At 44.0% G+C, this 72,089-nt stretch overlaps 1 protein-coding gene across 2 annotated transcripts; it reads right to left on the bottom strand.

The window, feature by feature from the left end:
• Positions 1 to 20,558: 20,558 nt before the first annotated feature.
• PYM1 (PYM homolog 1, exon junction complex associated factor) lies at positions 20,559 to 54,859 on the bottom strand. 2 transcript variants are annotated; one of them, XM_040341056.1, is made up of 3 exons: positions 54,782 to 54,859; positions 32,956 to 33,049; positions 20,559 to 21,294 (listed from the first exon to the last, which is right to left on the bottom strand). In XM_040341056.1, the coding sequence occupies exons 1-3, from the start codon at positions 54,795 to 54,797 to the stop codon at positions 20,841 to 20,843; spliced, it is 564 nt and encodes a 187-aa protein (XP_040196990.1). In that variant the 5' UTR covers positions 54,798 to 54,859; the 3' UTR covers positions 20,559 to 20,840. The 2 variants fall into 2 exon arrangements, with proteins under 2 accessions (XP_040196990.1, XP_040196989.1); XM_040341055.1 differs by lacking the exon at positions 54,782 to 54,859 and adding an exon at positions 51,995 to 52,095.
• Positions 54,860 to 72,089: the final 17,230 nt, after the last annotated feature.

The raw sequence follows: 72,089 nt of genomic DNA, 5'->3' as shown, positions 1-72,089 counted from the left end.
GCTATAGTTGTAAGTGTTTTGGAATCATGTTGTGGGTTGATGTAGCAAGGTAGGCGAGATTAGCAAGCATGGTGGGTCAGTAGAAGCTGTTTATCAGGCACTGCTCTGGTTTTGAATGGTAAGTGTGAGTATTAAGGTATATAAGTAAATCCATGCTCCATGTATCTCCATTCACAGCTATGAGATAAAAGGAATGATTGAGAGAGCAAGACATGCATATGAGAGATAGAGGTAGAAATGAACTTTCTACACTAATTAGGGGTGCATGTCTAAAAATGTTTGCGTAGTTATTCATCCTGTGCATTTGTTCTGTGTGAATGAGGCAAAATCGAATGTTCTTCTATTCCCTCTACAGGTCAAATGTTATCAATTCCTAAAAAATAGAGTGCTTTGGAAAAGTACTGCATTATGGTCACTAGAGTTGGGAAAACAGTTTGAGATAAGCAAAAGTTTGGCCGGAACATTGCCTGTTGGCGAACACCCGAATTTGCGGGGAATGTTCACCCGCCAAGTGCCCCACATTGCACTGCGTGCTGCACAGCGTGTAATATGCCCTGATTGGGCAAAGCTAAATAGGGAATTAAAAAGTGAAGCAGATGTGTGATTAGCCATCATACTGTACACTGACCACTTCTCCCTTTTTTGTGTCTTTTCAGTTTGCTCAGCTGTATTTCTGATGATTAGAAAAGCCTTTTAAATAGAAATATGTTATCATAGTGAGGTAATCAGAACTTAGCATGTAGACAATGTCTCTTATGATTGAAGGAAATAAATATGCTTTACAGGGGCTCCTGAAAACTCATTGTTTTCTTTGAAGGCAAAACACTATGATGCAGTTCACATTTACCAGTATTATAATGGTTGTAAACATTTACATATACCCTTTGAAGTGATTAGCATCCGGTGATACACACAGATTAAATAAATCCTCCTATATAAGTTGTACCTGTGATTTGCCTTTTTTATCTCTACAGCTGTTCAAAGTCCAGAATTTATACAGCCTGTTTGAGCTTTCAGGGGAAAAAAGGGGTGGGGACAATTTGCAATGCTCAGTGAGGAGAGCTAAGAGCTGATTGGAGAGAAGGGACACAGCACACAGGAAAGAGAGCTGAGTCAATCACAGACTGCATGTTGGAGCTCCATCCCCTGTTGCCTTTTTATCTCTTGGTGTCAGGGAAAACTTGCCAGAAGCGATTCCTGCAGATAGCAGAGTAATGAGGCAGCAGAGGGAAACTACTTTGTGCTCTTGATTGGGGCAAGTATACACTATAGAAAGATATACTTTGTTCATATTTCATGTCGGAGGTTTACAACCACTTTAAACTAGACCTTTTAAAAATGCAGAAGCTGCCATTGTTGGCTCATCTTTGAAAGGTCTAGTTATACTGATCCTCTGCCTTCAATACTCGGAGTCACTGCCCCAGAACAAGTATGCTGACCATGAAAGTTAGAAATCCTTATCTACATTCTGATTCTGATTCAGAGACTAAACTGGAGGATCATCATGACAGCCAGGTAACTAGAACTGCAATGGTAGCCCCCAAATATATCTCATAACAGGTTTACACATATTTTTCTTTAACGCTCATTTCCAGGAATATAAAAAAAATCACCCTCGAGTTACCCAAAAGGACCGGCCGAATTTTGATCCATCAATGGCTGTTCGCCCTCGAGAGAAGTTGATCTAATGATCAGATTTCATTAAAAAAAAACAAGGAGGTGTGTTTGTGGGGGTCTACGGGCAGTGGGCTTACCCAGATCCCCCCCATGTGAATGAGTATGGGGTACATTGTAACCCTACTCATTTAACATAAACGTGTAAAAAATCCTTTATCAAAAAAATCAAAAGGTCCCAAAAAAGTCCCCCGTGTAAATCCATTGTCAATCACGATGCCCGTCGCCACCACTAACCCAAAAAATTCAAATAAAACCTCTGGTCCCGACAAAAGCTCCTGCCGTCTGGCAGCAATTTCATTTAGATTTACATTCTGATATGTAGCGCAAGGGCCTGCCTGATTGCATACAAATTGTAGTCTCTGCTAACGACATTCTTTTGAACCAAGCAAAACGCTGATTATTTAAACAGTTGTTTAAAGAAACATTTCTGTAGTAATTGACAGCGCAGTAGAGTGTGAAGTGGAGATGCTGACTGTAATTAAAGCGGTGGTTCACCCTTAGAGGGCACTTTTTAGCCTTAGATTCCTGCTCGTTTTGTCTAGGGGAATCGGCTATTTGTTTTAAAATATGAGCAGTACTTACCCGTTTACGAGATGCATCCTCTCCGTCGCTTCCGGGTATGGGCGTTCCTTCTTGATTGACAGTCTTCCGAGAGGCTTCCGACGGTCGCATCCATCGCGTCACGATTTTCCGAAAGAAGCCGAACGTCGGTGCGCAGGCGCAGTATAGAGCCGCACCGACGTTCGGCTTCTTTCGGCTACGAGTGACGCGATGGATGCGACCGTCGGAAGCCTCTCGGAAGACTGTCAATCAAGAAGGAACGCCCGCTCCCGAAGACCCATACCCGGAAGCGACGGAAGAAGATGCATCTCGAAAACGGGTAAGTACGGATCATATTTTAATACAAATAGCCGATTCCCCTAGACCGAACGAGCAGGAATCTAAGGGGAAAAATTTAATAAATGGGTGAACTCCCGCTTTAATACTTACACATTCAAATAATAAATTACCCCACAGTTAAACTACAAAGAACAACCAAATATATGTGGCCTTGGTCCCAAATAATCACATTCTATGTGCTGTGGGCATGATATGGTGCTTCTGGTTTGTGGCTCCGTGTGGTTCATAGCATCAACACAGGCTCAAGTATTGTTTAACCCACTCCCATGTGCCCTCATATATAGACAGTGCCCTAACTATCCTATAGTTAAAGCAATCTTCTTAGGAGGATATATGGGGACTGGTATGATTCTTCTTATAGGCATGCTTCAGTTGCCACAGTCAAAGTTCTCAAGATTTCCCTAACATCTGTACCATACACTGTCATGGTGGATTTTCCCAATTAACCTCCTGCTGTCTGAACTTTGATCATACTGTACCTCCCTTGTCTTCTCCTCCCGCATCCCTGTAGCCCCAACACCCCAAACCAATATTCAGGTGTATAAAATACTCCCTAGGTGCCTGTAAACAAATGCTAATAAGCAATCAAAGTGGATTTTTGCATCTGGAGTTTTATTTCACATCAATCGGACTGTTTTTACGTATTTATCAGCACAGAGACTTCCTTTTTTGGCACATTTTTAAAAAAATTGCTTGGTTTGCACATAAGACTGTTGTACACTGAACGTTTTTTTTGCACATATTTATTATATATTTTTTGCACATTGTTTTGCTTGAATTTTGCACCATTTGCATTTGTGTATTTGCACGAGAAAGGATTGAAGTATTATTTCACTTTATTAGCATTTGTTTACAGGCACCTAGGGAGTATTTTATACACCCGAATATTGGTTATATATTTATATTAGATTTATTTGAGTGAGTGCCACTTCACCCCCTCTTTCAAATGCTGAATTGTCAAACCCCAGTTCTACCAACCTGCTACAGTGTTGCATGCTGCTGCTGTTGGACCAAGACAGGGTACCTGGTAGGACCCATGACACATCAGAAGAGACTGCAGCTAGAGTGAGGAAGCATAGGCAAGTACACATGAATAGAGGCTCATCAGGCTGACAGAGGAAAGGCACCCGAGTAGACTATGATACTTAACTGAAGCTAAGAAGAAATCCACCTGATACTTCTCACAGTTTGTGCTTTGCATTGTGCCACCTTCTCAGAGAGTACACAGAATGCTTGAAATGTAATAGTGACCAAGCCTTAGTACCCCATTACAGACAAAGTCACAGCTTAGTAAGGTTCATGAAAAAAAGGGGCGAAACGTGTAAACAAAAGATACAGAGCAGAGGGGGGCCACATTATTCACAGCTGGAGAGAAGTGAGTTGGGTTTGATAATTGGATGGCTGGGACTGGGACGACACGTGGGGGGGGGGGATATGGTGAGAGAGATGGGAGGGTTTTTTTCCTCCTTTTTCTTTCCTTTTTTTTGTTTGTTTGGGGGGATGTTGGGTGGGGGTGGGGGGCATGAAACATGACTGAGGACCTTCCCAGTTCCGAGGACACAGTGTGGGTTTTTCTGTCGTCCAGCTGTGTGTTGAGAAAGGAATAAGGGATATGGTTTGAAGTAAGGTTCCAGAGGGAAGGAGGTTATTAAGTATACCAATATATAGAGTATAGTATACTATGGAATAATATTTAGCAGATAGAGATGGATATCAGATTATGTATGATATGTATGGAATGTATTTTGTTTTCTTGTTTCAAAATTAAATAAAGATTAAAATAGAAAAAAAGATAATGTTATAGGAAAAAATGGGGTTGGGACCTTATATGAGGCATGTGGTTTACACCACCACATGCCTCCATCCCTAAAGGGGTTTAAAAAAAGGGGGAAGGTTGGGACTTTAAATGAGATGCGATTAGCAAAATGCGATTAAATATACATATGGAAAATACAAAAATTCTTACCATAATAGCCAGGCTCAAAAATACCAAACCAAAGAAGCACAAAACCAAATTATTCTGTCTAACTGTATAATTAAAACAGAGGTTTAGTTGCAGTCATTTGCAAATGTCTGGGAAGCTGCAGGCCACGTCACGGCACTCTATGTAACTGCAGTCCTAACTATGAATTTAAAGGCCTCCAAAGGAGGAACCCAGGTGTGCTAATTAATAGACAGAGAGCAGAAGGCAACCTGGAACCGCCCCTATCTATGGTTGGTCTGGCAAATGAGAGCACTGAAAAGACAAAAAACAGGGGTGAAACCAAAACATGCCTACCAAACTAAAATACCACCAAACTGGATGCGGACCACATCAAACTGGGTCAGCTAGTCAAAAAATGACAATGCATGAATTAACTTGTTGGTGGCAGATCTGTGGAGGCAATTATGTAACACTCCTGAAAAAAAGATAATTGGATGGAAACAGCACTGCAGCATACTTTAAAAATACCATCAGGCCCTATCCCTGACTGCAAAGTTTGCCTTGCTTGTGCATTGTAAACACTCGCCGTTAAATTATCTATAATCAATTTTCTTAGTCCTATCATCACTTCACTTTTAGATTTTTGAGGGAACATTCTTATGAAAATTCTCAGTACATTTGATGACTTGACGAATGTTGTTCTAAAGTACTTCAAATTTTAATTTGTTTTAACATTTTATTTTGGAATGATTGTAATTTCTGAACAAAAAACACATACACTATGTGGTTTGAGTGACAAAAAAAATTCTATCCTGCTCCTTGGATTGTTCTCACCACTTTAGTCAAAAACAAATTTTGGAGGGCGTGGCCAAGCTATGGAGGAGTGTGGACTCGTATCTCCCCAGCTCCGCTCCTATCGCAGCCTTACTCAGCTTACCAGGGACGGGAATGGCTCATATTAGCATCCGTGGCCTGCCGATGCTACAGAGCCCAAAGACATCATCCCCACCCTGGTCGGCATCTTTAGGTAAATCCTGGACATACCTGACACTGTCCCCATTGAAATTGATAGGGCCCACAGGGCTCTTAGGCCTCCTTCTCAGAACCCCAAAGACATTTTCTGCAAGCTACATAAATATACACTAATAGACCGCATCATGCTAAAAATGCAGAATAAGCCACACTTTGATTTTGATGGGGGAAAAGCTGTTCTTCTTCATGATCTATCCAGACATACCCTTATGCAGCACAGGGCTTTATACCCTCGGTTGGCCGCCATACAAAAGGTGGGCCTCTCCTACTGCTTGGGCTTCCCATTTGGTTTCCAGGTCATAATAAAGATGGCTTACCACACTTCACCTCTACCCTGGAGCTAGGAGATGTCAACTTCCCTGACTGGGGAGTTTTTTTGGAGCTTCCTGCTCTCTCCCTCAGCCTTAGTTGCCTGCCAGAGGCAAGGGGCACTCAAGACACCATAAGTGCCAGACTTCTGGTGCCTCTCAGGGTCCTTACTCCCAGAGACTGATGTGACCATATCCGTCTATTTGTTTGCACTCCATCTATCTGGATGTCCAGTTTGGTCCTCACTTCCTTGGACTTGCTGGGGTCGAAAGCCACCATCCTTGGGAGACCGGACTGTTCATCAATGCTGATTAAGCCTCTTATTAGTGAATGATTATCTGTATTTATTGAATTATAATGGCTACTTACAATCAGAACTGTCTATACATAGCAAATTTATTGCCATAGCCTGATTAACCATCGCTTTCAACCTAACACCTGCAGAATTACTAACTAATGCTTGACAACGAGTCTCCCCCATCAGAATGTAATCACAATGAACAACTAAAACCCTAACCAATTCCAGTTATCCCCTAGACGTATTCTCCTCTCCCTCTCCCCCATTTCCCATCACGCACAGGGTTCAGCCATCAGAGAAAAAAACGCCCATTGGCTTTATTCAAGTAGGTGTCAACAACCATATGATATTTTTCTTAATTAAAACACCATTCTTAACAACCTATAAACCAAATTAATAAACCTTATTGGATGGGGCGTATTTGTCCTGTGGCTGAACTATACACGTCCGGACTGGCTCTGTGTTTGTGTCTTGTGACATGTGAGTCCCGTTTGTCAATTATCGTTCATGTACTATATTGTTCTTTTTAAAGATCCTTTTTTTGTATTACTGAATCTAAAACTGCACTTTAATACACCACGGTACTAGAATATAAAAAAAAAAAATTGTATCGCACCACGCTGGATAATTATCATTTGTTGCTAAAGGTAACCCCTTTTCCAAGTAACCTTCCCTTAGGTCACTTCCCTTCCCCAGTCCTTTCCTTAGTTCTAATACTATAGGAGACAGCCTATTCTACAAAGTACAGATGTGCTGGTTTAGCTTAAAGGCTAATTTTCCTGTACTGCTGTCTACCTTATCTCACCTTTTTGTCTAAGGAGACTGCCTATCTGCCGATACACACGATCCATAAATCGGAAGTAAAATTTTGTCTGACAAACAATCTGCCCATTTTCGGAACGTTAGTATGGTGCTTTCGACAGCCGATCCTGGTTTTTCCTCTGACAAAGCTGGCTGTGCAGACTATAAAATATTTGTTGTACATGAACTCTACATACAATTTTCATACGGAAAAAATTGTAAGAGCAAGACTACGCATGCTCAGAAACAAAAGAATACATACAAACCTATTCAACACATTACGCCACTTCTGGAGTTGTATTCTATCGTAACGAGAATTTTCGTATGGTGAGTAACCTCTTCACTTTTAGCATGAGACTAGCATGCAACAACAAAAAATTGGACGAACGGTCGTCCGAAAAATCTGATTGTGTGTATGAGGCTTAAAAATGTCCCTGTGCCCCATTAACTCTCTCCCACATTTTCCTGTTTGTGAGAGATAAACTTCTTGTTCAAGCATAAAAGCGACTGGTGCCAATCTTTCTATCTTGTACATCTCCCACTATGTCTAGTAACCTGCACCCTGAGGAAAACTTCAGCCCTCCCTGTCTCTGGGGGTCACCATCAGGCCCCCGGAAATGTGGGGTAGGCGTTACACTTGTCAAAGCTTAATTGAACAAACTGAAGTTTGAAGTCGATTGGTAAATATGCACAGCTGCACCTGATTCTGTGTGCTCCAATTTTACTAAAACCTCCCTAGTGTGTGGCTGAACTTTTTGCAAAGTTGCTGAATTCCTGGAATTCGGATTTAAAAAAAGTTTTGGGGGAAAAATTAAAACAAATTATATTTGTGTATGACCAGCATTACAGCGTACCTTAGAGGTACAGAAAACCAAAGTGCCCATTATTTCGGTGTGCATGTGCTGAAATTGCAATTTGCTGTCACCTTTTGCGATATGGAGCAGCATTGCCAGTAGTGTACAGTGGAGCCTTGGATTACATAATCCGTTCCAGGAGAATGCTTGTAATCCAAAGCATTTGCATATTAAAGTGAGTTTCCCCATAGAAATCAATGGAAACTAAAATAATTTGTTCCACAATGACTTCTATGGCATACAATACTGCATGTGGCCGGAGGTGGGGCACCGGAGAGACTCGGAAATACTCGGAGACCGTTCGGCTGCGTTCGGGAAGGGAGTATTTTGGAACGGCTCCGGCGCCCCCGCACCTCTGGCCAAATGCGGTACTGCACACTGCAGAGGCTTGAATCCTGCTAGTTTTGCGAGACAACATTCGCAAACCGAGTCAGGATTTGAAAAAAAATGCTCGTATTGCGAAATGCTCGTTAACCGCGTTGCTCGCAATCCAAAGTGCCACTGTATATGCAGAAGGGTATCTTCTAGTATTGTAGTCAGTCCTCAATCAATCTGCGAACACGCTGCCCTTGCACACCCAAAAGTGTCCAGTGGTGAACACAATTCAGTTTAAGAAAATACTGCACCTCAATACCCACTACACCAGCTCTGGGTTCCATATACACTGCTATACCAGGTCCCCAACACACATTCATACATATTAGCAATGCTGTATCCTGGCCTATTGGCATGGTTATATTTTCTTAGTCCTCTCAATAAAATTATCTGAAATTTGTGCTTAAAGTAGAACTATAATCAACACTATATTTTCTTTCATTTTGGATGGAGGGAGGGTTATAGCCCCTGTCAGTTTATTTTGTACCATCCCTGTCCAATTGGGGAGATTTGCCTTCACTTCCTGCCCCATAGCCAAACAGGAAGTGAGAGAAAAACTAGGCAAATTAAGGGAATCCAGAGCCCCCCCAGAACTAGTGTGTGTGTGTACCCCCCCCCCCCCGAAAATTTCTGGGCGGGTCCTAAAAAAAACAGGGTGTGGCCTTGACAGGAAGGGTGGGTCATTTTTCTATTAGGAGGTGCAGAAGTTTAGTCAGGCCTAGGGCAGCACAAAACCTAAATATACTACTGCATATTAGGGCTTATTTAGAGTGCTATACCAGCGCTAATAATTCTCTTTGCGTAACAATATGTTTCCCTCTCTGCAACCAGTGACTTGCCAAATTCTCATGTCAAGAAATGGCTCATACTTCCTCCATTGCTCATAATGACAAAACCATCCAATGTGGCTGGGCCTCGATGATAATGTCTGATGGTGACTGCCATTAACTAGTGTCCTGGGAAGGTGTTTTGGGATGTTCCTTGCCTCCAATTAAATCAGTTTCCAGAGAGGTGTTAAGCACTACAGTATTGAGTGTTATCTTAAGCTGGCCATACATTATACAATTTTCTTATTCAATTTCCATTAGATTTATCTTCAAATATGTAGTGCAAGAGCCTAACCAATTGCATACAAATTGAAAGTGTTTAGGTTTGACCTCATATTATATGGTTTTGGTAAATCTAAAGGAAAATTGTACAAGAGAATTATATAATGTATGGCAAACCTTAGTCATAAAAAAAAGCGAGCAGCAGGTTGCCCCTCTTATTTGCCAAGTGTTTTTCAGAGACTTACCTTAAAGTGGATGTAAACCCCCAAAAAACTTTTTTTTTGATGTCACAATGTAGAGTATAAGATTACCTATCATCTGTGCCCAGTCTTGCCACACAGAGTTAATCCAGCGCTGAGCAATCCTCTTTTAATGTTCAGTGAAAATTAACAGAATTCCAGATAAAAACCTGCCAAATTATAAAGTCCGTTTCTCTGTTCTTGCTTTGTGTTACAGGTTATTTACATATCTAGCTTGGGTTTTTATCTGTAATTCTGTTCATTTTCACTAAACATTAAAAGAGGATTGATCAGCGCTGGATTAACTCTGTGTGGCAAGACTGGGCACAGATGATAGGAAATCTTATACTCTACATTGTGACATCAAAAATATATATATATATATTTTTGGGGTTTACATCCACTTTAAGAAACATGCTTCAAATCCAGTATTTAGAAACATGCCCTTCAACCACACACCATTTTGGATGTTTAAGAATTGTTAATGAAGCAAATGATAAAGAGATATTTTGCCAAACGATTACAATTGTAATACTCATGACAGATTAGTTGTCTTCCTCTAAGAGTAACCACATCCGTATGGCAGAAGGGTGATGAAACCACAATATGTAAACACACTTGAATAAAATAGCCAACATCAGAAACCTGAAATTCAAAAGCTGTGCAAATGATTCAGGAGTCTGGAAACACAGAGACACATCAGCCAATTCACAGCAGTGTGATATTGCATAATAGTGGCCTATGCTGCTTAGTCACCAAGTTCACTGGTATTGTACTGCTAGATATTGCCTGCTGTCCCTCAATATCCAATGAATAATACTTCCTTCCTCAGCATTTATGCCATGAAATACCTGCTGTTATAAGCATAAGCAACGCTGTATCCTGGCCTAGGCCAACAAGGCCTAGGGCAGCACTTTGCAGGGGGGCAGCACCGAAAGAGTCCCCATCGGCTTGCTCTACACCGTAAGTGTAACGCAAGCTGCTTTTAATTTTGACTGTCCAATCATCCTGGACCACAAACCTTCCTCACTGTGCTATATGTTTCTGCTGCACCATTGACATGGTTATATCTTCTTCGTCCTCTCCCAAAAAATTATCAGAAATTTGCGCTTAAAGTAGAACTAAAGGCAACACTTTTTTTTTAATTTTGGATAAAGTAAGGGAGGGTTATAGCCCCTGTCAGTTTATTTTTTTGTCCATCCCTGTACCATTGCAGAGATTTCCCCTCACTTCCTGCCCCATAGCCAAACAGGAAGTGAGAGGAAATCTATGCAAATTAAGGAAATCCAATGCCCCCCCCAGGCCCTACTCGAAATTTTCAGGGCGGGTCTTAAACATAAAGGGGTGTGGCCTTGACATGAAGGGGTGGGTCATATTTATATTAGGGGGTGCACAAATTTAGTCAGGCCTAAAGCAGCACAAAACCTAAATACACCACTGAACATAAGTGTCTTCAAATTTTCAGTGTGAGTGAGTGAGTGCAAGCAAGCAGGGTCATAGTACATACACTGTGCAATCAATATACTTTATAGCTGCACTCTTACATTCATGTTAAGCAGCAGGGATGCATAGAATGCAGACAACTGGGCAATGTGGTTCTCTGACAAATATAGAGGAGTGATACATGCATACATACCGAGATCTAACCTGGATTAGGCTTTACAACTAAAAGTTATAAGCTGATTTTATTATGTGCATTCCCCATCTAAACCTATTGTGGAAGGGTTGGAACCTGTCTGTTTTTACTGCTCCCTGTTGTCCCCTTGCTTCCTGTCCTTGTGACAACATTGCATGGGGACACAAATCAAAGGAAAATCTCCAAAAGTGACACTGTATAGCAGGGAAACTCCAACAGCTTTTTATTGCAGTCTACGGCCCGGATTCACAAAGACTTACGCCGACGTATCTAATAATACGCCGCGTAAGTCCACGGATGCGCCGTCGTATCTATGCGCTGTATAAGATACGCCTGAAGTTTGGCATCCTACGACCGACATAAGTCTCCTACACCGTTGTATCTTGGGTGCATATTTACGCTGGCTGCTAGGGGCAATTCCATTGATTTACGCGTTGAATATGTAAAAAGGCAAGATACGCTGATTCACGTACGTACTTACGCCCGTCGCAGGAATCTACGCCGTTTACGTAAGGTGTATGTCCGGCGTAAGTTTACCCATCATAAAGCAGGGGTAAGTCATGTTAAGGTATGGACGTCGGAAACGTCCAACCAGCCGTCGTATTTTACGTCGTTTGCGTAAGTCGTACGTGAATGGGGCTGGGCGTAGGTTACGTTCACGTCTAAAGCATTGAGCCGTCGTATCTTAGGGAGTATATGTGACGTGATTCTAAGCATGCGCCGTTCGTTTGGCCATGCATTTAAATAGGGTCACGGTTAATTTTAATACAACACGCCCACTGCCTTGCTACTTTGAATTAGGCGGGCTTACGCCGGCCATTTTACGTTATGCCGGCGCAAGAAAGGGAGCAAGTGCTTTGTGAATACAGTACGAGCCTCTCTGCGCTACGCCACTCTAAAAATACACCGACCTCTCTTAATCTGGCCCAACATTTCCATGGGAAAGTGGGGGAACATCTAAACAAAACATTAGCCAGCAATAAAAACATGACAGATGTTTGAACCCTACCCCACTGTATCTAAAACATAGATCCAGGGTTATAGGCATTTACCTTAAAAGGGGTTGTAAAGGAAGGTTTTTTATCTTAATGCATTGTATGCATAAAAAAACCTGTGTGCAGAAGCCCCCCTCAGCCCTCCTAATACTTACCTGAGCCCCATCTCTATCCAGCGATGTTGACTCGGCTGCCCGAGACTCCCCCTCCTCATTGGCTGAGACAGCAATGGGGAGAGAGAGGGGGTGGGGCCTAGCCCAGGTTCTGTGTCTTACACACGGAGCTGCCGCTCGGCTCGAGTGCCCCCATTGTGAGCTGCTTGCTGTGGGGGGCACCCATCAGGAGAGAGTGGCCAGTAGAGCCGAAGAGGGACTCGAGAAGAGGAAGATCAGGCCTGCTCTGTGCAAAACCACTGTATAGAGCAGGTAAGTGTAACATGTTTGTTATTTTTTTAAGAAAAAAAACAAAAACAAGAATCACTTTAAGGCGATTAGACACTGGCAAAGATTTTGGACACACCCCATTGGGCATACCTCTATAACCCTATACCAGTCTGTTTAGCAAGCAATGCAAAGTAACAAAAGAACATAAGGGGAGGTGGTTTGTGCCCTGTACTGCACTTCAAGAAATGGAATTTACAGGCAAGTCATAATTATTTTTATCTTCATCACACAGTACACAGGTTACATTTACATAGGCCCTGGGATGTTACCAAGCAATCAGAGTGCAACAACAAGGCAAACAGAACTGTGCCACCGGGCCCAACCAAACAGACAGGGATCAAAGACCCAACTCAGAGTGTTACTAAAAGAACATTGCAACCCAAAGCTGCATCTGCATAGGAACATCCATCTGTTAGAACTTAAAAAGGGTATGAACTAAAAACCAGGGAAGAGGCCTTACCAAGCTGAGCAGCAGATGGTCAAGTTCTAACTGCAAGAAAGCCAGAATGTGAGGCACCAAGTTGTCTCTGAGGTGGAAATCCCTGTGTTCCTACAAATCAAAAAAGGATTTCCAAGTACTGTAGTAGCTTTAATTTTTTTTTAAAGTAGCTTTTCTGCCTTTGAGTAATATATAATTAACAGTCAGTCATACCTTTGTTCTTCAAGACCCGTGTTAATGGCTTCAACAACCATGCCATTGCAGCCAGTGACTGAGAAGCAGAATGCAAAAGGGGAGGAGGGGGGCTTTGAGATAGCAGGTCTGGCCTGTTTGGAAGAGGACAGTGATTGTCTAGAACAGTGTTTCTCAACCTGGGGGTCGGGACCCCCTCGGGGGTCAAATAATGATTTGCCAGGGGTCACCAAATCATGGGCTGTTACCGAAGCCCGCACCACTCTCTCTTCCAGCCTTTTTGCGGCTGCCCACTCACCGTTTTTGCAGCCACCCATTCAGATCACGGCATGGCTGGGGGGCAGAGACTAGAGGTCAACTGACTGGTGAGGAATGTGAAGTGGGAGGGGCTGGAGGAGACCCTATCTCCTGATTTCGACATAGGTGTCACTGCTACGAGACACCACAAAGTCAGAGACACAGTGAAGCTGGAGACACAGTGAGTAACACTACCTGTGATTATAGTTGCCATTAAAAGTCCCCACTACAGTACTCAGATCAGCAGATGACCTTGATCAGGAGCACCCAAGTTGGCCAATCAGAACTCCCTGCCAGCACTGCCACTCATCCCAAACCCCCCACCAGCACTGCCGCTCATCCCATACCCCCCACCTACCGACCAAGGAGTAAGAGAAGGAAATAAAATAGAGAATACATAAATGCGAGAGAAAAAGAGGGGGAGGAACAAATAAAAAGGGAGAGAAAGAGCAAAAAAGACGGCTAGAGAGGGATGGGGGTAAAAAAAACAAGAAATTAGGATAGAGAGTGATAAAAGGGAAAGAAAGGAGAACAAAGTGAGTGGTACAGCCTAAAATATACCATAAGGGGTTTTACTGTAATACTGTACGAGTGGAAGGGACTCGGGAAGCGCTAAATCTTCGTGGGTTAGGGGGTGCAAATTACTTGTCTTGCCTTGGGTGCTGACAACCCACGCTACAAAAATAATTTTACTGTTGGGGTCCCCACAACTTGGGAAATTTTATCAAGGGGTCACGGCACTAGAAAGGTTGAGAACCACTGGTCTAGAAGAAGGTACCCATATGGGCATGGCGAGACAAAGGAGAATCAAGTGCGATGATACCAAGATTTTTGCGCACAGCAGTCAACATATCTATTGTGAGAAGCCATAGCATTAGGTGTATGGGAACCTTGTGGCACCTCTGGGTGGTCTTAAAAAATGTCCACGTCTACCTCTAGCAAGAGGTCGTTCAACTTCCAATGTAAGTAGACACGGTGGAGAAGAAGCCTAGTGCTTTTGGGCTCTGGACAGGGATGGCTGTATGAAAGCCAATTTTCTAAGAAATTCTAACATAATTACAGAAAATTCTGTTTTGGTCAGGTAGGCCACAGGTTGTGCGTTTTAGAAAAAGACACCTGTCCACAGAAGCAATCAGATTCCAATCTCTCCACCATGGCCAAGACCAAAGAGCTGTCCAAGGATGTCAGGGACGAGATTGTAGACCTACACAAGGTTGGAATGGGCCACAAGACCATCGCCAAGCAGAATGGTGAGAAGGGCACAATAGTTTGTGCGATTATAAACAACATATACAATGATGCGCTACGATCAACCTCTTAATAAGCACAGTGAGTATAAATAAACAGCGCAATATAATGTACAATTAAATCCTTTTCTATTGTGCAAAAACGCATAAAAACACCAATGAATAAATATATATGTGCCATTGAGCCAGCAGCTAAATTGTTTGGTGGACTTATTGGCACATATATTTATTCATTGGTGTTTTATAAGTTTTTGCACAATAGAAAAGAGTTTAATTGTACATTATATTGCACCGTTTATTTATACTCTCTATGCTTAACCACTTAACCCCCTGACCATATTGCTGGTCAAAGACCAGAGTACTTTTTGCGATTCGGCACTGCGTCACTTTAACTGACAATTGCGCGGTCGTGCAACATGGCTCCCAAACAAAATTGGCGTCCTTTTTTCCCCACAAATAGAACTTTCTTTTGGTGGTATTTGATCACTTCTGCGTTTTTTAGTTTTTGCGCTATAAACAAAAATAGAGCGACAATTTTGAAAAAAAATAATATTTTTTACTTTTTGCTATAATAAATATCCCCCAAAAATATATAAAAAAAACTTTTTTTTCCCTCAGTTTAGTCCGATACGTATTCTACATATTTTTCGTAAAAAAAAAATCCCAATAAGCGTTTGATTGGTTTTCACAAAAGTTATTGCGTTTACAAAATAGGGGGTATTTTTATGGCATTTTTATTATTATTTTTTTTTTGCTAGTAATGGCGGCGATCAGCGATTTTTTTCGGTACTGCAACATTATGGCGGACACTTCGGACACATTTTTGGGACCATTGGCATTTTTATAGCGATCAGTGCTATACAAATGCATTGGATTACTATAAAAATGCCACTGGCAGTGAAGGGGTTAACACTAGGGGGCGGGGAAGGGGTTAAGTATGTCCCTGGGTGTGTTCTTACTGTGGGGGGGTGGCCTCACAAGGGGAAATCGCTGATCTTCTGTTCATACATTGTATGAACAGAGGATTAGCATTTCCCCCCCCCTGACAGGACGGGGAGCTGTGTGTTTACAAACATAGCTCTCGGTCCCCGGTGGGGATCGCGCGCACCCCTAGTTCCCTGCGAGAGAGCCGACGTAGAGCTAGGGGCTCTCGCGCAGGAGAGTCAACCTGCCGCCGTAGAATGACAGCGAAAAGTGATATAAAAATGCACTCATAACTGTGAAAATGGCAGTTAAGGGGTTAACCACTAGGGGGCGCTGTAGGGGTTAAGTGTGACCTCATGTGGGTTTCTTACTGTAGGGGGGTGGGGCTGGACGTGTGACGTCACTGATCGTCATTCCCTATATCAGACACTGCCACAGAGAAGAACGGGAAGGTTTGTTTACACAAACCTCTCCCTTTTCTTCTGCTTCTTTGACCCGATCGCGAGACACCAGCGGGCGTGGTCATGGAGCTTCGGACCACACCGGCAGCAGAGCACTCACGACCCATGGCTGGGCTCTTAAAGAGGACGTATATATACGTCCATGTGCCCAGCCGTACCATTCTATTGATGTATATAGTCGTGCGTCGGTCCTTATGTGGTTAACTGGTAAATCTGCATTTTAACCACTTAAGGACCCCTTCACTCCGATATACGTCGGCAGAATGGCACGGCTGGGCACATCCACATACCTGTACATGGCCCTTTAAGCCCAGCCATGGGGTCACGCGTGCACGCGACCCGGTCCGAAGCTCCGCGGGCCCCAGATCGCCGCCGGTTTACCCGCGATCGGTCCTCCGGAGCTGAAGAACGGGGAGAGGTGTGTGTAAACACACCTTCCCTGTTCTTCATTGTGGCAGTGTCATTGATCGTGTGTTCCCTGTTATAGGGAAACACGATCAATGACGTCACACGTCCAGCCCCGCCCCCTACAGTTAGAAACACACAAGTACGCCACATCACGTACATAGTAAGTTTCTACAGCTTTTATTAAAATCCCTTTCTGTACTTCACGATGGAGTGTCTTTGATTTATACTGGGGCTCAAATTGAGGAGAGAACCTGTGAGGCCATCTGCACCCGTGGAGATAGACAGTAGCTGGGAATCTATGCAGGGGAACCATCCTTGGACCTACTCATACAAGCCTGCATATACCTGCCTTATGGTAAGCGCTCTGTGAGCACAGCACCTAGAAGATTTACACAGAAGATTGTGAAGTTCCTTTAAGATTTGGATTACACAAGGACCCTCATTTGCCTTATTTTTTGTCATTTTCTGTTCACTTATGTTTGCATTTTGGGTCAATTAGCATTTATTGCACATTATTGTCACTCATCACTGATTTTGTTATATATTAGTGGTATATTATCTTTATTATTTATTCATTGGATTATATGCGCTGATCACTTTCTTTATCACTTAAGTGGTTAAGGACGCTGTACCTGCTATGCACATCCATTGAATGGTGCAGTGCATATATAGTAGTGAGCTGATGGTCTTTGTAACAGGAGTCCCTTTTTAGGCATAGGATGACTGAGAACTGACATCTCGGATTACATGAGATGGGACATTAATGATAATTCATGTATTGCAGGAGATCTGGACATATTACAGGTGATTTCATTCTGACCCCCAACCGATCAATAAGAGTGTCTCCTTCAATGCTAATACCGTTTTGTGCGAAAAGTCTATTGATGATAGAGGTGTTGTGAGTTAGCAGTCTAAAGGTCAGACGTCTCTTTTCAGGTGTAATGGATTAGCATGTCAATTACGTCTACAAAGGAATGTGCATTATGTAGCAGTGGCGGAGTTGGGACGTCTAGGGGATGACTAATAATTTATTTAACTGAATGTCATTGTCTAAGAGAGGGTGTATTGAAGTGCCTTGTGGGTGGAGTTGATTCATTGTTCACTTGGTTTCTAAAACTGTATATAAGAAAGCTAAGTTACCATTAAAAGTATTCATTCGTTTGACTCAGAAAACAGAGCGTGTGTCTCGTCTGTCTGGGGAATTGGTATGGATCGTGTCTGCTGGCTTGTCGGACTGTCGGACAAGCTGTCTTGGGTTGGTGGAATGGAAGATCGCAAACGGTGTTAACCCCTGACCATTACAGTCTTCAATATCAGGTATTTTAGATGTCCTGACCTACATGCTTGATCCAGTTAACAGATCCCAAGGTAGTGCAATCATAAGGTGAGCATGATAGCCAGTCAGAGATGGCACCTTCCAAACTTATGACAGATCGACTTTAAAGAAGGGTGCTGTAATATGCATCTTCTTCCTAAACATAATGGTTGTACCAAAGCTGATCGCAATGTATTCTAAACTATAACAAATAATTAGAGTCTCTAGTGTTATTTCCTACAATGTGTAACTTTAAGACAACCGAATTATGGTGCAACAATTTATGTTTATTACACCTTCTATTTTATTACAAAAGTAGTAACAAACAGTATAATATAGGAGTTTAAATAAATGTGATGGTGTAGTCTTTTCACAAGGAAAGTGTATACAGAGATGAGACTGGAAAACAGGAATATAATGGTTGCAGAGGCTTCCTAAGTCACTGACATAGTATATGTACATCTATGTACACACATTACCTTACCGCTTCAATGGACACTGGTTTCCATGTTTGGTGATGTAGAAGTGGCCCTCATATTCCTCACAGCTGCTTCTCTGCAGGTGACCAGTATATACCTATATGAACAACTGGTACATTATACTATCTTCAGAAAACAACCAGACATTATTTCATGTACTTTAACATGACTAGACAACAGTTTGACATATTCACATTGAACGTGATCAATGATCAACATTTCAGTGTGGCTCAAATCAACTTGAGCTGCTCTGCTCCTGGCAAATCACACATGTAATTTAAGCTTAGTGTCATCTTACAGCAAAAAATTTAATTATGCTGTCCTGGAGTATCAGAGACAGAATAATGGTGCTTTAAACAGACCTCAATTTTCTCCTACAGTATCCCAAGACACTACTGATCCCCAGCAAAGTCTTGTTGCACCCCACCTTAGACTCTGAATGGAACATTGTGCTTGATTTTGTTACCCGACTGCAATTAAAAGAAAAACTACAGTGTATTTTTCAATGAGTACACATTATGGGGGAGATTTACTAAAATGGGTTCACACAGATTCTGGTGAAAGTGTGCATAGTAACCAATCCGCATCTAGGCTTTTTTGTCAAAGCTGAATTGAACAAGCTGAAGATCGAAGCTGATTGGTTACTGTGTGCACAAATTTTTGTAAATCTCCCGCTATATGTCATTACAATTTTTACCTAAACAGAGTTTTTTTATGCAAGCATCACATTTTTACTTGCATGCATATTTTAATTATGGTATTTTATACAAACACAAGAACATTCTCCCTCTAGTGGTCACCTGTATGCACTTTTTCAATAGCATGGAAAACTGTTAAAAGCCCCACTTTTCTCTTTTACCATTTGTGTACTAGTGAATTGAAGAGCATTAAGAGCAAGAATGGATGCACGGTTACCCTCAACACATAGTTTGTGCATTCAGGTCCATGCAACCATCCCTGTGTACCTGTCGAACTCGGCTGCTGTGCAGATGAGCCTTTTATGACCAATGCACTTCCATATAGCAACACAGGCTGCCTGCACGCAGCTTGTCACAAGAATATAAACACACAGTTTATCCCGCTTTACCAGACTGAGCACCCATATGAATTCTCCTGCTACCAGAGACCTCAAATAAGATTTTACTACTTTAGGAGAGATTTTCCTCTCCCTTTCTGTTAAGCTTTTTAAAACAGAAATTGAAAGGAAATCTGCCAAAAGAAACAAAACATGGCTAAAAAAAAAAAAAAAAAAAAGTAGAAAGCAGAGCCTGCATGTGTAATAAGAAAATATAGCTGCCCACGTAAAAAATAATTACAAGGTATACATAGAAACAAGGGTTTTTAACAAATCATCAGGGTAATCACACTGAAATATCTAAAAACACTGTAAAAAAAACAAACTATAGTTTCCCTTTAAATTTAGAATTGCAACTAATCTACATACATTCCATGCAGCTAATCGTTTACTAGACCAAGATGGGTTTCCTCTGTAATATGTAGCAGGTGGTAGGAAATGTCTCCCTTAAAAAGTAAAATACTTTAGTGGTCTTAATTCTTATAGCTCTGCCCCTGCACTCATAAATGGATTCACTGCAAGAACACCCTGGCAGTCTAGATGCCCTAACATTTCATTGTAGTCCTGAGACCAATTACATACATCCTCCAAGTTGTCAGTTTCATTTAAATTAAAAGATTTTATGACTCCAAATCTTCTCCTACCAAGTTGTTATACAAACAGTAATATACTGCAATTTTTACACATGTCAAAATTCACCCTTGGTATTATTGCTTTATACTGTAAATCTACATGCTCTTCATAATGTACCACTGTCTAGTTAGCCTAAGTGGGTCTGACCATTTTATAGCTGCAACCCATTTACTTGGCTTATTTTTATAACTGCAGCCGTTATTTAAAAAAGTTGACCTTTCATAACGTTACACCCATTTTCAGGGTGTAACATTATGTATGCACTGCCCCCCCCCCACCGTATCTACTGCCACAATTCAAACAAGGACACAGCCAGGAAGGAATGGAAAACTACAAGGTCCAGCAGCCTTTGCAGATGTCGGCTTGTAGCTTTCAACAAACTACCACAGTGCTGCGAGCACCGTGGTAGTTCATTGAGTCTTCCTGACAGAATGTTACAGCTTCCTCATACACTGACAGATCTGCAGGAGACCTGCATGGCATGAGCGAACTCCTGATCTCTGGTGCAATGCTTTACATGCCCCCAAAACAAAAAATAATAAATGCCTTTATTTTTACCCGCAAAAAAAAAAAATGTGCATGTATTATTTTTTGTCAAAAGGTGAACTTATCCTTTAAGTGGCAGAGGTCTAAAAACTGATGGCAAATAAGATCCAATGATCAGATGTCCTGTGGGCAATCTAAAAAAGTTATCTCCTGGACAATTCTCAGATTTTATCCCAGGAAAACTACAATGAAACAAGTGAACAAGAAATGACGTAAACAGAAAATGCCAAACATGTCCCCAGGAAATCTAGCCCACAATAAATGCCTTCTGCTACTACTTATTTGAAGAGTTCTACAAGTCCAGTTCTAGGTCTTCAATTTCCTCCTCTAAAGCTTTCCTCCTGGACAGCTTGTCTAACTGCTCTTTGGATGGCTGTTTAATCTCTCCACAGTCTATTTTTTGCTGTAGGTCCTCCACCTGTCGAAGCTTCTTACGGAGATTCTTGAGTTTCTTTGCCTTCTCAGCTGCTGGGTTCTCGTCGGTCGTTTTGTCCTTTGCTTCTGTGGTTTCAGAAATGTTAACCTTCTCCAGTTCCTGCCTGGCTTCTTCCACTGGCTCCCGCTCACCTTTATCTTGTTTTCTTTTCTGACTGCGCTTCATATTCCTTTTGGCCGTCTTAGAAAGGGCGGTTTCTGTTTCTGGTTTTGTGGACTGCTGCGTCATGTTAGCAGGGGGCTCTTGATGGCTCAGGCCTGGAGGAAGTGAAGGCTTGCTTTTGAAGAATTTTACATATTTGTTTTCATAACTGGAGGGGGGAGAGATAAAAAAATATATAGTTTGTTCAAATGCAGGACCAACAGTTTTACAAAATATGGCCTAGACAAAAAAAAATTCTGTGACTATTTTTTTTAAAAAGATTTTCATTAACTTGAGGAGACCTGAATGGAAAGGTCATTAAAATAACCAACATGTCATCCTTACCTACTCTGTGTAGTGGTTTTGCACAGATCCGCTCTGATCCAACTTTTCTCGGGTCCCTCACTGGCTCCTTCTCTTCAATGAGTGCCCCAATAGCAAGCTGCTTGCTATATGGTCACTTGCCCACTTCCGAGCCCCACACTGTCTCTATAATAGACACAGAGCGGGGCTCAGTCCTGCCCCCCTCCATCGTCATTGGCCATGATTGACAGCAGCTGAAGCCAATGGCTCCTGTAACGCTGCTGTATCTGAGCGAGCCTCGGCATTCATGCACATTGCTGGAAAATTGGGCTCATGCAGGTATTTTGGGGGGGGCTGCAGGTGTGAGCTGCATGTAGATTTTTTTAAAGTAAGGTAAATATTAACCAGCATCCAATCAGTGCTCACAGCAAATGGTTGGGAGCATTGATCAGTGTGTTATGGCGAGGGGGAGCAGTGGCCCCTGTCAGGACACATCAGCTCAGCAGAGGAGATCGCTGCACTAAAACTGCTTGTGTTGGTACGGCAATCTGTAAAGTTTTTTCATTCAGCCCGCTGGGTTGAATGAAAAATAACTTGTGTACCCAGCTTAAGGGAGCAAGTTTTCATGGTCAGTAAGTTACAAATATAATACATAAAAGAGTACAGAATGTGGTGTATCTAGAATACTTGACACAGAACAGTTTTTTTGTTTTTAAACACTCCCCCACCCTGTATGAAAAAATTGCTTCAGTAACAAACAGATTGGTTGTCCGTGTTGTAGTCCCATACATTGGTGGCAAGTATCCGTTATATTAACAGATTCTTTACCGGCCACAGTATATATACGTTGCAGTAGGGAAGCAGTTATACTGGGATCATGAAAAATGTGTATACCCAGGGTGCTCCAAGCATTTGAATTCTGACAGATAAAGTCTGTGTTGGAGAGGGTAGCAATCCTTCACACATTTTAGGCAGCACTCAGGAAGACAAGCAATCTCTAATGGAAACTGAAAAACAAACAAGGCGCATCTAAGTGCAGAAGTATAAAACTTTTAATATCCCCTAAAGGGGTTAAAAACACTTACAAGATGGTAGATTAAACGGGCATGTAGCAGGTAAGTGTGTCCAGAAGATCTTCCAGTGGCAGGGCAGTCTCAGTCTGATGGTAAAGCTTCCAGGGAAGTCCAAGAGATAACAGCCAACTTGTACTGTGAGTGTTCAGGGGACACAATAGTGCTGGAGCCTGGGGATGATGTCAGAGGAAGCGAGAAAAAAACCAGCATGGAAGACAGGAAGCGTGTCAGAGGCGGGACGTGTTTCGGAACAGCTCATTGGGTCCTTCTTCAGCCAGTGACAATGGTTCCATAAGAGCTAGACTTTTTATAGTCTATGTGTTGTAATGGGGGAGGGACGTGGACAGCAATCAGAAAGCAACACAGTGTTTTAGCAGCAGAACGCTGCAAAATGACTATACACCATTTACACACACAGATAAAAAAAAAAAATAGTAACAATAAAAAAAAAAAAAAATAGTAACAATAAAAAAAATAAAAAAAAAAAAAAAAAAAATGGAAAGAAGGACCATAACAGGACAGAATCTGCATACTACTTTTTGCTCAGTCTGCATATTCATTTTTTGTTGGGAAAAAAAAATGTATGGTTGTAAATATTAAACAATCTATATTTGACGATATTAACCACTTCCCGACCTCCTCATGTACATATACGTCAGCAGTACGTCCTCTGCTAGACGTGGGTGGGGGGTCCGATCGGGACCCCCCCGGTACATGCGGAGGTCTGGTCCGCTCGGGGAGCGATCCGGGACGACGGCGCGGCCATTTGTTTTTAGCCGCTCCGTCGCGATCGCTCCCCGGAGCTGAAGAACGGGGAGAGCCGTGTGTAAACACGGCTTCCCCGTGCTTCACTGTGGCGGCGCATCGATCGGGTGATCCCCTTTATAGGGGAGATCCGATCGATGATGTCATTCCTACAGCCACACCCCCCTACACTAGTAAACACACACACACACAGTGATCCCTAAATGTTACAGCGCCCCCTGTGTTTAACTCCCAAACTGCAACTGTCATTTTCACAATAAAGAATGCAATTTAAATGCATTTTTTGCTGTGAAAATGACAATGGTCCCAAAAATGTGTCAAAATTGTCCGAAGTGTCCGCCATAATGTCGCAGTCATGAAAAAAAAAAAAAATCGCTGATCGCCGCCATTAGTAGTAAAAAAAAAATAAAAAAAAAAATGCAAAAAAACTATCCCCTATTTTGTAAACGCTATAAATTTTGCCCAAAACCAACCGATAAACGATTATTGCGATTTTTTTTTACCAAAAATAGGTAGAAGAATACGTATCGGCCTAAACTGAGTAAAAAAAAAATGTATATATGTTTTTGGGGGATATTTATTACAGCAAAAAGTAAAAAATATTGCATTTTTTTCAAAATTGTCGCTCTATTTTTGTTTATAGCGCAAAAAATAAAAACCGCAGAGGTGATCAAATACCCCCAAAAGAAAGCTCTATTTGTGGGGAAAAAAGGACGCCAATTTTGTTTGGGAGCCACGTCGCACGACCGCGCAATTGTCTGTTAAAGCGACGCAGTCCCGAACTGTAAAAACCCCTTGGGTCTTTAGGCAGCAATATGGTCCGGGGCTTAAGTGGTTAAAATCCATATAAATTACAGTTAAAACAGGAGAATTACTATCAGGGAAATAAGGATATGTATACACATATGTATGCATACATGGAAAAAAAAGAAAAAAAAACACACACACGAAAAACGCATAGTACACCAGACATGAAAGAAGTTGAAAAAACAGGGGAATTTTTATCATGGGGAAGAATATGCATACACATATGTATGCATACATAAAAAAAAGATTTTTTTTGGAGCTCTTCTTTATTGGGAAGGATATACATGCCAAGAATTTTACTAGAACTTTACTAAGCCCACGGCGGGTAATTCATTTCTCAATTATAAAAGTTGTCATCATCCTCAGTGGCTTAACAATATACCTAAAAGCCAGTATTGTGGATTGAAAAAGAACTGCACTAGGGATACCGATTATGAGAGTCAGTAAGCCTGGGGATGAAGTAAGATCTTGGAAGAAAAATTTGTTGATAAAGAACTCCCAGCCGATATTGTCAAAACAGCCTATTCCTTTTATAAAGATACGTCTATTCCATCATGTCCCCAGATCCAAGCCGACATTAACAATAAAAATGATATACGGTTTATTACTCAATTTCACTCCCGCCACAGACGGATGGAGGGCATCGTGCAGAAACATTGGCCCTTTTTGTTGCAGGATGAACACCTTGTCTCTGCTTTACCAAAAAAGCCAAAATTTGCCTATAGAAAGTACCCCAAAAAAAAAAAAAAAAAAAAAAAAAGAGGTAAAGTAGCACCAAGTTAAAAGAAAAACCCTTACCGCCAGGGTATTCTATACCTAAATTTTTAGCTATCTCAGGCATGCATCAGTGCCGAAAACTCCTTTGTAAGACCTGTAGGTTTGTCAAGCATGGCCAGAGGGACTTTTGTGTAAAAAGAAAAACGTATCCCATCAAAGGTTTCCACACTTGTTCCTCTGACCATGTAGTCTATTGCTTGACATGTCCTTGTGGTTTGTTCTATGTAGGGCGAACCATTAGACCACTGCGCAAACGGTTTGGTGAACACCACCGTTTTATTACTGCTGGTCTAGACAGCCAAAGTGTCCCTAGGCACTACCTTGAACATCACCAAAAATCTACTGAAGGTCTTTCGGTTTGGGTGATTGAGGTGATGCCTACCATCAGCTGAGCACTTTCGCAAGCTTTGTCGTAGGGAAATGTTTTGGATTTTTTCTTTAAGTGTTTTGGCCCCTGGAGGGTTAAATGAGGATTTTTAAAATTGGTACCATTTTTATAAAGCAATCCTCTATAATGTTCATCCTCCTCTATGTCTGGTGTACTATGCATTTTTAAATGTGTTTTTTAATTAGTTTTTCATGCGTTTATGTATTCATACATATGTGTATGCATATTCTTATTTCCCCTGATAAAAATTCCCGTTTTTAACTTCCTTTATGTCTGGTGTACTATGCGTTTTTCCATGTGTTTTTGTATGTATGTATGTATGTATGTATGTATGTATGTATGTATGTATGTATGTATGTATGTATGTATGTATATATATATATATATATATATATATATATATATATATATATATATATATATATATATATATATATATATATCCTTTATTTTCCCTGATAGTAATTCCCCTGTTTTAACTGTAATTTATATGGATTTTAATATCGTCAAATATAGATGATGTTGTACGTTTAATATTTACAACCCTACGAATTCCCCCCCCCCCCCCCCAACAAAAAAAGGAGTATGCAGACTGAGCAAAATGTAGTATGCAGATTCTGTCCTATTATGCTGTCCAGTTATGGTCCTCCTTTCCATTATTTATCATTATATATATTTTTTTATTGTTACTATTTTTTTTTTTTTATCTGTGTGTGTAAACAGTGTATAATCATTTGGCAGCGTTCTGCTGCTAAAACACTGTGTTGCTTTCCATTTGATTGCTGTCCACAAGTCCCGCCCCCATTACAACACAGACTATAAGAAGTCTAGCTCTTATGTAACCATTGTCACTGGCTGAAGAAGGAACCAATGAGCTGTTCCGAAACGCGTCCCACCACTATGATACACTTCCTGTCCACTTCCTGTTTGTGTTCCATGCTGTTTTTTTTCCTTGCTTCCTTTGACATCATCCCCAGGCTCCAGCACTATTGTGTCCCCTGAACACTCACAGTACAAGTTGGCTGTTATCTCCTGGACTTCCCTGGAAGCTTTACCATCACAGACTGAGACTGCCCTGCCACTGGAACATCTTCTGGACACAGTTACAAGATGGTGGATGAAACAGGCATGTAGCAGGTAAGTGTTTTTAACCCCTTTAGGTGATAAAAGTTTTATACTTCTGCACTTAGAGGCGCCTTGTTTGTTTTTCTGTTTTTATACTGGGATCATGGTTGAAGCTACTACCATGATCCTTGTATAATTTTCTTCAAGCCAACGATTCTTCTTCATGTAAAAGTAATCTAAGCGGCTAGGCAGCCGCTGGAATACTTTTACAGGTGGCAGAAGGGGTTCCACCCCCTCCTGTCCCCACCGGCTTTACTGAACGATCTGGAAGCCCAGTAACAATGTGGCCGTCAGCATCCAGCTCCGGAAATTGAAAGGAACTGAAGTTGTTCTTCATATTGTGTGACGTCAGAACTTGGAAGCGATGACTATTTTGTCACTTTCAGTTCTGGCTCTTGGTTTACTAGCCGCATAACAGCCGATCTGTTGCTGAATTGGAGCCCAAAGAAGAGATGGGGGTCTAATAGACCCCCCCCATTCCTCCATAAAGAGTACCTGTCATCGCCATTGCTGTCACAAGGGAGGTTTACATTCCTTAAGACAGCAATAAAAATGATCACTTTTTTTATTTTTAAAGAAACTGTAAATAAAATAATAATGTATTTTTTTTTTTTTTAAAGTGACTGTCCTCAAATGCCGTGCCACATCAGTCCCACATGCATATATAAACAGTGATCGCACCACACCTCGAACCACAGAACAGAGGGAGAGCAATAATTCCAGCACCAGACCTCCTGTGTAAATCGAAACTTGTAACCTGCAAATGCTTTCAAAGCGTCACCAGTGGATAAATGAAAGTACTATAGTTTGTCGCCATTCCATCAGCGTGGGTAATTTTAAAGCATGGCATATTTGGTATCCATTTACTCGGTGTAACTTTATATATATATATATATATATAAAAAAAAAATTGTATTATATTGTGTTTATGTTCACATTCATTAAAGTGTATTTTTCCCAAAAATGCTGCGCAAAAAACGTAAGACATAAAAAATAAAACGTCCACCATTTAATTCTCTAGGGCCTTTGCTTGAAAAAAATAAAAAATATAATATGTTTGGGGGGTAGGAAGTAATTTTCAAGCAAAAAAATAAAAATAAGATACATTTTACACGAAGGAGAGTGTCAGAACAGGCTTGGGAAGCAAGTGGTTAATGATAGATAGTAGGGTTGTCCCGATACCGATACTAGTATCGGGACCGATTCCGATTGCGAGAGTACTCGTACTCCCGCAAATACCGAAATAGAATACTCCAGCCCCCCCCCCCGCTGTCGCAGTATCCCCGCTTGGTTAATACGGGCGGGGAACATTACAGCTTTCATTTGAATAGCTGTAGTGTTTCCCGCCGCGCATAGACACTCCCCCTTGCTCGGGTGAACTGTCCAATCCCGAGCAAGGGGGAGTGTCTATACGCAGCGCGAAAGACTACAGCTATTCAAATGAAAGCTATAATGTTCCCCGCCCGTATTAACCAAGCGGCGGCGCGGCAGCATGTACGGTAAGGGGGACATGGCTGCATATATGGGGGGGGCATGGCTGCATCTATGGGGGGGGACATGGCTGCATCTATGGGGGGGGACATGGCTGCATCTATGGGGGGGGGGGACATGGCTGCATCTATGGGGGGGGGGGGGACATGGCTGCATCTATGGGGGGGGGGGGACATGGCTGCATCTATGGGGGGGGGGGACATGGCTGCATCTATGGGGGGGGGGGACATGGCTGCATCTATGGGGGGGGGGGGGACATGGCTGCATCTATGGGGGGGGGGGGGACATGGCTGCATTTGTGGGGGGGACACATTTAAAAAAAAGTATCGGTATTGGCGAGTACTTGAAAAAAAGTATCGGTACTTGTACTCGGTCCTAAAAAAGTGGTATCGGGACAACCCTAATAGATAGACCCTCACACATTATTGACCACTGGTATAACTGCCCCCCTTAGGCCCCTTTCACATGGAAGGACCATTCAGGACCTGAACGGCCACTCCATGCAGTCCTATGGAGCGTCGGATGTCATGTCTGCTGACATCCGATCCGCCAAAATGAGACGTATGGCGATATGTCCATATCGGGTGAGATCTGATGAAAACGGACAAGCTGTCTGTTTTTATCAGATCGCTCCATAGGAATCAACGGCGCTGCACAAGCCCTTTCCCGCTCAGTGAGCAGAGAGGAGCTTGTCATCTGCCAGCTCAGCGGAGATCTGTGGACTGATCTCCCGCTGAGCTGGCGGGAGCAGTAGCCACTAGCGACGGAGTCCGCCTCGTGTGTAACTGGCCTTACACACAACCAAAAAGATAAGGGAGATAAGCGGTTACGTGAGGTAGAAACTCTTCATTGTTCAGGGAACCCCTTAGCAACCAATGGAGGAACCCCACTGAACCCTGGGTAAAAAACCCTATACTATACTCATTGGATTCCAAATGTAACATGAATTTTTCTACACTCTAATATTTTACAAATTGATAGAAAAGTGGGTATTTGATCAGAAACAATTTATTTAAACTTTATTCAGACGTGGACCAATATCACAACCTATATCATGCCACTTTTATTGAAAGCAACTCATTATGGTGTAGAGTCCTGTGTGTCCAATGAATTCATTTATTGAGAGAGAGATAGATAATTTGAAGCCGGCTATATATATACACAAACACACACACACACACACACACACACACACACACACACATCAAAATTCAGCCAGGAAAATTGTATAACCTATAGCTTGCCTTAGCTGTACCATTTAATGTAGTATATTCTTCCTACCTTACATTCCCTATGGTTCTAATCTTTTTTTTTAGAAGGCAAGCCGACTCCAAGAGCTTGAGCACCTAATCAACACACTGATCTCTCATAAAATGTCTACACACCTTTTAATCTATAGTTTAACAAATGTTCATATTCGTGCCTGCCATGTACCACTAGAATGACATCTATTATCAGACAGCACACATGCACAATATTCAAATACTGTATGCTGTCTTTTTGCAGTCCTGACACCAAACTCAATAGCAAACTACCATTTACTACAAAAATTTAAAAGAAACGGCATTGGAATGTGACCAATGTCCTCTGCACCAACCTCATAGCTATGACTAAGCACTAGTTCCAGTGCGAAACGCGTTAGAGGTCAGGTTTTATTTTGCTGCGACTTGTATTGCTGTCACTTTAATAAAAGGCTACAATTTGTTCAGAGTCTGGCTGTCCAGAGACAATCTTTGTTCCTGCTTTGCCAAGTGCATTGCCTGCACCCGAGTTGTCTGCAACGGAGGATATTCATCTGGGTTCCCACCTGGAGCGGCTATTCCCTTTTCTCCTTCTCACTAGAACATCATAAGAATTATGGACAAAAGGAGAAGCTAGTATTTTGGTTGTTCAATGTCTGAAAGCTGCAGATAAATTCCAGACACCCGGGAACATCAATTGTGATCAATCCAGTACAAGCGACATTCCAAGTTTCAAAAAGCTTTTCTGGTCCATAAAAAATATTTGGGTGGCAGGGTTACCAAACATACAAACTCTAATGCCCTGTACACATGATCGGACCTTTGTCTGACCAAATTCACATCGGAATTCTATCGGAGGAAAAGTGAACATGTTCTCTGTGTAAACTCCGATGGAAATCATCGGAATACTCCAATGGGGCATTCACATGTTCGGAATTTCTGATGGAAAAAGTCAGTCAGACTTTTTCCCATCGGAAATTCTGACCGTGTGTAAGGGGCATAAGTCCTTCTATGGGCATTACAAGTGGATCAAAATGTATAGGCTTTCAACTTAAAGCAGAACTAAACTCCTGAATATACTCACCTCCACCTTCCAGCGATGCAGCAGTTACAAGGCTCGCTGGCCATGATCATCCTCTCCCCGGGTGACAGGTTTTCAGCCTCTTGACTGGCCGGTGGGGGGCAACATCATCGCACACATGTGCAGGACAGTCAGTCATTCCAGCAGAGCGGGAGTGCACACCAAGCCGCACATGCGCAGTCAAGTGCACAGTAAATAGAAAACTGCAAACAGGCATGCAAGTGTGTATTATTGCAGAAGAGACAGCAATTAGGAGCTGCCTGCTCACAATTTGTTTTAGTTTTGTTTTAAAGCCTATCTTCAGGGAAAGTGACAATCCTCCCTATCAGTGGAACTGCCCTTGCATTGCAAGTGTTAAAATGCCAATTTATGTCTAGGGGACACGGAACAACAACCGTTTCACTTCACCCGACCTTCCGTTCCCCTGACAGCCAGTTCTTACCTCTACTCCACTATGTGTCAGCGGCGGGCTGTTCCTCAGCATCCTTGTGTTCAGGACTATTGTTCTATAGTGTCAGAGGACCTAGGAGCACTGGAGCATAAGGCAGAAGCGGCTGAGAGGATCAGTCCAGCAGTACGGATGGAGCCTGCAGGAGCAGATCGGGTAACTGCTTTTTCCAGACGCAAGCAAGCATTTAAACTTTGCAGAGCAGGAGGAGGATTTTTACTTTCCCTGAAATTCAGCTTATAAAGCCCCAATCTGGGCAAAAAAATATTTTATGGGCAGCCCCTGTTTCACCTACATCTAACCAAACCTATTAGGGTTTTTCCTCTGATACCATGTGAAGACAACTATACTCACAAACCCCGCCCCCCCTCAAGCCAGGTACCTCGTTGCTGCCGGTTCTGGATTGGTGGATCCTTTCCCACCGGGTTATGAGCCACAGCCCCCACCCTCATCACAATGAGGATTCAACCATAAAATGCTTTCTAAGAAAAAGAAACACACAAGCTATTTTGCAAAATGTCATAAAAATAGATACAGTGCCTTACAAAAATATTCACCCCCTTGGCTTTTTACTTATTTTGTAAAAAATTTACATGTGCGTATGTATTCACCCCCTTTGTTATGAAGCCCATGAAAAGCTCTGATGCAACCAATTACCTTCAGCAGTCACATAATTAGTGATATGATGGTCACTTGTGTGCAATCTAAGTGTCACATGATCTGTCATTACATATACACACACACACACACACACACACACACACCTTTTTGAAAGGCCCCAGAGGCTGCAACACCTAAGCAAGAGGCACCACTAACCAAACACTGCCATGAAAACCAAGGAACTCTCCAAACAAGTAAGGAACAATGTTGTTGAGAAGTACAAGTCAGGGTTAGGTTATAAAAAAATAAAAAATATCCAAATCTGATGATCCCAAGGCACTGTATGATCAGGGCTCCGTTTCTGAAGAAACGATGAAGCCCACAGCTAAGCAATCTTAAAGCAGAACTTCACCCAAAAGGCCCATTCTCCCCACTACCACTTTGGGGTAATTTTTTTGGGGTGAGTGGGTACCAGGTTCTGAAAACTTGCTCCCACTTCTGTTTGGATCACCTAGTCAATTCCACCGAAAGCTCAGGGTCCTCCGATTCCTCCTTTATTGAATTGTATCTGTACTGTTTGCACTTGTAAAGCGCTGCACAAACTGTTGCCACTGTATAACAACTATTCTGAAGTGGCCTTTTGTGGGACCCGATCTGAATTCTATTCAACAAATATGAAAGGAGCAAAAAAAAAATGCAGTCTGAACAAGGCATCCTTTAACCCTGAGACAACTGGAGCAGTCTCATACTGGGACAAACTACCAGTTGGCAGGTGCACAAGTCTTATTGAAAGCTATGGAAATCACTTGTTTGCACCGATTGTCTATAAAGGATGTTCAAAATATTAGGTCAAAAGACCCATCATTTTTGTCCATGTCATTTTCATTTGTTTTATTTACAATAATTTGCTGAATCAAAAAAAAAAAAAAAAAAAAAAAAAAAAAAAAAATCAAAAGCAAGGGCTGATTTTATAAATATAGAACAATGGATGCAAATTACTTGGTCAATTTCATAAAAATTTGTGCATGAATTTATGGAAGGATATCAACATATTTGACCACATCTGTGTAATTATATATATATATATATATATATATATATATATATATATATATATATATATATATACATACACACACATACACATGGCCAAAGCACAGGTTCACTTTCACACAGAGTTAAATTCTTCTTTATTCCATTGTCCACCCATTAAATAGGAAATAATGTATGCATAAAAAAAAAAAAATGATGGTGTAAAACCCATTAATGTACAGAAAAACTCGGCTTCCGTTAACATCACTTTTTCATCCGTTTACATTTATTTTTTGTCCGCTTCTGTTTTTGTAAAAAAAAAAAAAAAAAAACTTTCAGTTTAAACAACACTGACCTAAACGAAAGCGGATGGAAAAAAAAAAAATGATAATTATTAGATGTATGAAAAACAGAAGGAACTCCCATGTGAAAGGGAATGAGTGGCTTTTTTATATTACTGCAGAATACACCAAAGAAGATCACTGGAATCGTTTACTCACGAGAGCAACAGCCGACTCAGATGGAAGCGATCCGGAGGCTGTGCAGCTGCTGGATCACTTTCATCTGACAGCAAGTTTGTTAGATTTACACACTTGGAGGATGGAGTCACCAGGAATTTTTTAAAAACTCCCTGCAAGCAGTGGTAGTATAAGGGTTAAAGCCTTCTACAACAAGCTACAGCTTGAATTAAATACTTACACAGGAACCTCTTCTTGAGGCACATAGCCCTCCTTCACTTTCCGCTGTTTCCGCCATGTACCATCCGGACGCTGAGTGGATGCTATGTATTTTCCTACAAAAGAAAAAGCAACACAAGAACAAAATAGTAACTATATTTATCACAATCACATTTTTATTTTGCATGAGTGCACTCTTATCAATAGCCTTTCTTCTGTATCTATTTACTTCTCTAAAAGATTTACATGCATATGACACCGCTAGAGAAAGCTGGAGTATCAATCCAAGCCCCAAGTGCATAGAATAAACTAACATACAGCACAAATGGTTAAAGTGTTTAATGTCGCATTACCTACTATACAAATTAACAGCAATAAGATCAGTCATCAATGAAGAGTAAGGGTAACAAAGCCAAGTAAAGAAGCAAGATAAGTTGTTGTTGAAGAGGAAGTAAACGTCCAAGTATTGTTTTTACCTATAAGGCTTACCTATAGGTACTGTAGATATCTCCTAAACCTGCGCCGTTTAGGTGATAGTGTACATGTAGCCAATTATGTCATTGGCGCATGTGCTCTGAAGGAATTGCCACCCGTGTCGTTTCCACCCGCATGTGCGTGAGTGACGTCACGTGGCTCCAGTCCGTCACACAGACCTGGAAGGAAGACGAGCAAAGATGGATACGCCTCCAGCGGTGATGAGGGTTTCGTTTGCAGGTAAGTTATACAAAATGGTGTGCTAGTATGCAATGCATACTAGCATATTATGCCTTTTTTTTTTTTTTACCTGCAAAAGAAAACAGTGCCTTACTTCCTCTTTAAATGCAATCTTCAAATTGGTCCTCTGTGCAAGCCTTCCGTTTGCATGGCAAGTACTAGATTACCCTCCAACCAACTCCTTTGACCAGGAAAAGTGATGTAAACGAAATGACCTGGTATGTTATGAATGGTGCTGTGCACACAATCTTTATCTTCAGCCTCTAAGGCTCCATTCCCACTTAGGCGTTCCGATCACGGGTGGAATCGCCCCGATTCTGCCCGCGATTCCCGAATCGCAGCAAATTTACGGGACACTCTTGCGATCTCATTTACATTCCATTGCACTCCAATTGCGGCTCAATTTTGCAGGGATTGACGCCCAACAAATTGCAGCAAAATTGTGCAAACAAAATCATGGGACATCTGTCACCCAAAATAAGTTCTGGCACTTCTTCAGGCAACAATCGCAGCAAAATCGGGCTGCAATTGAGGCGTCATTGAAAGTAAATGGGATTAAAAGAGCATTCCGCAGTAATTCTGCCTGCGATCAGAACGCCTAGGTGAAAATGGAGCCTTAGGCCCTGGTGGGAGTCAAAAATCACATGCGGATTCCCACTTTTCATTGCTTATATGAATAAGCCCTTAGGTCTTCACTACACAAGCATCAGCTTGTACAAGTGCACTATTTACAGCAAAAAGGGGTGAAATACTACCAAAAAAAAGCTCCATTTGTGTGGAAAGAAAAAAGGATATCAATTTCATTTGGGTACAGCGTTGCATGACTGTGCAATTACCAGTTAAAGTAGTGCAGTGCTAAATAGCAAAAAAATGGCCTGATCATAAAGGGGGTAAAACTTTCCAGAGCTGAAGTGGTTAAAGTGGAACTTTACCCATAACAACTTGCTTCTTGCTTGTGGCTGCCATTTTGCTGGAGCCCAGAGCCCCCCAAACAGCAGTAAATCATAAAGTAGAACTAAATCCATAGATTTACCAGTTTCAAAAAATAGATGCATTCATGGAATGCCGGGATTGCCAACAGTGACATTTGCTTCTGTCCTCAAACTGTCAAACCATCAAATGGCTGGTGTCCCAACTGATCACATGTGCAGCACCATGGCAGCAGCATTTTAAACAGAAGCAGCTTCCTTGACTAAAAGATAGGATTTAATTCCACTTTAACCACTTGCCGACCTGCCGCTGTAGTTTTACGGCGGCAGGTCGGCTCCCCTGCGCGAGAGCACGTAAAATAACGTCGGCTCTCGCGCAGGCCACTAGGGGCTCCAGGGGTATTTTTAAAGTAATCCAATGCAATTTTTATAGCACTGATCGCTATAAAAATGCCAATGGTCCCAAAATGTGTCAAAAGTGTTCGCCATAATATCGCAGTACCGAAGAAAAAAAAAAAAAAAAGCTGATCGCCGCCATTACTAGTAAAAAAATAAATAAAAATGCCATAAAAATACCCCCTATTTTGTAAACGCTATAACTTTTGCACAAACCAAACGCTTATTGCGATTTTTTTTTACGAAAAATATGTAGAAGAAGAAGAATACGTATCGGCCTAAACTGAGGAAAAAAAAATGTTTTTATATATTTTTGGGGGATAGTCATTATAGCAAAAAGTATTATTTTTTAAATTGACGCTCTATTTTTGTTTATAGCGCAAAAACTAAAAACCGCAGAGGTGATCAAAAGAATGCTCCATTTGTGGGGGGGGGAAAGGACGCCAATTTTGTTTGGGAGCCACATCGCACGACCACGCAATTGTCAGTTAAAGCAACGCAGTGCCGAATCGCAAAAAGTGCTCTGGTCTTTGACCAGCAATATGGTCTGGGGGTTAAGTGGTTAAGGCTGTCAGCAGATCGGCCTCTACAAACTCTAAAAATAACTAAAATGGAGAGCAACTGAGAATGTGCAGAGCAGGGCGAGACGTCGTATGACTGGATTTTACACAGTACAAATGCTTATTTTTAATGTTTTGCATAGCTATACAAACTAAACCCCTTCCCTGCCAGTGACATTTACACCGCAATCAGTGGCCATTTTTGGCTGTGATCCCTGTATAAACGTCAATGGTCCCAAAAAAACTGTCAAAAAGTGTCTGATACGTCTGCCGCGATTCTGGAATTGCGTGATCCTACCTACCACGCAAATGCACAAAAACGTATTCTGAGGTTTTCCTTCTGGTGCATTTGCATGATATGTAAATGATCATTTGCATGTATGAGGTGTAAATTACTGACCAAAAAAGCCGATTTGTCTTTTTTTTTTTACTGAAGAATGCACAGCACTTGTTTATGCACCCATGGCAAAATGTATCAAAAATGCACATGTAATGAACTGGAAGGAAGAAAAATTAGAGGGGAAAAAACACATCACAAGAACGCATGAAAAACACGCATGCAGAAATGGATTCGGAACACAGAAATTGTGGTGTGAACCGACCCTTAGTGAATCTGCACTTTGCCCACGCAGAAAAAAGCAACAGATTCCCTTTGATAGTAGCTCCTTAGATAAAGTATATTTGTCTGGGTATAGGGTAGCATGACCCACTCTGCTACCCAGGCATCCAGTGATGTTACACGGGGAGGGGATAGCATCCTTAACGGCAACTTGAAGCTTACACAGTCCCTCTTGCTTCATACAGACAAAGGAAGGCAACTACATAAAAATAGTGCTTTAATTCTAGCCTAGGTTTCCTAACCCTTGAAGTCCCGGGATATCAACGACATATCCCACGAGGCTGCCGGCTTCCAACAGCGCCAGGAAACTACATTGGGCACTGCGTCAGGGGGCCAGCTGTAAGAATCAGGAAGAGACAGTCGACTCCCTACTGCAGGACAGCGGAGAGAAAGAAGGGGACAAATTTTGATTCGCTGGGATTGTGTGTAGAGCTGCACAATTAATTGTTATAAAATCGTGATCTTGATTCAACCCCCCTGACGATCTCCAATGCAGAGGTTGCCGATTCTTACATATATCAAGTGCAGAGACTTTATCTGCTCACTTAGCTGTCAAAAGAAAATATCTGGTCAGTCTGCCAAACAGGAAACATTGTACGGTAACTAATGCATCCTTCTTAGATCAAAGGGATAAACGTGTGTGTGTGTCACGTGTGTGTAGAACAGAGCTCGACAAATCCCGGTTGCCATGGCGACTAGAAATGGCATCCTGGCGACTTGGCTTGGAAGGTGGGCAAAAAAAAAAAAATTGTTCCGTAGGACCGGCACTCCGCGGACTAGGCCGAAGCCTCGCCTAAAACATCCTGCCCGCAGCTCGCCGCGATCCTGGGAAAAGGCCTTTTCCCACGATCGCTGCGGGCAGGATGTTTTAGGTGAGGCAGCGGCTTCGGGCCTAGTCCGCGGAGCGCCTTTTCCCCAGGATTGCGGCGGACAAGCCCCCCATCCCCCCTCGATCGCGGGGGGCCCGTAATGTCCGGTAATTGAGGCCGCAGCTTTGCGGCCTTGTGAAGTCCCCAGCTCTTCCTTGTGTGAGCTGGTGCCATCTGGTGGTGGCCGTTGGTATTACAAGTTAAGCATTACAAGTTAAACAGCAATTCTAATGTCATTTTTCACTATTTTCACTGACATCTTCTTCCCTCTAATTAGAACCCCCCAAACATTATATATATTTTTTATCCCAACACCCTAGAGAATAAAATGGCGATAGTTGCAATACTTTCTGCCACGCCGTATTTGCGCACAAGCACACTTTTTTGGGAAAAAATTACACTTTAATAAAAAAATAAAACAGTAAAGTTATTCCCATTTTTTTTTTTTATATTATGAAAGATAATGTTACGCCGAATAAATTCATACCCAACATGTCAGGCTTCAAAATTGCGTCCGCTCATGGAATGCCGACAAACTTTTACCTTTAAAATCTTCATAGGCGACGTTTAAAAAAAAATCTGCAGGTTGCATGTTTTGAGTTACAGAGGAGGTCTAGGGCTAGAATTATTGCTCTCGCTCTACCAATCGCGGCGATACCTCACATGTATGATTTGAACACCGTTTACATATGCGGGCGCTGCTCACGTATGTGTTCGCTTCTGCACGCAAGCTCGTCGGGACGGGGTGCGTTTTCTGGCTCCTAACTTTTTTAGCTGGCTCCTAGATTCCAAGCAAATTTGTCAAACCCTGGTGTAGAAAAAAAAAAATGGGCGTTCTTAGAGAAAAGTTCTGTCTGTAAGGCCCCATTCACACCTCAGCATAGCGTTTGTCAGGCAGAAAGTCTCGAAATTTTACCGCGGTTTTTACGCGATTTTGTACAGGTCAAAAAGGTCACCAATGCAAAAAGCAGAAAAACGCCCAAATTTGCCTAAAAAAAAGTCCCAGAACTTGTTGAGCTTCAGGCATTTTAGAGCTTCTGGCTTCAGGCGTTTTGGAGTGGAGATGTGAACCATCTCCATAGAGAATAGATTTTTTCCCCTCCAGCGTTTTGTAGCTTCAGGCTTCAAGCTACAAAACGCTCAGGTGTGAATGGGGTCTAAATGCATGAAGTTTAACCACTTAAAGCGGATGTCCGCTGAAAAAAAAAATATTCAAAGCCAGCTACAAATACTGCAGCTCCTGACTTTTAATATTAGGACACTTACCTGTCCTGGAGTCCAGCGCAGCAGAGGATGAGCGATCGCTTGTCTCTATGCTCCCCCCCCCATCCTCGGTGAGTGAACCAGGAAGTGAAGCGCTCCGGCTTCACTGCCCGGTTCCTTAAGGCGCATGCGCGAGTGCCGATTGGCTCCCGCTGTGTACTGGGAGCCGAGTGTTCCCAGAACACAACTAGGAGGGGGGGGGCAGGAGATAATATACACACACACACACGTATACATACATACATACATACATACATACATATACACACACACACACACACACACACACACACACACACACAGCCGCAAAAGGTAAAGGGTACATTAACCAAGTTTGTGGGGAGAACAAAGTTCCTCTAATGTTCTCCAGTTTCTTAAATGCCAGATCAACATGCTAGGAGGTGTGTATAACTGCAGTGTAGATAAAAAGGTATGTTGTCTAGTCATGTGCCTGTATAATAAACAGCAAGAAACACTAGGGGTAAAAATTGGTGGACAATAATGAATTCTTAAAATTATCAGGAGGTGTAAAAATCCCAAAGAGAATATGAGTCCAGAGCAGCAGGATAGAATTGTACCTGGAAGTACCAAATATACACTGCCAATCAGCAGTGTTCAAACTCTAATCAAGAAGTGTAAAATGAGGGGTTCTGTTGAAACCAATCCACGGTCAGGTAGACCAACTAAAATTTCAGCCACAACTGCCTGGTAAAATTGCAAAGAAAAATCCACAAATAACTTTAAGTGAAATACAGGACTCTCTGAAAACATGTGGTGTGGCCGTTTCAAGATACACAAAGGGGAGGCACTTGAAGAAAAATGGACTTCATGGTCTAGTCACCAGAAGAAAGCCATTACTACGCAAACAGCACAGAGACAAACCCCAAACCTTCTGGCAAAGTCATTTGGAGTGATGAGACCAAAATTTTGCTTTTTGGCCACAACCATAAACGCTACATTTGTAGAGGAGACAACAAGGCCTATGATGAAAGGTACACCATTCCTACTGTGAAACACAGAGGTGGATCGCTGATGTTTTGGGATGTGTGAGCTACAAAGGCACAGGAAATTTGGTCAAATTTGATGGCAAAATGAATGCAGTATGTTATCAAAAAATACTGGAGGAACATTTGCATTCATCAGCCAGGAAGCTGCGCATGGATAGTACTTGGAAATTCCAACATTAGAATGATCCAAAACACAAGGCCAAGTCAACCTGTCATTGGCTACAGCAGAATAAAGTGAAGGCTCTGGAGTGGCCATCTCAGTCTCCTGACCTCAATATCATTGAACCCCTCTGGGGAGATCTCAAAAAGACAGCCCAATAATTTACAAAGAACTGGAGGCTTTTTGCCAGGAGGAAAGAGCAGCTTTACCATCTGAGAAGATGAAGACCCCTTTCACACTTGTGTGGGAGTGGCGGTAAAGCGCTGCTATTTTTAGCGGCGCTTTACCGCAAATTTTGCAGTGCTGTTCTGCCGCTAGTGAGGCAGTTTAACCCCCCTCCCCCCGCTAGCAGGCGAAAAAGGGTTAAAAACCACTGCAAAACACCTCTGCAGAGGCTCTTTGCCGGCGGTATAGCCGCTCTCTCACATTGTTTTCAATGGGCAGGAGCGGTGGAGGAGCAGTATACACACCGTTTCAAAGATGCAGCTAGCAGGACCTTTTTCACGTCCTGCTAGCGCCCTCTGGCTTTCACACTGGAGACACAGCAGCCGCTATTTCAGGTCGGTTTGCAGGCGCTATTTTTAGCGCAATAGCACCTGCAAACCGCCCCAGTGTGAAAAGGGGTCAAAGAGCCTCATCCACAAATACAAGAGACTTCAAGCGGTCATTGATGTTAAAGGGGGCAATATGATATTAAAAATGGGGGTATGTAAACTTATCAGGGTCAGTTGGGTAGTTTCTGTTGTGATTACGATTTAAAAAGAGTAAACACAGTTGATAATAATTGGCTTCAGCCAAACGCCAACCATGAGTGAAAGAAAAGGATTTGCGTTATCAGTCATATTTTATGAAAAATGCCCACAAAATTTAAAATTCTGCCAGGGTATGTAAATTTATGGGCACAACTGTATATCTGCAGTATTTTGTAGTTCTCTCCTGACCCATTCCTCTGATAACTCCTGACAAATTTTTGGACACATCAGATAAAAGCAGCCTGAAATGTTTGTCAGGGGAGGTTGCTATAAATAGACTTAGCAAGGAGCTGGCCCTGTTACAAAACATCTGAGAGTCTCTGCCTATGATGAGGGGTGTGTGCGCCTTTCCTCCAATCAGCAATTTTTGCTATCTTGGTTGAATGCCCAGACATCACACTGTTATACAGGAAGGGAACATTTCCTAACATGATCTGAACTTTCTAAACTGCATATAAATGTGAAGACAGCAGATATACATGTAAAATCTATGTAGGGAGATTTGTTTCATCCCTGTGTATCATCTTAGGCTGTTTACTTCACTGAGTGTATGGAGGATTTACATCCACTTTAAGGAGCAGGTCCGTCAGACACAAATAGCTGGTTAAGGAGCAGGCCAGGAAGCTGGCCGCTGAGTCCTTAACAGATGGGTAATCAGCTGCCAGCAGGCTTCCCCACTGACAACTGAATGTAAAAAAAAAAAAATAATAATAATAATAATAATAATAATAATAATAATAATAATAATAATAATAATAATAATAATAATAAATGAATTCTAAGGGGGACACCACGAGAAAAGAAAAGAAAAAAAAATGGTCATCAGTGAGGTGGTAGCTCTGGCTGTTGTAGACTGGGCGTTCTTGAAGTTTGGAGGTAAATGGGATCAAGGAGATTGGTTTTGGGGGTCCAGCAGGTTGTTTTTTTTTCTTCTAAGCATAGGGTTAAGAGTGCATATTTTAGAGGTTTGGGAAGGATGCCATTAAAGAGTGAGATATTGACAATGTGAGCTGGAGTGGGTAGGATTGAGCAAGAGGGGGGGCGTGGCCTGACTAGCGATGGAGTAGGACGTGGGGTGAAGGAGCTCCTCTTGCCGAACATCCTGCCTGTCAGCCTGTGCCCGTTTCTGGGTCGATTTCCACCCACAAACTTACCTGGTGGCTCTGGGACCGGAGCAGACCATGTCGCCGCCGAAAAAGTCATCCGCCGCCGCAGACAAGCTGGCAAAGTACCGTCACGAGGGGGACGAGGGACAGGCCAAAGATGGCTCAGAGGAAGCTCCGGGAGAAGATCGCCATGCTGCAGAGACGGCGAAGGTGCTGGAGGCTATAGCAGCACTCCAGGGTACGCTGACGACAAAGATAGATGAGGTGAGAATAGACATCTCACTCATGCGGCAGGACTTATCCAAGGTGAGGGACAGGGTGACTGAGGCGGAGACCCGTATCAGCGATGCAGAGGACATCTTGCATCCCCTACAACAAGCCACAGAGGATATGCAGCGCCAAATCCATCAACTACACTCCCATCAAGATGAAATGGAGAATAGGCTCAGACGCTGCAACCTACGCTTCATTGGCTTGCCGGAGCGGGTGGAGGGCAGAATTTCTGGAAAACCTTCTAATCAAGGAGTATGGGAGAGAGGCCTTCTCGGTCATGTTTGCGGTGGAAAGGGCGCACAGAATTCCAGCGAAACCCCCACCGGAGGGAGCGCCCCCCCCCCCGCACTTTTATTGCTAAATTTTTGAACTTCGGAGACAGAGATAAAATTATGCGGCTCTCTAGAGAGAGAAGGGAAACATGCGGATGGGGAATGGCCACGTGGCAGTCTTTCCAGACTTCTCAAATGAAGTCCAGAAGAAGAGGTCCCAATTCCAGGACGTAAAGCGACGCCTACGAGTACTGAAGCTAAAGTATGCAATGTTGTTCCCGGCCAGGCTACGAGTGGAGGAGGATGGTCGGGTACAGTTTTTTGATCAGAAAGGAAGGCAGGAGTAACGGCGACACTGAGTACCGTTTTGTTGGGGAAAGGTTTGGGAAGCTTTGTCCCTCGCCCCCTCTTAAACACAAGCCTGAGGCCAGGATATGAGGGCCACGCATATGCTTGAGGGGACAGCTCCATGGGGTATTTTACGCCATTTCTGAGGACCTCATACAAGCCTCCCCGCCCCTTTTTGGGGGGGGGGGGTGTTTTTTTTTATCTTTTCTTTTTTGCAAAAGTTTTATTTTAACCTGCGGGAGATCCTTTGTGCACTGGCAGCTTCTCCCCCTGGGCGCAGAGGGGAGTCACCAGACATAATTAATGAGCTATCTCCTCACTGCAATGGAAATCTTTCTGAGAAACTAGAAAAAAGGACCGGATCTGTGGTGAGGGTACAAGGAAATTTAGACTGAACGGCAGGAGGAGCGAGGGCTTCTGCCTTCTGGGAGTACTGTTTCTTCCCCACTCCTGCAACACGCGTTGTTCAGTGAACAATCGCCTCCAAGGAAATGACTGGCTATACATTACAGGACTGTAAGCCGAAATTAAGATGTGTGCCTCCAGTCAGTATTTACTGCTGGACGTTTATCGATATGCTACTTGTTTTTTTCATGTTATGGGGTCACATGCCTGCACCAATTTAGGGAGGTGATGGGCTGGGAAGGTTTCTTTGGGCAGAGTCACCGTTGTGGCTCTAAAAGGTTTCTAATCCATAAGTGTTATAGTAGAGATGTAATGGGGTTGATAATGCATGTTGCCGCCAGTGGTGATGACATAGAAGTACACAACGGGTTGCTAGTGACATGTTTTAATACTGTATTGATGGTCCGACTGGTTATTTTCCACGAGATGGTACCAGGACTTCAATTAAATTTGTGACGTGGAACGTCCGGGGGGGGTGAGAAACAAAATTAAACGTACAGCACCTCTTACGTTTTTGAAATCGCAGAGAGCTAATATAATTGCGCTGACTGAGACGCACGCTACGGGCCACTTGCAGTCTGCTCTGAAGCGCCCATGGGTGGGCTGGGCGTACCACAGTGCGCATACTCGCTTCTCTAGGGGTTGTCACTGCTGGTAACAAAGGCTACCCCGTTCGAACTAATATCTCTGGAGTCGGACCTGCAGGGGAAATATTTGTTTGTACATGCATGTATTAGAGGAATGCCTATATTGCTGATAGTTTGCTATATCCCCCCCCCCCCCCATACAGTTTGGAGGTTGTCACTGAGGGTCTGGCTTTTATGGCTAGGAACCCGACGGTCCCAGCGGTGTGGATGGGGGAATTTTAATATGACCTTGGATCCTTTCATGGATAGACCGGCTCAGGCCAGGGGGACAGCGGGAGTGCCCAGATAAACTAGACTGCTGACGGAATTCGCCCTGGTGGATGTGTGGAGGCAGAGAAATCCCACGGCTCGTGCATACACCTGTCATTCAACTAGCCATGCTACCATGTCCCGCATAGATTATATACTGGTTTCCGCATTGCTCATGCCCAGGGTGGTTGGGGCTGGATTTGCGCCTAGGGCCCTGTCGGATCACTCGCCATGTTGGGTGAAGTTGTCCCTCTTGGGGGAGGCTCCCAAATGGGTATGGAGACTCAATCCATACTGGTTGACAGCCTTGACGAATCACAAGGGTATAGAAAGAGTTAAAATATTTCTTCTCTGAGGGGCAGGATGATGCACTAATTAACTCCCGTTGGGATGCATTTAAACTCCATGCGAGCAGAGTGTTAGATACTAAAATAGACTTAAAGTGTCCTCTAAAGTAGTGGTGAGCATGTCTGAGGATGCACTGCAGAATCTGGAAGAGACTTACAACACGCAGCCATACCCGGAGAATCTAACGAGAGTAAAGTTACAGTCTAGGGTGGTCGCCCAGCTACACATGGAAAACGCAAAACAGTGTGTCTTTTTTTGCAAAGCACGGGTATATGAACACGGGGAAAAGGCAGGTAAAATGCTGGCCTACCTGGAACATTTGGAAGATAGACCACCGGTGGTGGTGTCGCTGGCCGAGCCGGATGGCTCGGTCATTACTGACCCTCCGCAGGTGGCAGAAAGGTTTAAACAGTTTTATGGGGATCTTTATAGTTCTCAGTGCCAACATACGCCACAGGAGATACGGGCATATCTACACACATTACAATTCCCTAGGCTGAGTGCAGCGCAGATACAGGCTCTGGAAGCAGTTATTACCACACAGGACATCACCACAGCAATATCGCAGCTGGCTAAATCCAAGGCCCCGGGGCTCTTGGAGTTTTATGCGACATATTCCCGAGACACTAATCCCTAAACTGCAGGCGCTGTTCCGTTCAGTGTTTGAGCTAGGTGCACTCCCCTCAATGCAGGAGGCTCAGATTATAGTCCTGCCCAAGCCAGGTAAAGACCCACTATACCCAGAATCGTATAGGCCTATATCTTTGCTACCAGTAGATATTAAAATATTGGCCAAAATACTGTCATCTAGGCTGAACACAGTTATCCTTTCCTTGATTCACCCGGATCAAACTGGGTTTATGCCGGGAAAGAATACTGCAATGAATATCAGACGTTTGTTTATGAACATTCAGGGCCAGCATGAGAATGTGGGGACGCGGGTGGTGGTGGCCCTGGATACGGCCAAGGCATTCAACTCCGTCGAGTGGCTGTATCTGTGCGAATGCCTGAGAAGCTATGGGTTTGGCCCTAACTATATTAGATGGGTGCAACTCCTATATCAGACCCCCAAGGCTAGGATTTTCGTAAATGGTTGGCTCTCTGACCAGATTTTTCTGGAACGAGGTACTAGACAGGGGTGCCCACTGTCACCGTTACTATATGCTTTGGCGGCAGAACCGTTGGCTATCGCCATTAGAATGAGCCCAGAAGTGATTGGCCTTAGAAAAGGGGATACTTGGGACAAAATAGGCCTATATGCGGATGATACGGTTCTGTATATGACAGATCAGGGTCCCTCGTTGCAGGCGGCGTTAAATATCATAGAGGAGGTAGGGAAATATTCAGGTTTAAGGATAAATTTGGACAAATCCCGGATCCTCCCTCTGGATCAGTTTCCTTCACCGGAGGTGTTCCCGGAGTTACCCCTGCAGAGAGTGGGAGAGATTAAATATTTGGGTGTAAAAGGATTGAGCAAGAGTGCAACCATAGTAGTTATGAAGGAATACGGTCCAGAGGGCAGGTGGTTATGTGGGCATTAGAGAAAGTTTAACAACTCCCTCTATAGTGAAAGGAAAAAGCAGCAGAAGTACTGAATGGAAGTGGACATGAAATGTTAGGTGGGCAGTGAGTGACTTGGAGGACAAAGGCAATGGAGGACAAAGTAGAAAATAAAGTGTGACATACAATATTGCAACAAACGCAATTTTATTACCCTAGGGTCACTGCAAAAAAAATATTATATTATATATTTTATATGTTTGGGGGTTCCAAGTAATTTTCTAGCAAAAAATACTGATTTTAACTTTGTAAGAAACAAGTGTCAGAAAAAGGTTTGGTCTTTAACCACTTCAGCCCCCCCGATGATTTGGCTGCCCAATGACCGGGCCATTTTCTGCGATTCAGCACTGCGTCGCTTTAACTGACAGTTATGCAGTCGTGCGACGTGGCTCCCAACCAAAATTGACGTTCTTTTTTTCCCCCACAAAAAAAGCATCTATTTTTTAAAAAAAAGCAATATTTTTAACTTTATGTGATAATAAATATCCTCCCCCCCAAAATATATATATATATATATATATATATATATATATATATATATATATATATATATATATATATATATATATATATATATTCCTCAGTTTAGGCCGATATGTATTCTTCTACATATTTTTGGTAACAAATAAAAAATAAATAAAAAAAAGTCACAATAAGCGTTGATTGGTTTGCGCAAAAGTTATAGCGTCTACAAAATAGGGGATAGTTTTATGGCATTTTTTTTTTTTTTACTAGTTATGGCAGCGATTTGCGATTTTTTCTCATGACTGCGACATTATGGCGGACACATCGGACACTTGACGCCATTTTGGGACCACCTGCACGGCCGGAATTTCAAAGCAACGTACCCATACGTTTTTTTTGAGCACACCAGCCATTCTGCCAATGTATATCTACTGGCAGCAGTCGGCAAGTGGTAACATTTCCCTCATTTCAGACCAAAGTTCATTCCTTGATTATTCATGCAGCTTTAAAAATAGGTCAGTTTGACAGTGCAAAGGCAGAAATTTTAATCTTTTAGGGCAGATTTATACAGGGTGAAGTCTTCTTCACATTGATGCTCAAGACTGACTGTGTTTGAGACTTTTGGTGTTGTCTGTTTTCCAAGGTTGTAGGGTTTGGGACCGATTCTGTGTTTAATGAGGGAAGTATGTGTAATGGGAGGATGACAGTGAACCGCTGCAGACAGACGTGTCCAGGTTGGGGCAGGACATTGGTGAGATTTTATCACAGAGGCTGTCTGTTGCAGAATAGAGAAAACACGGGTTAACCACTTTCCGAACGTCTCACATACATATACCGCGTTAGGTTGGCTCTCCTGCACAAATCGCCATACATGTACGGCGGCTCCTTTTGAGCCATAGCAGGCGTGACCACCCATGATCGCAGACACGAGAGCCAGAACGGGAATTTGCATATGTAAACACACAAATCCCTGTTACGATTTTCCTCAATCGTTTTTTTTAGGTGCGATAATAAGTTCCTTATACTCGTTTGTTTTCTCTTGCCCATTTATAGAAATCGCTTTGGCACCACTATCCATCCATCAATCAACGGTCACACTTACTAACTGACATCTCAGCATGGATGTCGCACCACTTCCTTAAACTAAATCTCTCTAAAACTGAGTTACTAATATTCCCCCCCCCCCCACCTGTGCCCCCCCCTCCATGACTTTTCCCCATACAACAATACAACCATCAGTCCCTCCCCTCATGCCAGGGTACTAGGTGTAATCCTAGACTCCGGCTTGTCATTCCAGCCTCAAGTCCAATCTTTTTCAAAGGTTTGTAGAATTCACTTCTGTAACATCTCTAAATTCCCCCCCTTTTTAACAAATGAAACCACCAAACTCCTCATTCACTCCCTTGTTATCTCTCACCTTGACTATTGCAACTCCCTTCTCATTGGCCTGCCTCTCCATAGGCTATCCCCTCTGCAGTCTATCATGAATGCTGCTGCCAGACTTATCCACCTTACCAACCGCTCAGTGTCTGCCAACCCTCTCCTCCAATCCCTACACTGGCTTCAGAACACCCAGCGAATTAAATTCAAAATACTAACCACAACCTACAAAGCCATCCACAACTCTGCCCCGAGCTACATAACTAATCTCGTCTCCAAACATATCCCAAACCGTCCTCTCCGCTTCTTCTCAAGACCTCCTACTGTCAAGCTCTCTCGTCTCCAGGATTTCTCCAGAGCCTCTCCCATCCTCTGGAACTCACTATCTCAACCTGTCCGGCTATCCCCTACTCTTGCTACCTTCAGGCGATCCCTGAAAACTCACGTCTTCAGGGAAGCCCATCACGTCTCCAACTAATCTTTTACCACTTCCATCAGCTCATTCCCCACAGTTACAACCTTTTGCACCACCTGCCCCACCCTATTAGACTGTAAGCTCTTCTGAGCAGGGCCCTCTTAATCCTCTTGTATTTTATTGCATTGTAACTGTATTGTCTCCCTTTTATATTGTAAAGTGCTGCGTAAACTGTTGGCGCTATATAAATCCTGTATAATAATAATGTTTGAATAAAGCACCTGGCCCTCTGTCTGTATACATTTGCAGAATTTGCACACCTGAACCTAACTGGTACAAAGCACTGGATTCTCAGGATTGCCCCAGTCGGATGTTTGGAGTTTTCCCGTATATATTCTCGGCTTACCGACAGCAGTGAACCCATTATCTCTTTGGCACCAGGTTATATTTGGTTTTATATTTGATGGCGAGGATTGTCTGCGTTGGGTGGTTGGTGGGTTCATTATTGCTTTCCCATTCTCAACGATGCTCACTACATGTCCCTTGCATCCATGTTCTCAGCGCTAATTTGTGTTTTAGGTTATAGATGTACACTGAAGAAAGGACAAGATCCTGAAACTCGTCGGGCCTAATCGCCAATTATGAGACTGTATCAGTGTTACTTTGCATCTATTGTATTTTGATATTGTTCTTAGCCAACTGCAGTGTTATGCTCGTAATGACTTTTTTCAAAATATTTAATAAATCATTTTACTATAAATTGGTTCCGTACCTATATCTAGTTGCCTTCAAAGTCCCAACCCTCCTTGGGGGGACCCTTTTTACATATCTATGTATGGGATGGTGGCAACGTCCTAGTCCATTTTTGGTGAAATCTCTTTTTGAGGAGGAGAGACAGATCGTCTGTTCCCAGTAATTGGGAACAGTGATCCGACTCTTCCTCTAGTCAGTCCAATCTCCTCACAGTTAGAAACACACTTAACCCCTTGATCGCCCCCTAGTGTTAACCCCTTCCCTGCCAGTTATTTACACAGTTATCAGTGCATTATCATGGCAACTGTATAAATGTAAATGGTCCCAAAAAAAGTGTAAAAAATGTCCAATCTGTCCGCCGCAATGTAGCAGTCCCGGAAAAAAATGAAATAATTTGCAAAATACATAAATCTATTCCATATTTTGTAGACACTAAAACTTTTGCACAAGCCAAATAATATACGCTTATTGCAGTTTTTTTACCAAAAATATGTAGAATACATATTGGCCTAAACTTAAGAAATGTATTTTTTCGGGATATTTATTATAGCAAAAACTATAGTTTTTTTTAAAATGGTCGCACTTTTCTGTTTATAGCACAAAAAATAAAAACCCCAGCGATGAGTAAATACCACTAAAAGAAAGCTCTGTTTATGGGAAAAAATTGATTTTGTTTGGGTACATCGTCGCACAACCGCGCAATTGTCAGTTAAACCAACGCAGTGCTGTTTCGCAAAAAATTGCCTGGTCATTAGGGTGGCAAAACCTTCTGGGTTTGAAGTGGTTAAAGTGGCAAAGGTTTCCAAGTATAGGAGTCCAAAGATAGGGAGAGATTGAAGCTAATTAGGTAGTAGTCAGAGAGAAGAAATGATTGTTGGAGAGTTTGTAAGGAATGTAGAGGTAGGAGAATACAAGATGAAGGGAGTGGCCATTAGCACGAGTAGAAGCGCGTGCCCATTTTGTTAGGTCAAAAGGGGACGTTAGGCTGAGAAGTTTAGAGGTAGCTGGAGTGTGAGCATTTGTAGGGATGTTGAAGTCACCAAGAATAATTGGGGGAATTTCAGAGAAGAAAAAGTAGGGTGGTGAGGCAGAAACGTCATCACGGAAGCTTGATATTGGTCCAGGAGGCTGATAGAGAAACTGGAGAAAATAGATGAATACAGTGAGATTCAAAAAGAGGGAGGACTTAAGGTACACAATTTTAATGATACCCAATAATACGGAATCAGATTTATTATGTTAATCTTTGGTAAACTACTAACCCATAAAATATATAAGTACATTACAAGGCTGGAAGTACTCATTACAAAGTATGTCTTACATACTTTATTACGTTTTGTGCTTTGCCTATTGACAACCAAAGAGAACATAATAAATTTGATTGGAAATTGTAAATCTTTAAAATTCTAAACATTTGTAAATACATATTTGTTGAATGTGGCAGCGATAATGGTACAAAGATGACTTCAGCCAGTGTGAGTAAACTACAAATACACCATTTACTAAATGGAGAGACAGTGAGGGAGTCGAGGAGAGAACCTGAAAGGTTTCCGACTCCACCTCTCACCCTTATCTACTGGGTCTAGGTGGTGAAGTCCAGTGGAAGCCAACTTGGGGGAAAGTAGCTGGAGAGGTAGAGTCAGATTATTGAAGCCAAGATTCAGTAAGTAGGGTAAAGGAGTTCTTTATAAAAAATAAAAAAAAAGTCATAGGACAGAGGTTGTTACAGACTGAGTTGGCATTCCAAAGAACACAGAAGGGGAGGCTGGTTCTGGAAAAAAAAAAAAAAAAATTAAAATTAGAGTGTGTGGACTGCAGCTGCTGACAGAGTAAGGAGGGTGCTTCCAAAAAATACCCCGCCGCTGTAATTCGAAAAGGGGCTGGCACCTGAATAGGGGGTGGCAGCGGCCACCATAGACTCATGCAATGCATGAATCCATCTATGGCGAGAGAAGGAGCGGTGCCGTGCACCCTTATGGACGCACTACAACTGACCGCCATCAACATCATGTGGTAGAGAATAGGCAAGCATGATCAATAGATGGTGATGTCAGGTATGTTTATTCCCTGTGCACATCCCCTTCTTGCGTATGTTTAGGCTGGGTTCACACTACTACACTACTTTTATCCTACTTTGCTCTGCTACATTGGTCCTACATTTATCCTACATTCGTCCTACATCCATCCCACTTTCATGAACAGGATACTACTTTGGTCCGACTTCAATGATATTCAATGGGCCTGAAGTAGGATCAATGTAGGACCAAAAGTAGTACAGGGAGCATTTTCAAAGTCGGACCGACTTGTGCAGGACGCTACAAGACGCTCTCATAGGGAAACATTGAACACAGAGCAAAGTAGGATGAAAGTAGTGTAAACCCAGCCTCATTCCCTGCGCCCCCCCCCCCCCCCCCCTTATCGGGTATGTTTATTCCCTGCGCACGCCCCCCCTTATCGGGTATGTTTATTCCCTGCACGCACGCCTCCCCCTTATCGCGTATGTTTGTTCAGGTGCCAAGGGCACTTTAGCATGGTCATAGGCTCCAAAAGGGGTCCAAAAAGGTGAACAGCAGGAGCCATGCTGGGCGCTCGCAGTTCGCTCAGCGTTGTGTTAGGAAAACAAATATTAATTTGCTTTCCTAACACTGAACCGCCTCTCAGCCAATCAGGTGCTCGGGTCTGTTACCTGATTGGCTGAAACGACAGGCACTGAGCGTCCAATCATAGCAGAGGACGGGAAGAGACGGACGGGAGAAGACATTGAGGAGCATGGAGGAGACCGGCACAGTGACCCGCTGCTTTACAGAGACAGGCAAGTCCTGGGCGAGCGGGAGATGCACACTGGCAGCATTTTATGAGTACAGTAGCAGCAATGGATGGGCACAGTGGCGGCAATGGATGTTTTTTCAGTTTGTTTGCGTGCCCCCCAAAAAATGTAAGCACCAGCCGCCACTGGTGGCGGTGTCTTGCACACACACGTCTTGTTTGATGCATATTTCATTTGGTTTATATGAGGCAGTTCATCTCCAAGGAATATTTGCTTTGCAGCAAGCAGGATTTTCATTTTCCCCTCACCAAACTCACTTCACAAGCCAGGAGTCTCAGAATAATATACATCTAACCCCTGTGGATGAGGGCTCTGTCACCAAGGGCTCATTTTCTTAATGCATAATGCGTAGCTTACACCATTGAATCGCTCCCATGTGCACCGAAAACCAATACATCACGTTCTGTGCCATAACATGTGTGCAAATGCAACTTAATAAAGGAAATAACTTGAAAATACACCAACAATGCATGTAAAGACACTGCAAACACCAATGCATAAAAGCAGTGTGAGTGCAAAGAGTGTGATATAAATGGGATCCAATGAGGGGGGAGGACCAGGTGTCAGTGTGTACAGTGAATGGAGCTGGATGCTGCCACCATACTACAATCAGGGGATGCTCTGGGGACACAGTACACACTCATACACCGCTAGAAACACATTGAAAAGAGAAGCCTTCCGGTGAGTTAGCAGTCAGTGATGTGTAAAACCCACACCACTGCCGTCTAGCAGCCCTCCACTCACCGGATTCATCGGTCACATAGGGAGCGGCCATCTTGGTCCCTTCAACACGTTCACTTCCGCCGCCGCCGGTGTAACGTGAAACCAAGCATGCGGGAAAACCCTGTCTGCGTGCCCGCTCCCGTGCGCGCCCCCGCTGTTCAGAGCGAGTACCGCGCATGTGCGCCCGCCCTGCTGGTCACATAGTGGTGTCGCGCCAGTCAATTATTTAGCAGTGCCTCTATTTAGTGCGGGTATCTTGCTCTCCATACATCACTGTGTCTATCATAACAAGGATTTAATATGTCATTTTTAGGTTTGGATAATATGGGCAATGGTCTCCAGTCTCCACAGGATCACTATAACAAAACAAAAAACTTGCAAAAGAAGTGTTCATTTACTTACCTTTCCAGTAGACTGTAAGGAAAAGCCCCAACTTCCCTGCTTCCCAGCAGCTGCAAGCATGATGTTGGCATAGTTGTCAACATTTTCAAAACATGGGACACTTTAAATAGTATATATTAATAGTTATATATTAATATATTAATAATAGTATTATTTTAATAAGGGTGGGGCATTTGTGTGTAGGCGTGGCCTATTCAGAGAGAATAAAAATGCGGTGAATGGGTGTAGTTTCAATGACGCTAAATATTGGGCATGGCTTAAAGCGGGGGTTCACCCAAAAAAAAATTTTTAACATGACATTCAGCCGAGTTGTCAGAATGACAATCGGCTGTTTTTTGTTTCCGACCGGCGCATACAGCACATCACGAGTTGCCGAAAGAAGCCGGACTGCGAGTCGGCTCTATACGGCGCCTGCGCACCGATGTTCGGCTTATTTCGGCAACTCGTGACGCGCTGTATGCGCCGGTCGGAAGGATGTCAATCACTTAGGAACGCCCAGTCCCGCAGATTACATACCCGTAAGCGGCGGTGAAAATACTGAGATAAAAAAAAAACAGCCGATTGTCATTCTGACAACTCGGCTGAATGTCATGTTAAAAAATTTTTTGGGGGGTGAACCCCCGCTTTAAAAAGGGTGTGGTTACATGGAGTCTGAGATGCCTTACATAGTGGAGAATGGGGTAATATATAGGGAAAGAGAGGGATGGAAGGAGCGAAAAAGGGAGAGAGGAAAGAAAGAGAAGGAAAAAAGGGATAGCTAGAGGGAGAAGGAAAGAGAAAAAAAAAGGGGATAGATGGAGAGAAAGAAAAAAAAGAAAAAGGAGGGGTAGATAAATAAAAAAGGAGAAAGAGGGAGGGAGAAATAAATGGAGAGAGAGTGATGGAGCAAGAAAGAGGGATGGAAAGAAAGAAAAAAGGAAAGAAATTAGGAGGGATAGAGAAAGATGGAGGGAGACAGAAAGAAAGCGGGAGGTAGGGAGAAATAAGGTAGAAATAAATAGGGGGGAGGGGGAGAGGGAGGACACTTTCAATTACTGTTCGGGCAAAAAAGACAGTTGCTTCTTCCCCACCTCATGCAGCTTGCAGAGCAAGGATTCTGCCACCTGAAACTCCTCTCATCGCCGCTGTAGTTAAGAAGGCAGGCTCTGTGAAGTGTGTGACACAGCAGTGCCTACTCACAGGGCATACGGAATACATGTTGGAAAGGTGCAGCATGGTATGGTAGGCAGTAAACACTCACAATTTGCAAGGAATGTTGTACTGAAATACAACTACTGGCAACTACAACGATGCAACGAATTGACAGCGAGCAGAGGACTCAGGGATGACAATAGCATTTGCCATGAGGGGCAAAGTGCGGCCTGGGTGGCCCAACCCAAACCAAGAGGTAAACCTAGTCCCTGCTCACTCCCTACTCTGCCAGAACCTTTTCCTACCACTGCCCCTGTCAGATGGGGAACTTGTCTACCTACACAAAATGTGCCAAACCCAGGGGTCAGAAAGTAGAAGTTCAAACACCTAACTAACTATAAACCTACTTGCAGCCACATTCTAAAACAAATCCATCTAGCCCTGTAAAGAAAAAATATTGCTGTACTTGCCTGTTCTGCAACCACTCCGGTCCCACGATAAGTTGTCAGCGGCGGCTTCAGTGTGTGGGAGTGTGCGCAGGAAAGGCAGCCGACAATGGAAGCCACATAGTAACTCTGTGAGTGATATCACTTCCCAGACATTTCACAGCCGCTGTCGGTTTTCTCCTGCACACAGCATTTGCTGCTGGAGACTGGACCAGATTGGCTGCAGAAAAGGGATGTATAGAGATTTTCTTTACAGGGCTAGATAGATTCGTTTTAGATGTGGCTGGAAGTAGGTTTAGATTTAGTTAGTGAACGTCTACATTAAATAGACTCTGCTTACCTAAGATGGCCACCAGGGTCACATGAATGTGCCAGGTGCATCCAACCGGATCACTGCCCAAGTGACCGGGAAAAATCAGAAAGAAAACACAGTGGGGGTCATTTACTATAGCTCTGCTGATTACCACAAATTAGCACTAATCATACCAATTAACGCTAAAACGGTATTCACTATAGCGCTGGTAAAAAAAATATAAAAAATACTCCCAAAATCGAATTTACTATAGTTCCCTAAAACCAAAATAGCGCCCAAACCCTTACTCTGCTAAAACCTGGAGTAGTGCACATGGAAATGTTTAGAGCATGATATAAATGCCTAAATCTTTTGAGCGGTGACAGGCCATGTGAAGCGCTAAGAGAAAAAACAGGAAAAAAATAAAATCACCACAGAGAGAAGAAAAGAAAAAAGAGAGGGAAAGAGCAAACTGAGGTTCAGCATAGAAAATTAAAATGCAGCGCTTTAAAAAGTATGTAAACAAACACTTCCTACCTTCAGTACTCTCCATGCTGGCTCCTCTGGGCAGCAGGGCAGGTGGGAGGCAAGACAGCAGCCATTTCCCCCTGCTCCCCCACCTGTTTAAATAAAGTGAGGGCAAAATCAGCTGTGAGGAACAACTAAGATGGCCGATTCTGCGCTTCCTGCTACACGCCCCATCCAGGAAGAAAAGGAAGCAGGAAGAGCCACGCATAGCGCCCACAGCTATCACACAGGCCACAATAACAGAGACAGCACCTCTACCTACAGAGCAAGAGAAAACAGAGAAAGGGAGTCTGGCAGTGGGATAAGGCAGGACAGAGGCGCTGTGGGGACCAAATGGTGCATCCCACATTCACTGCCCCAAAACGTTCCACAGAAACACGGGCTCCCCAACTCCTCAGCGCATTTAGCAGCCCAAATGGCGGGACCTCATCTCAGGAGAGCATGCACCTGAATGGTGGCACAAATTTTTTTGGGGTGAGGCTGGGGCTGATGAATCCATGATCCTGTGTGGCCTTGAGGACAGAAAATAGAATGAGGGCGGGGAGGATTTTTTCTATAATAAATATCCCCAAAAAATATATAAAACATTTTTTTTCCTCAGTTTAGGCCAATACGTATTCTTCTACATATTTTTGGTAAAAAAAAAAATCGCAATAAGCGTTTATTGATTGGTTTTCGCAAAAGTTATAGCGTCTACAAAATAGGGAATATTTTTTTTTTTTACTAGTAATGGCGGCAATTAGCGATTTGTATCTTGACTTCGACATTATGGCGGACACATTGGACACTTTTGACACCATTTTGGGACCATTGTCATTTTTACAGTGATCAGTGCTATAAAAATGCACTGAATACTGTAAAAATGCCACTGGCAGTGAAGGGGTTAACCACTAGGTGGCACTGTAGGGGTTAAGTGTGACCTGGTGAGTGATTTACTGTAGGGGGGATGGGCTGTGTGTGACATGACACTGATCTGCTCTCCGATTACACAGAGCGGAGATCAGTGTCATTGTCACTAGGCAGAGCGGGGAGATACTTGTTTACATTGGCATCTCCCCGCTCTATCTCTACGTGAGACGATCGTGGGTATCCCCGTGGCGATCGAGTCTGCGGGACCCACGGTTAGGCTCACGGAGCTTGAGTCAGGGCCTCGAGCGCGCCCACACGGCGGCATCTTAAAGAGGACGTACCTGTACGCCCATATGCCTGTCCGTGCCATTCTGCCAACGTAAATAGGCGTACAGCAGAGCTTTTTGGAAGTGAAAATCAGCGCTATTATAGTCCAAAGCAAGTTTCAGCCATTGATTCTAATGGTACAATTGTAACTTACCCAAATACTTCTAATGTTGAGATGAAATGTATGTTTCTCTGAAATTAATTTTCCTTTGCAACAATATTGCTTCTACTTCAAATATTTTGTTTTTAGGAATGTTAAAATGTGGAATGTTTTGGTAAAATATTTTTTTCTCTGTCACTTTCACTATTAGGCCCCTTTCACACTGGGGCTTTTTCGAGAGTTATTGGAGCATTATTCGAGCGAAGCCTCATCTGCAATCCCAATGTGAAAGCCTGAGTGCTTTCAGAGCCCTTTCACACTGCCAGCGCCCAAAACGGTTTAGGGCGTTTTTGCAGTGCCTCAGTGTAAAAGGACAAGGGGCCAGATTCACGTAGAAATGGGCTAAGCTGCGGCGGCGTAACGTATTCAATTTCCGTCACACCGCCGCAAGTTTACAGCGTAAGTGCCTGATTCACAAAGCACTTACCTGTAAACTTGCGGCAGCGTAGCGTAAATCCGCCCGGCGCACGTCCGCCTAATTCAAATGGGGCGGGGACCATTTAAATTAGGCGTGTTCCCATGCCGAACGTACTGCGCATGCTCCGTCCCTAAAATTTCCCGACGTGCATTGCGCTAAATGACGTCGCAAGGACGTCATTGGTTTCGACGTTAACGTAAATGGCGTCCAGCGGCATTCACGAGCGACTTACGCAAACGACGTGAAATGTAAAAATTCGACGCGGGAACGACGGCCATACTTAACATTGGTTAGACCACCTAGAGGGCATGCTTAGTTTTACGCGATGTATCTCTACGGAAACAACGTAAATTTAGAGCGACGGGCAAAGCGGACGTTCGTGAATTGGCGTAACTAGTCATTTGCATATTCTACGCCGACCGCAATGGAATCGCCACCTAGCGGCCGGCCTAGAATTGCAGCCTAAGATCCGACGGTGTAAGTCAATTACACCTGTCGGATCTTAGGGCTATCTATGCGTGACTGATTCTATGAATCAGCCGCATAGATACGACAATCGTATATCAGAGATACGACGGCGTATCAGGAGATACGTCGTCGTATCGCTTTTGTGAATCTGGCCCAAGGTGTTTTTACAGCGCTTTCAATTCATTTCAATGGAGAGGGGCGTTTTTGGAGCGTTTTTTTCAGCGCCCAAAAGCTGCTCCAAAGATGCTGCTTGCAGGACTCAGTGTGAAAGGGTCCATTGAGATGCATGAAGAGCGTTTTATGAGCGTTTTGATAGCGCTATTTTTCACGCTAAAACGCTGTAAAAACGCTTCAGTGTGAAAGGGGTCTTACTCTCCATCTCGCAACAATCTTTACCAAAACTGACACAGATGTCATTACAAACAATACCATTGCTGATGCAAATCTAAAATGAGTCACCATTTTTTGTGCTTTTTATTATTTCTAAATAATCATAATTTGAGCCCAAAAAACGTGATGCCAACATCAGAAATCAAAATGTAATTTGAGGGTAATATTACTATTCTACACTCACCCACAAAGAACCACCAAATATCACAGAATAAATCAAGAAGTAGAACTCTTGAGTAATGTAATTCCATCGCCTGTATGTCCAAAGAAATGCAGTATTTATGTGTTTTTATGTTTAGGAGGTTCTCACATGTGACAGCTCGGTGGCTTAGGGGTTAGAACTTCTGCTTAGTATCCCTGAGTGTCGGGATTTGAATCCCAAACATGCTGCTTCATGTAGAGAAGTTGTCTCATCTCCCAGGTCCTAAAACTTTGTCTAAATGTAGTATTTATGTGTAGGAGGGTTCCACCACCATATAGTATCTTGCCAGATACACAATTTAGCCAAAAGTATTGGGACGCCTGCCTTTACACACACATGAACTTTAATGGCAGCCCAGTCTTAGTCCGTAGGGTTCAAATTTGATTTGGCCCACCCTTTGTAGCTAGAACAGCTTCCAGGAAGGCTGTCCATGAGGTTTAGTGTGTCTATGGGAATGTTTGATCATTCTTCCAGAAGTGCGTTTGTGAGGCCGATGTTGGATAAGGCCTGGCTCGCAGTCTCTGCTCTAATTCCGCCAAAAGGTGTTATATCGGGTTGAGGTCAGGACTCTGTGCAGGCCAGTCAAGTTCCTCCACCCCAAACCTGCTCATCCATGTCTTAATGGACCTTGCTTTGTGCACTTGTGTGCAGTCATGTTGGAACAGGAAGGGGCCATCCCCAAACTGTTCCCACAAAGTTGGGAGTATTAAATCAGGGCCGGTGCTACCACTAGGCGGAATAGGGGACAGCCTAGGGCGCCTGGCCGCTGGTTATTATACTCCCGCACTGTCCTCCACAGAGCTTGCACTATTCACCAGGCAGCTGCTCTGACATGTCAAGCAGCAGCGCCGCCCCCCCCCCCCCTCCCCAGCACGGCTTGCGCTCTTCACTCTGAGCCTCTAGCATTAGTGTCACATGTGTCCAGGCTGCAACCCCCCCAGGGCGCTCTCCGCTCTCTGATGTGTGTCACTAACTGTCATGTCCTGTTGTCACCATGTGTCCAGCAATCCCCCTCTACGCTCTCCGTTCAGAATCAGGCAGACGCCACCCCCCCCCCCCCCTCTCTGCTCACTGCCTGACACTGTTTGTGTGTGATATGTGTCCACAGTCCAGCACCGAGGCCGCTCTCAGCTCTCTCTCTACAGTGTCCAGCAGCACAGCGCCCCCCCCCCCCCCCCACACTCTTCTGCCCATGTCTGGAGCGGACATGGATGATGCATCATGGGATATAGCATGGCGCCTGGTGGCGGCTCCCGGGCTTGGGGACAGGTGGAGCCTGGAAGAGGCACCAACACAGAGGCAGCAGGCAGGTACACAGTACAGCACAGTTGATCATGCGAGCGAGGAACAGGCAGCAATTACATGGTAACTGGTCATATTGTGAGAAGTTTGCTGAGCCCAAGACCATCATTTTAAAATGTGTATGTATATTAAAAAATCCGCTGCATTGATTGGCACTGGTGACGCTGTATTTGATGGGCGCTGGTGACACTATTTGATGGGCGCTGGTGACACTGTAATTGATGGGCGCTGGTGACACTGTAATTGATGGGCGCTGGTGACACTGTATTTGATGGGCGCTGGTGACACTGTGTTTGATGGGCACTGGTGACACTATTTGATGGATGCTGGTGACACTATTTGATGGATGCTGGTGACACTATTAGATGGGCGCTGGTGACACTATTAGATGGGCACTTGTGTCACTGTATTTGATGGGTGCTGGTGACACTATATTTGATGGGCGCAGGTGACACTATTTGTCAAAAGGCGAAACTTAATTTTGGTGACACCAAATCACCCCCCCCCCCCCCGCTGCATTGATTGGCTTTGGTGACACTGTATTTGATGGGCGCTGGTGAGGGTGCATTTGATGGGCGCTGGTGAGGCTGCATTTGATGGGCACTTCGTTAGAAAGGTGGGGTATACATGGGCAGGGCAAAGGGGGTGGGGTCAGGGGTGGAGCCAAGGGGGGCGGCAAAATTAGGTTTCTACTGGGGTGTCAAAAATCCTTACACCAGCCCTGCATGAAATTGTCCAAAATGTCTTGGTATGCTGATGCCTTAAGAGTTCCATTCACTGGAACTAAGAGGCCAAGCCCAACCCCTGAAAAACAACCCCCCACCATAATCCCCCTCCTCCAAATGATTTGGACCAGTGCACAAAGCAAGGTCCATAAAGACATGGATGAGTGAGTTTGGGGTGGCGGAACTTGACTGGCCTGGACAGAGTCCTGACCTCAACACAACAGAAGACCTTGGGGATGAATTAGAGCAGAGACTATAAGCCAGGCCTTCTCGTCCAACATCAGTGCCTGACCTCACAAATGCACTTGGAAGAATGGTCCAACATACCCATTGACACACTCCTAAACCTTGTGGACAGCCTTCCCAGAAGAGTTGAAGCTGTTGTAGCTGCAAAAGAAGGTGGCCTAAATGAATTTTGAACCCCACAGACTAAGACTGGGATGCCATTACAGTCAGGGCCATCTTCATTGCATCATGGGCCCCTGGGCAAAGTAATGCTATGGGGCCCCTACAAGCTTGCCCCAATTTATGCACCTACTCCCAAGAATGAAAGTACAATATTTCTACTTTACAGCGTGTCACTTGCTACTGTTCCCTGCCACCAGATTCAGCGTGTCACTTGCCACCGTCACCTGCCTCCGGATTCAGCGTGTCACTTGCCACCGTCACCTGCCTCCAGATTCAGCGTGTCACTTGCCACCGTCACCTGCCTCCGGATTCAGCGTGTCACTTGCCACCGTCACCTGCCTCCAGATTCAGCGTGTCACTTGCCACCAGATTCAGAGTGTCACTTACATCCATCCCCTGACACTAGATTCAGCATGTCACTTGCCACAGTCACCTGCCTCCGGATTCAGCGTGTCACTTGCCACCGTCACCTGCCTCCAGATTCAGCGTGTCACTTGCCACCAGATTCAGAGTGTCACTTACATCCATCCCCTGACACTAGATTCAGCGTGTCACTTGCCACAGTCACCTGCCTCCAGATTCAGCGTGTCACTTGCCACCAGATTCAGAGTGTCACTTACATCCATCCCCTGACACTAGATTCAGCATGTCACTTGCCACAGTCACCTGCCTCCAGATTCAGCGTGTCACTTGCCACCGGTCCCTTGTCACCAGATTCAGAGTGTCACTTACATCCATCCCCTGACACTAGATTCAGCGTGTCACTTGCCACAGTCACCTGCCTCCAGATTCAGCGTGTCACTTGCCACAGTCACCTGCCTCCAGATTCAGCGTGTCACTTGCCACCAGATTCAGAGTGTCACTTACATCCATCCCCTGACACTAGATTCAGCATGTCACTTGCCACAGTCACCTGCCTCCGGATTCAGCGTGTCACTTGCCACCGTCACCTGCCTCCAGATTCAGCGTGTCACTTGCCACCAGATTCAGAGTGTCACTTACATCCATCCCCTGACACTAGATTCAGCGTGTCACTTGCCACAGTCACCTGCCTCCAGATTCAGCGTGTCACTTGCCACCGGTCCCTTGTCACCAGATTCAGAGTGTCACTTACATCCATCCCCTGACACTAGATTCAGCGTGTCACTTGCCACCAGATTCAGAGTGTCACTTACATCCATCCCCTGACACTAGATTCAGCGTGTCACTTGCCACGTCACCTGCCTCCAGATTCAGCGTGTCACTTGCCACGTCACCTGCCTCCAGATTCAGCGTGTCACTTGCCACCGGTCCCTTGTCACCAGATTCAGAGTGTCACTTACATCCATCCCCTGACACTAGATTCAGCGTGTCACTTGCCACATCACCTGCCTCCAGATTCAGCGTGTCACTTGCCACCGGTCCCTTGTCACCAGATTCAGAGTGTCACTTACATCCATCCCCTGACACTAGATTCAGCGTGTCACTTGCCACAGTTACCTGCCACCAGATTCAGCATGTCACTTGCCACTGTCCCCTGCCACCAGATTCAGCGTGTCAATTGCCAACCGTCCCCTGCCACCAGATTCCAGGGCTGTCTTAATGAGAGGGCACACCTAGGCACTGCCTAGGGGCCCCAGCTGCATGGGGGGCCCCTGCACTTTCCCCAAAGCAGCTGGTCCTTGAGCCCAAGCTGCCCCAAAATTGGGGGCCCCCATGATGGCACTGAGAGTGCTGGGGGGATATCTGGGGAGTAGAGGGGTCACAATGCTGGGGAGGTATCCATCTAGCAGATATATTATATGCACGGGAGAGCTTTGTTACTTTATGTATGTAGTATTTTCCCCACTGTTTCTTTGCTGTACAGAATGATTGCTCATGTAGTCAATGCAGAGCTCCACCCAAAAGGTGCCTCCTACCTACTTGATGCCTGTTTACCTGCACTGTCTCTATTGTAGTGGCCCCAGAGCATTACTTTGCCCAGGGGCCCATGATGCTATTAAGATGGCCCTGAGCATGTCACTTACCATGCATCCCCTGCCACCAGATTCAGCGTGTCACTTGCCACCGTCCCCTGTCACCAAATTTAGCGTGTCAATTGCCACCCATCCCCTGCCACCAGATTCAGCGTGTCACTTACCATCCATCCCCTGCCACCAGATTCAGCGTGTCACTTGCCACCGTCCCCTGTCACCAAATTCAGCGTGTCAATTGCCAACCATCCCCTGCCACCAGATTCAGCGTGTCACTTACCATCCATCCCCTGCCACCAGATTCAGCGTGTCACTTACCATCCATCCCCTGCCACCAGATTCAGCGTGTCACTTACCATCCATCCCCTGCCACCAGATTCAGCGTGTCACTTGCCACCGTCCCCTGCCACCAGATTCAGCGTGTCACTTTCCACCGTCCCCTGCCACCAGATTCAGCGTGTCACTTACCATCCATCCCCTGCCACCAGGTTCAACGTGTCACTTACCATCCATCCCCTGCCACCAGATTCAGCGTGTCACTTGCCACCGTCCCCTGCCACTATATTCAGCGTGTCACTTACAATCCATCCCCTGCCACCAGACAAGGAACACAAAATTACTTCAGAAGGGGAAAGGAAATACAGAAAATAATAAATAAAATGTAATACAAAAAACAATCACAAGGTGGCAACATAGTAAAAAAAATTAACTAGGAAACCAACGCAGGCAGTATAAACACATACAACTAGATTTTCTATGTTCTGTGTGGGTAGCACACTAAATAATGTCCTTATTCTCCAAAAATAATCCATACACATCAACTACTGTATGTATTGGCATATATCACTCAGGTTTTTACCCTGAAACTGTGCCTGCGTATTATATATATTATATATATCCAAAATCGTCCTCTCCGCTCTTCTCAAGACCTCCTATTGTCAAGCTCTCTCGTCTCCTCCTCCAATGTTCGTCTCCAGGATTTCTCCAGAGCCTTTCCCATCCTCTGGAACTCACTACCTCAACCTCTCCGGCTATCCCCTACTCTTGCTACCTTCAGGCGATCCCTGAAAACACACCTATTCAGGGAAGCCCATCACGTCTCTAACAAATCTTTTACCACTTCCATCAGCTCATTCCCCACAGTTGCAACCCTTTGTACCACCTGCTCCACCCTATTAGATTGTAAGCTCTTCTGAGCAGGGCCCTCTTAATCCTCTTGTATTTTATTGTATTGTAACTGTATTGTCTCCCTTTTATATTGTAAAGTGCTGCGTAAACTGTTGGCGCTATATAAATCCTGTATAATATTAATAATAAATATGCAGGGGTCTGTGGAAAGTTTTTTTTTCCTGAAACGTCCCTCTTAAAGTTAGGGTGTGCGTTATACGCCGATAAATACGGTAATTACTGGTCCTGTAATCCTATTTTTCATGAAATTGTGTCTTAGACCCCTTTCACACTGGGGTGTTTTTCAGGTGCTTTAGCGTTAAAAAAAAAGCGCCTGAAAGAAGCCTCATCTGCAATCCCAATGTGAAAGCCCATGTGCTTTAAAGGCCCTTTCACACTGCCAGAGCCGAAAAACGCTGGTAAAGCGATGCTAAAACTAGCGGCGCTTTACCGGCTTTTTCGAGAGCTAGCTGGGTGCTTTTAACCCCCGCTAGTGGCTGAATAAAGGGTTAAAAGCACCCACAAAGCGCCGCTGCCAAGGCGCTGGAGAGGCGCTGGAGAGGCGGAGTTCCGATCTCAGCCGAGAGCCAGCCGAGAGCTTAGGGGAAACTGAATTTGGCACACCGCTCTGTGAGAGGCATAGCCAAGGGACTCTACTGCACTGATGTAAGGAGGCACTCCACTGGGGACGTCTGATGTAAGGAAGCACTCATCTGGAGACACCTGCAGTAAGGAAGCACTCCGCTGGGGACACCTGATGTAAGGAGGGGCTACGCTGGGGACGCCTTATGTAAGGAGGGACTCTGCTGGGGACACCTGATGTAGGAGGTACTTCGCTGGGGACACCTGATGTAAGGAAGGACTCCACTGGGGACACCTGATGTAAGGAGGGGCTACGCTGGGGACGCCTTATGTAAGGAGGGACTCTGCTGGGGACACCTGATGTAGGAGGTACTTCGCTGGGGACACCTGATGTAAGGAAGGACTCCGCTGGGGACACCTGATGTAAGGAGGGACTCTACTGGGGGGCACTTGATGTAAGGAGACACTCCGCTGGGGACACCTGATGGCATCTGGTGGCAGGCGACTTGACACACTCGGGGCTCCCACTGATTCAGCATTATGGTGAGTTGAACTATTTATTTTTATATTACAAAGTAATAATATAAATAATGCGCTTCAATCATCCTGACACCATAACAATGGTGCCGAGATAATTGAAGCGCTAACACCAGGTGTTTGCAGTATCTATCTGCTGATTGTTAAACTTTCTGGCATACACATATTTCTATTGTGGTGTAGGATCTGGGCCTGCTGTCCCTCAATCCCTCTTTCCTTCATTCTCTCTCCTTCCCTCCCTATCTCTTTCTTTCTCCCTCCATCCCTCGTTCATCTCAGACTCAGACCGCACCCCTTAAGCCATGCCCCCTTTAAGCCATGCCCACTGTTTGGTTTAAACCATGCCAATTTTTTTTACAATGTTGGCAACTATGCCTTAGTTGTGGTCATATGCACTGCTCTATGTACACTACAGATACCATAGTCCCCAGTCCATCTCAGACATGAGTTAGAAAGGGTGGCTACTTTACTACATACAGTAAGACCAATGAGAATGAACATACTAGGGATGAGGCAATGGTTTAGTTCAAAACTGTTCTGTGGTAATCATATATATGAGTGGTATTTCCTCCCACTGCTGTGACTATATCCTAAGGAAGCAGTGAGTGCTTGCACCTGCCATGTCCTTAGGGACCATTAACATCACCGGCAATCCCCACCACATAAGCAAATGGGTGGGAATACTAGTGATATCACTGCCCAAATATGGCCACAGGTCATATCTGAGCTTTGATGTCACCACTATCCTTGACCCTAATCTTATATAGCTGATGACAGCTCAGGGAGTTGTCATTCGGCTATGAGTACCGTCAAGATCAGTCGTGTGTGTAGTGGGTCATCAGTTTTTTCCCCCCAGCCAGCTAGTGACAGGCATTGTGATTTACAAAAGATTTATAACCAGGGAAGGTTTTTGGGGAATTTAGATTGTTTTAATTAATGAATTGGTCAAAGGTTTGAGTGTCTTCCTAGGCATGAGGAGGGGTAATATTAATGTACAAGGGGGTTAGGGCGGCATCTGGGGGCCCCCCTAATTTTTAAACGGGGCTTCTAAATTCTAATAAGCCCTCTTCCCATAAACCCCCACAAACACCAGCCAGGGTTGTTGGGAAGTGGCCCTTGTCCTTATCAACATGGGTCCCTCAGACTCAAAGGGTCTGATATGTATTTAGGGGGGGGGGGGCTCAACTACTGTAGGATGTTGTACAGCAAAAGTGACAATCTACATGATCTACAAAGAAAAAAAAATATATAGTTTAAATTGTCAATAAATGCCATCTTATTGCCAGCTACTTAAAAAAAAAAAAAAGTACACAGACCCCTGCAAAGGTCCCCGAAATACATAGCAGACCCTTTGAAGGGGTCTGTGTGCTATTGTTTTTTGTTTTTTTTTTAGAGTTGGCAATGAAATGTCATTTGCTGACAATTCTAAACACTTTTTTCCTTTGTAAATGTTTTTGTGTTGTTTTTTGTTTGAATTATTGTAATTATTTATTGTAACCACTAGATGGCACTAGCTTTAAAGAAAAATAAATTACCACTCTATTGGAATTGATTTTCTGTTTTATCTAGTTACACGTCAGCAGTTGTATAAGTGCCAATTCTTGAGAAGGGGGGCACTTGTTTTAAAATAAAACCAAGAATTCTCTTTGTGAAAAAATAAAAACCAAGAATTCTCTAAATTCCAGCTATGGCACAGGAAGTGATGGTAAATCTCCACAATGGGACAAAGATTGCCACAAAAAAAAAAACAGACAGGGGTTATTACCCTTCCTTACCGTATCCAAAATGAAAAAAAAAAAAAAAGTTTTGCCTATAGTTCCACTTTAAAGTGATTGTAAAGTCTTGTTTTTTTTTAGTTAAAAATAACAAACATGTTATACCTACCTGCTCTGTGAAAATGGTTTTGCCAGATCAGGCCAGATCCTCCTCTTCTTGGGTCCCTCTTCGATGCCCCTGGCCGTTCCTTCCAGTTGAGTGCCCCAACAGCAAGCAGCTTAGCAGAAACACAAGATCACTGCCTTCCCTTGTCACAGAACTGCAACCTGCCTTGTTTACATAGGCATATCGCCTTTCTGCCTCAAACGATCAGAGGGTCTCGGCAAACATCGCAACCGCCGGACCTGCTGATTGGCTTTCACTGTGTCCAATCACAGTGGGAGCGGGGTGCGCGTGGGCACCCCAGACCTGGAAGTGCAGAATCATGTACCTGGATGTGATTCTGCACAGAGCAACCACCCTGCCACAGTAAATGTGCGTAGGGCAGACCGCATCAGGTTAAAGTGGTTAAAAAAGCAAAAGGTTTTTCACCTTAAAGTGGTTGTAAAGGCAGAAGGTTTTATTATCTTAATTCATTCAATGCTTTAAGATAAAAAAGCTTCTGTGTGCAGCAACCCCCTTCAGCCCTCCCAACACTTACCTGAGCCCCCTCTCGATCCAGCAATGTGCACGACTGCCTCGACCGTCTTCCCCCTGATTGGCTGAGACATAGCAGCAGTGCCATTGGTTACCGCTGCTGTCAATCAAAGTTGGGGCCGGGGGTAGGGCCGGACCACAGCTCTGTGTTTGAATGGACACGGGGAGCTGCAGCTTGCCTCAGGTGCTCAACAGGAGGAAGGGACCTGGAGCATCAGCGAGGGACCCGAGAAGAGGAGGATCCAGGCTGCTCTGTGGAAAAACAATGCACAGAGGAGGTAAATAAAACATGTTTGTTATTTAAAACAAAAAAAGACTAGACTTTAGTATTACTTCATTGCATTTTCTGCATACCCCTTTCAAAAACAGCTCCCAGCCCCTTAAACACTTATCTGAGCCCTATCTTGATCCAGAGCTTGATCAGGGTGAACACAGGGGTCATGGCTTGAGATCAGCATGCAGATAATTTAAACCCCTGTAGGGAGTACCTGATAAATACTGGCTGACTCCACACCAAGGGAGATCCTGTGTCGTCTGCTCTTACCTGGAACCATCTTTGTACTTTGGCAGGTTCTTTTCCAAGTCCCAGGTCTTGTCTATTCCAAGCTGATCCTAACACAGTTCCCTGGTCTCATCCCTTCTAGTGTGTTCCCGTGTGTTTCCTACTCCGCAGATCCAGGGCTGGTGCAAGGATTTTTAACATCTTAGGCAAAACCTAATTTTCCCGCCCCCATTGGCTCCACCCCCTTTGCCCTGCCCATGTGACAGGAGGCAGCGCAATACAGGAAGCATCGGCTCTGCTTACTCTAGTGCTGGCTCCAGTGCTATGCTGCACTTCTAACCGGCCTGCCTGAGACTGAGTTAGTTACATGCTGCAGACTGCAGAGCATGCAGACGCGGAGGGAAATCAGCAGCTGGGTGCCCCTAGGCAGCAGTGCGCCCTAGGCAGCTGCCTAGTTTGCCTAGTGGTAGCATCAACCCTGCGCAGATCCAGTACCAAGGTCTATCATTTTCCAAGGTGCTTCGCTCTACTGGAAGAAAGGTAGTTGACCTACTTTTCTCATGTACACCTACTTCCTTTCCTAAGATATTCCCTACAGTGTCGCTGGAAGGTCCACATCAGTGCTGTCACCATCCTCATAATTTTATATTTTGCAGCTGAAGCCCAACTGCAGAAACACTATGGGGTTGATTTACTAAGACTAGACAGTGCAGAATTTGCTTCAGCCCTGCATAGAAACCAATCAGCTTAAATTTTCTTTTTTTTCCCAAAGCTTAATTGAGCAAGCTAAAGTTAGAAGCTGATTGGTTACCATATACAGCTGCACCAGATTTTGCACTCTCCAGTTTTAGTAAATCAGCCTCTATGTGTGGTACATTTACAGTTCCAGAGAATTGGAATAGGGCAAAAGAGGCCATAGACGCTGATAATGCTGGTGTAGCAGCAGCGGTTGCAGGAACTGGTATTGGTGGCAGACTATCAGTGGTAGCAGGAACTGGTAATGGTGGCAGTGGCAGGCAGGGGGAGGGAGAGGTAGCAGAAATTGGTAATAGTGGCTTTCCAGCAAAGGTGACAGAACCTGGTAATGGTGGCAGTCCAGCAGAGGTGTCAGAAGCTGGTAATGCCTGCAGAAGCTGGAAATGGTGGAAGCAGAAGACCAGGAGAAGTGGCAGGAGCTGGTAATGGTGGCAGGTCAGGGAAGGTGACAGAAGATGGTAATAATGGAAGCGGCAGGCCAGGAGACATGGCAGGAGCTGGTAATAGAGGGAGGCCAGCAGAGGGCGTACGAGCTGGTCATGGTGGCAGGCAAGGAAGGTGGCAGGAGCTAGTAATAGTTGCTGAAGCAAGCCAGGAGAGGTGGAAAGTGGTGGTAATAGTGGAAGCAGCTGGCCAGGCGTAGTCGCAGGAGCTGGTAATGGATGTAGGCCAGCAGAGGCTGCATAACCTGGTAAGGGAGGCAGGAGCTGGTAACGATGGCAGTTGCAGACCAGGAAAGATGGCAGGAGCTGGTAATAGTGGCAGTCCAGCAAAGGTGGCAGAAGCTTGCAATTGTGGCAGTGGCTGGCAAGGGGATGGTAGTGGTGGCAGTTCAACACACACGACAGGAGTAAGTAATGTAAGCCGTGCAGTAGAAGTGGCAGGAGCTGGTAACGATGGCAGCGACTTCACAGGATTATGTGAAGCTCTACAAAATTACAAAGAGTTTACACAACATGAGTTATGTGTAGTTATCCAATTTTTTTAATGAGTATGTTGTCAATGTTAGGGCCAGAACGTTTTTTAACGACTTCTATGTAAAAAATATTTTTGATATCATTTAACCAATAAATAAATACCAATTTTTATGTAACATCTCTTGCTTTTCAATATTTATCTCGCTGCTAAAAAAAAAAAACTGAGGGATCTTCCATTAAACAGTGGCAGAGACAGGCCAGGAGAGGTGGCAGAAGATGGTAATGATGGCAATCCAGCAGAGGTGGCAGGAGATGGTAATGGTGGCAGGCCTTGATAGATGGCAGGAGCACCACCTGTCCTGGCCTGCTGCTTCCACCATTAGATTCAGGGATGGACTGGCCATTGGGACTACAGGGAGTTTCCCGGTGGGCCGATGGCTCAGTGGGCCGGCTTCAGTGACAGCGGACTACCGCCCCCCTCCTCTCCTCTGTCTCTCCCTCCCTGCAGCGCTTACCTCCTCTCCCTAGCCGAGGGGGTTAACCTGGGGGGGGGGGGGAACTGAGAAGCAGGGGGAGGACCAGAGGAGCAGGGGGGTGACAGAGGAGCATGGGGGGACCAGAAGGAGCACGGGGGAGGGGACAGACAGCTGACTCAACAGCTATGGCCTGGGAGTTTCTCACTTCTGCCTAATCTTGTCCCATGGGGGGGGGGGGGCACCGAACTGATTCTTTGCCCGGGTGAAATAATGTCTAGCTTCCCCACTGGTACTGCCTATAAGAGTACAAGTACCAGCCGTTTTACTAATAAAGTAGAACGGCTAGTGAAGGGGGGGGGGCGGGAGTTTCCGGCCGCCATGGGAGAGACCTATCAAAGTGGGCCATTCTGGATGAAGTCCAGGGCCAAATTTTTGGCCCAGTCCAGCCCTGGGTGCAACCATCACCTGAGGATTCCACTGGATATGGGAAAGACGGAGGCACATTAGTGTTAGGAGGAACTGCTTTGCGTTTTACTGCCCATGTATTTTTACAATTTCCCATTTTTTGCTCAGTCTTGTCAAGTCAGCGACCATATTACTATATACAGTATCCCCTGCAGGCCTGTCACTAATAAACCACAGCACTCCTAATCCTCCTATATTTGTCTGTGTAGCTCCGCTAATAAACAATTACTGACAGTTCGGCATGGCATGCTGTGTATGCCACTGTTTACCTCTTCCCGTTCCCTACCCCTCACCCCATCACAATCCCAGCCTCACCAGCTTTGGAAAGTTCCCAGGTATGCTTTATTCTTCAAAATATGTATTATTCATTTTCAACTTTTTTTTATTTTTTCTATGGTGCATCTGCTTTTAAAATAAATTGAGTTTCAGGATTGGCGACAACACTCCTAACACCCTCACAGCACTTGCAAAAAGTAATGGTTGGAGCCAGCTCTGTGTACAGCAATGTTCTTTTTACGTCATTCTTTATCAGGCAAAATAATGTTTCTGTGATAAGTTAGTCATATGTACTATCTCTTTCAGTGATTTCCAGTCTAATGTCATTCAGTATTCATCTGTAATGTGCAGACTGGTCATATCATCCTTCTTCTGAAACATGTAGCGTGATGAATGATGACTGCGTGTTTCATCCGTCCCACGGTAGCTTATCACAGGGATCCCTTTCAGAGATTGAGGTATGCAAATCGGCTATACGTCACAGCAGCTGTTTGTAGCTGATTTAGCACTTCTCTTTTTCTACAAGTAGCAGTATCAGTGACCTACTAAACTACAGTAGTTAAGAAAATACAGTCCTTAGGGCACTTCAGGAAATGTAGTCAGTATTAAATGCAGTTATAGACAGCAGCCTCACTGATCTGCATAGTTTCTCCACCTATCCAATCAAGACAAATGTATGCAAAACTTAGCAGTCAGCAGTAAGAGATAGCCATACAAGTGGGGTAGGGAGTTCCAAAGGATGTGAGGGGCTCTGGAGAAGTCTTGGATGTGAGCATGGGTAGAAGCAACAAGGGCGCCAAAAAGCAGGAGGTCTTGGGAGAAGCAAAGAGAATAGTTTGGGTGATATTTTGAAATAAGTTTGGTGATATAGCTGGGGGAAAGAGTTGTGGATGGCTTTGTAAGTTGTTGATAATGGAAGAGGGAATTTCAATAGTCGAACTGATGCCACGTACACACGATCATTTTTCGGCATGAAATAAACGTTGTTTTTCAAAAACGTCATTTAAAATGATCGTGTGTGGGATTCACATCATTTTTCAGGTTCTGAAAAACGACAAAAAAAAAAAATTCGAACATGCTGCATTTTTTAACGTCGTTTTAAACTGTGTTGTTTTTCAGGTTGTAAAAAATGATCGTGCGTGGGCTAAAACGACGTAAAAAACCCGCGCATGCTCAGAAGCAAGTTATGAGACGGGAGCCCTCGTTCTGGTAAAACTACCGTTCATAATGGAGTAAGCACATTCATCACGCTGTAACAGACAGAAAAGCGCGAATCGTCTTTTACTAACACGGAATCAGCTAAAGCAGCCCAAAGGCGAATGGAACTTCCCCTTTATAGTGCCGTCGTACGTGTTGTACGTCACCGCGCTTTGCTAGATCATTTTTTTAAAACGATGGTGTGAAAATGCTGAAAAATGATCGTGTGTACGCGGCATGAAAGATAATAAGTGAGTGAATGAAAGTGGGTTGGGGCCCTTCATTGCAGCATATACAATAAAAAATTTCCCCAGAGTTGGGTTTTAAACTAGTATATCAAAACCAAAAAAACTTTTTGAGGGGAGTTTGAGAGAGTGGTGTGGGATTTGAATACTTGTCATGTCTTTTATTTTATTGAAAAGATCTGATAACAGAGATAACACTAAGGCCCCATACACACGAGAGGATTTATCCGCAGATATGGTCCAGCGGACCGTATCCGCGGATAAATCCTCTCGAGGATTTCAGAAGATTTCTATGCGATGGCGTGTACACACCATCGCATTGAAATCCGCGCTGAAATCCTCTGGCGATGACGTGTCGCGCCGTCGCCGCTATTATGACGCGGCGACGGGCGCGACGCTGTCATATAAGGAATTCCACGCATGCGTCAAATCATTACGACGCGTGCGGGGAATCCCTTTGGACGGATGGATCCGGTAAGTCTGTACAGACGAGCGGATCCATCCGTTGGAATGGATTCCAGCAGATGGATTTGTTGTGCATGTCAGCAAATATCCGATCTGCTGGAATCCATCCCAGAGGAGAT

This window comes from Rana temporaria, chromosome 2 (genome assembly GCF_905171775.1).
Source record: "Rana temporaria chromosome 2, aRanTem1.1, whole genome shotgun sequence".
Lineage (NCBI taxonomy): Eukaryota > Metazoa > Chordata > Amphibia > Anura > Ranidae > Rana > Rana temporaria.
The sequence above is the reverse complement of the archived record's forward strand: the minus strand, read 5'-3'. Positions and strand labels throughout refer to the sequence as shown.

Excerpts from the sequence above, each read along its gene's own strand:
- PYM1 (XM_040341055.1), bottom strand. The coding sequence starts at position 52,025 with ATGGCCGCTCCCTATGTGACCGATGAATCCG. Across the intron at positions 33,050-51,994 it reads CTATGTGACCGATGAATCCG|GAAAATACATAGCATCCACT; the intron begins GTGAGTGGAGGG and ends TTTCTTTTGTAG. Across the intron at positions 21,295-32,955 it reads CCTCAAGAAGAGGTTCCTGT|TTATGAAAACAAATATGTAA; the intron begins GTAAGTATTTAA and ends TCCCCCCTCCAG.